Here is a 72089-nt window from a genome sequence, read left to right as displayed (position 1 = left end):
GGCCAGCCAAAAGAACGATATGTTGCATGATATTGCAAAATGTTGCAGATGACTTATGATTAAACTAGGTGTATGAGTTGGTTAAGTGACAAGAACAAGCCGATTAGATTCTGGTGAAAATCCGGATGCAGATCCGGCCTATCAGTGGGATACAAAACGAATTGTTCATCCTGCTGGAAGTCTACCAATTGCCATTCTAATCCATACTGTTCTTATGCAGAAACTGCGACTTTTCCAGCTCTCCGAGAGTTCTCCCAATATTCCGTGGGGCTGCCACTATAGCTTTGAGTTATGTTCACTCGCCTTTGAGCTGCATAGCCTTAGTTGGAATCTCGACCCAGCTCTATAACACTTCCATCGTGGTGTTTGGCATGCAGAGAGAAGCATCAATGTGTGTACCATTAATTGGAAGGACATCAAGCAGGAGGAATTTTTTTTGCCAGCACTGGTCATTGGTGGAAGTTAAAGATCCCACGGTGTCTTTCGCAAAGAGTGGATGCGTTCTTGCAGACGCCATGAACGAATGACAAATTCCTGCCAAAACGACCTTCATTTGAACGTCAGGCCTGCACAAACGGTTCTTGAAAGACTTGGGCCACAAAACATTCCCTGGCTAACCTCATAGGAATGTGGGATTAATTGCGTCCTCCTTCTTCTCCTTCACTTCCTCCTCCTCCTCCGTAGTATATTATATATCTTGATAGAATCACGATCTGGCCAAACACTGGCAATATGTATTTCAATTCTGATAAATCTCACATAGTCTCTCTGTGTCTCCGAAAAGACAATATGGCGAACGTTCCCATGTAGTTCCTTAACAATCCTCTTGAAGTAGTGAAGTCACTCAAACTCTTGGGTCTCACTATCAGTCATGATCTTTGTTGTCCAAACCACACTTCTCAGCTAGCCACCAAAGCCAGTCGCCGACATGCAAAGTCTTTCGTCCTCCATAATGCAAAGTCTTTCGTCCTCCATAATGCAAAGTCTTTCGTCCTCCATAATGCAAAGTCTTTTGTCCTCCATAATGCAAAGTCTTTCGTCCTCCATAATGCAAAGTCTTTCGTCCTCCATCATGCAAAGTCTTTCGTCCTCCATAATGCAAAGTCTTTCGTCCTCCATAATGCAAAGTCTTTCGTCCTGCATAATGCAAAGTCTTTCGTCCTCCATCATGCAAAGTCTTTCGTCCTCCATCATGCAAGGTCTTTCGTCCTCCATCAAGCAAGGTCTTTCGTCCTCCATCATGCAAAGTCTTTCGTCCTCCATCATGCAAAGTCTTTCGCTCTCCATCATGCAAAGTCTTTCGTTGGCAACCTGAACTCTTATACTCCACCTACAACGTCTTCATCTGCAGCTTTATGGAGTACTGCTCTCCGCTCTGTACTGGCGCTCCTGCCTCTCACCTTGCTCAGCTTGACACTGTGGTGCTGTGCACACACGACTTGATTGCCAGAGAAGTAGGCCACAACGCGTGGATGCAAACGAAAGTACTTTATTACACGTTCGCTCATCAGCACTGGGCGGGTTCGACCTTCGAGCCCGCATATATATCCCGAGGCCACGCATTACCCCCGGGCGTGGCCGAATGGCCGAAAGGCGGGGCATGTATTTCAGTTCCACGCCCGGACGCTCGCGCCACCCACTGGTGTGTGGAATTATTGACCGTTGTGCCCGCCACACGCGCCCCCCCAGAATTCCCGTGCACCTGAAGGGTGAGCTTGCGGGGAAGCCGGATGACCCGGCCGAAACACCCCCTGGCGATGGGTGCAGGGCTGGGCGGTACCGGGACGGTGGGGCTGGGGGGTGCCGGGGGCCTGACTGCCGGGGGGCGGCCTCGACGCGGAGGCAGAGCTGCTTGCGGGGGGTGGTCCAGATCAAGGTGGGCCGGCTTGAGGCGGTCCACGGAGATACGATCCGGGGCACCGCCGATGTCCACTGTGAAATGTTTGTCCCCGGTCTCCAGCACGCGGCAGGGTCCGTCGTACGGGGGCCGCAGCGGTGCCCGGTGGGCGTCATGCTGGACGAAAACGTTCTCCACCGTCCGAAGCTCCGGGGCGACGTGGGAGGACGGGCAACCATGGTGTGCCGTCGGCACCGGGGCGAACCTCCTGGCGGTCTCCTGCAGGGTGGAGCGCTGCTGCGCCGCGGACCAAGGAGCCGTGGAGTCGGGGATAAATTCGCCCGGCACCAGCAGCGGTTGTCCGAACACCAGCTCCGCCGAGGACACACGCAGGTCGTCCTTGGGCGCCGTCCTGATGCCCAGCAGGACCCAGGGGAGCCTGTCGGCCCAGCTGCCATCGAGGAGGCTGGCCCGGAGCACGGCCTTCATCGAGCGATTAAAGCGCTCGCACAGGCCGTTGGCCTGGGGGTGGTAGGCCGTGGTGCGGTGCAGTTTGATGCAGAGCCCTTGCGCCACCGCTCCCTAGAGCTCCGAGGTGAACTGGGGGCCGCGGTCGGACGAGATGTCCGAGGGGGCACCGAACCGGGCAACCCACGTGGCGATGAAGGCTTGCGCGACGTCAGCCGCAGTCGTCGCCACCAAAGGCACGGCCTCCGGCCACCGGGTGGTGCGGTCTACCATGGTGAGGAGGTGGGTGAACCCCCGCGAGGGGGGCAGAGGTCCCACCAAGTCGATGTGGACATGGTCGAACCGACGCTCGGGCACCGTAAATGGGGCCAACGGGGCCTGGGTGTGGCGGTGGACCTTTGCGCGCTTGCACGCGAGGCACGTCCTTGCCCAGTCACGGACGTTCTTCCGAAGGCCATGCCAGACGAACTTCGCCGTGATGAGTTTCTGGGAGGCCTTCGTGCCCGGGTGGGACAGGACGTGGATGGCGTCGAAAACCGGGCGCTGTCAGCCAGTGGGCATGATGGGGCGAGGCTGGCCGAGGGAGACGTCGCACAAGAGGGCCGTGCCCGCGACGTCGAACGGCACCTCAGTGACGCGGAGGCCCGTGACGGCGGTCCGCAAGGCCTGGACGTCGGGGTCGGCGGTCTGGTCCTCCGCCATCCGGGCATAGTCGATCCCGAGGTGGACCGCGTGTGCGACGGACCGGGAAAGGCAATCTGCCACCGGGTTGTCTTTACCCGCGACGTGACGGATGTCCGTCGTGTACTCGGACACGGCAGAGAGGTGACGTTGCTGCCAGGCCGACCATGGCTCAGCGACCTTGGCCATCGTGAACACAAGGGGCTTGTGGTCGACGAAAGCTGTGAACGGGCGGCCCTCGAGCAGATGGCGGAAGTGTCGGACCGCCAGGTGGAGCCCGAGCAGCTCGCGGTCGAAGGTGCTGTAGCGGCATTCGTTCGGGCGAAGCTGCCGGCTAAAAAACGCCAGCGCCTGCCAAGCACCACGCACCCACTGCTCATGCACCACGCCCACCGCGTAGTCTGACGCGTCGGTGGTGAGGGCGATTGGTGCATCGGGCACCGGGTGCGCCAGCATGGTGGCGTTGGCCAAGGCCAGCTTTGCGCCCGCAAATGCCACGGCCATCGGCTCCGACCAGGCGATGTCACCTTTGCCCGGCTTTCCCCGGAGGGCCTCGTGCAGGGGGCGCACGAGCTGGGCGACGCGGGGCACGAAGCGGTGGTAAAAAATGACCATGCCCAGGAATTCCTGGAGCCCCTTGATCGTGCGGGGGCACGGGAAACTCCGGACGGCCTCCACCCTGGCCGGTAAAGGAATGGCCCCGTGCCTGGTGATGCGGTGCCCCAAGAAGTCGATGGCGGTGACGCCGAAACGGCACTTCGCGGGGTTGATGATCAGGCCATGCTGGCCCAGGCGTTCGAAGAGCGAGCGGAGGTGGAGCAGGTGCTCCTCCCGGGACGTGCTCGCAACAAGGATGTCATCCAGGTAGACGTAGATGAAAGGTAAGTTGCGCAAGACGCTGTCCATGAGCCGCTGGAACGCCTGGGCCGCATTCTTCAACCCAAAAGGCATCCGCAGGAACTCAAAGAGGCCAAAAGGGGTGATGACGGCCGTCTTTGGGACATCGTCCGGTTGTACGGGGACCTGATGGTAGCCCCGGATGAGGTCCACCTTGGAGAACACGGTCGTGTTTGCCAACCGGGCGGAAAAGTCTTGGATATGCGGGACCGGGTAGCGGTCGTGGGTGGTGGCATCGTTGAGCCGGCAGTAGTCACCGCACGGCCGTCATCCACCGCCAGGCTTCGGCACAATGTACAGAGGAGATGCCCAAGCGCTGTTGGAGCGCCGTACGATACCCAGCTGTTCCAGCGTGGCGAACTCCGCTTTCGCCACGGCGAGCTTCGTGGGGTCGAGGCGGCGTGCACGGGCGTAGACCGGTGAGCCGATGGTGGGGATATGTTGCTCCACCCCGTGCTTGATGGCCACTGCTGAAAAGGTGGGCCGCGGGAGTGCCGGGAAACTGGCGAAGAGGCGGGTAAACTCGTCCGCTGCCGGAAGCGTACAAACTAATCTCGCCGGGGCGGAACCATTCAGCAAGCCGCTTGGCAAGCCGCTCGGTGAGCCGCTCAGTGAGCTGCTCAACGAGCCGCTCAGCGAACAAGCGAGCGAGCTGAAGGTTTCGGCCTGGATGAGACGTCGACGCTTAACGTCCACCAACAGCCCATGCGCACAAAGGAAGTCCGCACCGAGCAGGGCCATTGGCACGCTGGCGGTGACGAACGACCAAAGGAAACGCTGCCCTCCGAACCGCAGTGAGAGGCAACGCTTCCCGAATGTGCGGATGGGTGTCCGTTGGCGGCAAGCAAAGCGGGGCACCGGCCCGCAGCTTGCTTGTCGGATGCGGAGGCAGGGAGGACGCTTACCTGCGCTCCCGTGTTGCATAGAAAACGACGACCAGATGAGGTGTCCATGATGAACAGGAGGCTGCCGGAATGGCCGATGCTCATGGCCGCAAGTGAGCGCCGGCCCGGTCGTTTCCCGACCCGTCAAAAGAACACGGCGGGCGGCACATTCTAGCCTTGCGGCCGAACCTGGCGTGATAGTAGCACCAGGTTTGCGGCGGTGGCGGCCGCGTCGGCCGTGCCGGCGGCAGTGGTGGTGGCGGCGGCGGTAGTGGGCGGGGCGTAGCAGCAGCCACGAGGGAAGCCGGGGGCGCTGTAGCCTCCGCACCGGGATCCACTACGGCAGCACCGTAAACCGACCACGTGTCGCAGGCCGCGAAAAATTTGTCGGCCTCTCCGGCCAGGGCGCGGGTTCCGTGATTTTGGAACCGGCCAGCGCGAGGCGCACCTGTACAGGTAGCTGGCGGAGGAAAAGTGCGCGGAACAAGAAATCCGGGCGCTGGTCTCCAAGCAGGGACAGCATGAAATCCATCCGCACGGATGGTCATGTGTCGCCGAGGGCGGGAAGGTCCAGGAGGCGGTCGGCACGTTCGACCTCCGTGAGCCTGAACGTGGTGACGAGGAGACGTTTGAGCGCCTCGTACTTGTGGTCGACCGGCGGGTGCCGAAGGATGGACACGACGCGGGCGGCGGGGCATGTATTTCAGTTCCATGCCCGGACGCTCGCGCCACCAACTGGTGTGCGGAATTATTGACCGTTGTGCCTGCCACAACACCATGGAAACAAAGTCCTTCAAAATGCTTGGAATCTCCCACTATGACTGTGAGTCTCTGGCCTATCACTCTCACATTGTAGATTGATCGGTGGTCACTCTGTCTTCCACCAGCTCATTTCTGGTCTTGTACCTTCAGTCCTTTCCATGCCCCTTCAACCTCAACCACGCACCCCCTCTTCCCCCCGCTCTGCTTTCTTCAGGGTGTCCTCCAAGGAAGACTCCGTATATGGATTAGGTGCTTCCAAACACCGATGGGAATGATATATCTGGGGCTTGTGAATACACAGGGTATGTTTCTGTGAGGACCATTATAAGTGTGTTTTGGTTCTGCAGCCACAAGATAATTCGACTAGATTTTTACATATGTTTCTAAAATGAGAATCTGTGTATGTATGTGTGCGTTTGTCGTTGGTTATCTCTAAATGTGGTTTCAGAAGGTGGAATCTAGCCCTCCCAGGTCTCGATGTAGCCACGTTCGAGTGGATGTGTGTGTATATGTATTAGTGTGTGCATGTATGTGTGTGTGTTTGCTTGCTTGAGTGTGTGTGTGTGTGTGTGTGTGTGTGTGTGTGTGTGTGTGTATGTAAGTTGTTTTTACATGCTATCCCCACATGTGGGTGGGCCTCAGGAGATGGAACGGACATATAATTGGTCTTAAAGTATCCATCTCTGTTAGCACATGTGCGTGTCCATCTCTGTTAGCGCATGTGCGGTTGTTTTCTCCATTTGCGGATTTCAGGAGGTGGAATGGAGCCCTCCCAGGTCCCAACGTATCCATCTCCTCTTTGGTAAGGGACCTGGACCAAACTGTTTTACTTTTTTCGAGTTTTGTTCCAAGGGATCTTTTCAGGATCGTCACTGAACCCCAGATTGCCTCCAGTTGTAGTTCATTTGTGGTAATATTCCAGGGGATGGTCTTTAAACTCTCAGTGAGGTTGTTCTTCTTCATTCCTGTTGCCGAATTATCACTGGTACAATTTCGATGCTTTTCAGCTTCCAAGATCTTCTTGTATTTTGTCATTTTCTTGATTTCTGCATTGTTTGGCCAAAATCGCTGGGTACTGATATCTCAATCAGCAATGCTGTCTTTTCCTTTTTGTTCCTGAGTACAATGTCCGGACGCAATACTTTATTTTCTATGTTCACACTCGATTTAATCATCAGGTCGTACTTGAGCATGACGTCCCCATTTTCAATGATTTCTCTTGGTTCGTGTTTCCATTGGTTCGAGTTTTCTGGAACTTGGATGTTTAAATTTTTGCACATATACCAATGAATCACTTTGCATACTTTATTGTGCCGTTATGTTAAAAGTTGTTCTGATAATAGTTTTTGTGTGTGTGTGTGTGTGTGTGTGTGTGTGTGTGTGTTTGTTTTCTCTTTTAAATATTGTACACACACTTTTCACATTTTTTTTGTGTTACAACCTGAATTTAATGTGGATTGAATGGAATTTTTTTTGTCACTGATCTACACAAAATACTCCATAATGTCAAAGTGGAATTTGTTTTGATATTTTAATATAATCATTAAAAATTTAAAGCTGAAATGTCTTGATTCAACCCCTTTGCTATGACACTCCAAATTGAGCTCAGGTGCATCCAATTTCCTTTGATCATCTTTGATATATCTCTACAACTTGGTTGGAGTCCACCTGGAGCCTATTCACTAGATTTGACATGATTTAGAAAGAAACACACCTTTCTGTATAAGGTCCCATAGTTGATAGTGCATGTCAGGACAGAAACTTTACCATGAAGTCCAAGGAACTGTCCGTAGAACTCCAAGATAGAATTGTGAAGAGGCTGAGATCTGGGACCCAATGACCACTCTGAAAAAACTACAGAGTAGATGGGAGAACCTGCTGGAAGGACAACAGTCTCTGCAGCCCTTCACAAACCTAGGATTTAAGGGAGAGTAGCCAGACGGAAGAAATTTTAGAAAAATTTCTAAAATAAAAAAAACATGTGAAAGACAGAGCATGAGGCAAAACATTGTGTGGTCTGATGAGACAAAAATGTAACTCTTTGGCCTGAATGTGAAGCTCTGTGTCTGGTGGAAACCGAGCACAGCTCATCACCCATTTATAACACTATCCCTAGCGTGAAGCATGGTGGTGACAGCATCATACTATGGGGATGCTTTTCAGCAGCAGGGACTGGGAGACTTGTAAGGATAGAGGGACCAATGAATGAAGCCAAATACAGGCAAATCCTTGAGGAGAACCTGCTTCAGAATGCAAAAGACCTGAGAATGCAGTGAGGATTTACGTTCTAACAGGACAATGACCCCAAGCATACAGCGAAAACAACACTGGAATGGCTTCAGGACAAGAACGTGAAAGTCCTTGAGTGGCAGACAAAGCGCAGACCTGAATCCCAATGAGAATCTGGGGAAAGGCATGAAGATTGCTGTTCATCGACGCCCCCCATCCAACTTGACAGAGCTTGAGCAAATCTGCAAGGAAGAATGAGAAAAACTCCCCAAATCCAGATGTGCAAAGCTGGTACAGACATACCCAAGAAGACTCAAAGCTGTAATCTCTGCTAAAGGCACTTCTACAAACACTTATGTAAATTAGATATTTCTCTTTTGAATTTTTAATTAATTTGTAAAAATTGCTGAAATAAAAATTCTACTGTGATATTATGGGGTATTATGTTTAGATCACTGTCAAAAAAATCTCGATTTAATCCATTTTCATTTAAAATTCAGGCTCTAACACAACAAAATGTGAAAAATGTCAAGGGGTGGGAATACTTTCTGAAGGCACTATATGTATGTATGCATATATATTTGTATGTATGTATGTATGCATGTATATATGTATGTATGTACAGTATTGTACATATGTATGTATGCATGTATGTATTTATGTATGTATATATGTATGTATGCATGTATATATGTATGTATGCATGTATGTATGCATGTATATATGTATGTATGTATGAATGTATGTATGTATATATGTATATATGTATATATGTATATATGTATATATGTATATATGTATATATGCATTGTTGCGGGTTTGAGTTTTGCACAATAAAGGTTAAATTTCCCCCTCATAGTTTAGTCACATTACAACATGTAGCCTCGCGATAGTGCAGTTATCTCTTAGTATTTGTGAGCATTGTCTTTTTCCTGTGTTAGTCTTGCGTTGAGTAGAATAATGAGAATAGGTCCTTCATTGTTCCATTGCCTTATGCCTCTTACGCCTCTTTGTGCTGCCTTTGGATTTTTGGCGCGAGTTAACACGAGGCAGGCCTGGCAGGTCGGGTCGGGACCGAATGAGGGCGGCGAAGAAGCTGACGGTAAGCGCAAGCTGCCAATCAGGGCTCAAGGGGAGTGGCTGTGGCAATGCGTCACAGGGCGTGGTTGGAACGTTCGAGAGGGCTCAGGGCGTGTCCATATAACCCTTCGTGCGAAGCCCCCAAGCAGCAGTAGGAGGAGCAGCAGTTCGGGGTGAGGAGTGGAGTTCGGTGAGATGAGCTATTGAAGAGCCACGTATTGATGAGAGTTACGAGATCGGAGAAAGACGCGCATGAACCAAGCATAAGCGCTCGTATTAAAGTGACGCTCGGTTGGATAGAGGATAGAGGGAGCTTGTGGCTGAGCTTGTGGCTGAGCCTCTATTGCATTGGGTTACGCGAGTGATAGCGTGCTGGTTACTAAATGCGCTGTGCAACCGCCCAGCCGCGCCGAGAGACGCATACATTCCTTCCCGCCTTCCTGCCTCATCTGCTGCCTTTTGTTCGAGAGACGCGCTGCGAGGATCCTTTCCACCACCTGCTTGCCATCTTCGCGGGACGTGCTGGGACCGTGGAGAGCACGCCGGGCCGCCGTTCCTGGACGACCATGGCAGCACGTGCACACCATTCTGCCTGCAATTTCCCTGTGTGGGTGTGATCGGGCCCGAGTCTGGGCATAAGTATGAGACTGATTAAGTTCTGCTCTGTGTCTGCTTTCTACCGAATTGTACATAAGTGTAAATAATAATTAAATTGTGTTATTCCTTTTATTCGACCGTCTTGTGTTTTCCATCATTGACTAAGCTTGGTACGAATAGAACCGCTCGAATCGGGTTCCAATAGTAGAAAACTGCACGGACCACGTGGTACGCAATCCACCCGGTGTACTCAAATTACACATGGCTCATGCGAGGCTTGGTTCGCCAATTCCGTGGCGGCACAGGTATTTAGGTACATGCGAGACCTGGTCCCGAAACCCTACCTTGCGTTTGCCCGGAAGAGGCGTTTCAAGTCTCTGTTACACCGGCCCAGAAAGAACAAGTGGCTTAATCCCCCCTTAGTAAGGGTAGGAAGGGTGGCGGAAAACCGTAACATTTGGTGTCAGAAGTGGGATTTGGAGCCCTGGACAAAATCTTTGGACACCAAAATTCTCGAAATTACGAGTGACCGAAATTTAGTTATTAAATCCAAAATTTTGTATTCGTACCATGGCTAGCCAAGACGGTCGAATGCCGGTGGGGGTAGAAGACGAGGTAGAGGTAGAACTGATAACCTTAGGACCCACAGGAAGAGTTGGTAGAAGAGGAGGAAATTGATGAGGGAACGGTAGCTGGCGAAGAAAATGGCGGCGCCTCGCACGTGGCGACGAGGGCCACGCAAGTGGGGGTTACGCATGTCCATAACCCCCACCGCTGCGCAAGTGGGGGTTATGGACATGCAATTCTTCATGGCGCAATTCATGGCAGAAATGAAAGAGATGGGGGACAAATCAAAAAGGGAAATAATTGACGCCCAAAAGAATGACATAAATAAATGAATGCGAAAATGGACGCCCAAAGTGACAAATCCACCAAGGAAATGGAAGAAATGAGAGCGAATTGAAAGAGACCATTGGTGCCCAAAAGGACGAAATTCAGGGAATAAATAGTGACATGGATAAAATAAATGAAAGAATGGACACCCGAGGGGAGACATTAAAAAAGATGAGGGAGGAATCCAGGTGTGATGTGGAAAAATTGGGGGAGGACATTGGGCGCAGGTTGAGCGAGGAGGTCGCCTTGGTACGCGACGAGGTGACGCGGTGTGAGGAACACGTGGAGAGCGAGGTAGAGCAGAGCGCAGCTAAGTTGACCGGGGGTATAGACATCGCGACACAGGGTGTAAAAAAGCCGACAGTCACCGAATTGGAAAATAAAATTTATTGGCGCCGGCCATCGTCGAAGAAAAAAAAAAAATTCAAATTGAAGAAATGATTGAAGCCGAAGAGACGGCAGAGTCAGAAAATATATCATAGGAGAAAGTAATGGGATGCGCACAAAGTCTGTATTTGCACCATGATGTTGGGCTTGCTAACTCAATAAAAAGTTTGCAGGTGTTGGCGGAAAAAGAGGTTCCCAAGGTGAGTAGAAATTATGGCGCGAATGTGTTTGGTGCGAATGGGTTTTTGGCGGGCCTGGGAAAGAAACAAAACCCGGGCGGTCACGGAAAGTCCATTGTGCGGTGTACGAGGGCGACTGGCGCGCGTTTGAGAGAAAAGTGTGCACCAGAGCGCGGGTGTGAGCGAGAAAAGTGTGCGCCAAAGTGTGTGAGAGAAAAGTGTATGATGGAGTGCATGAGAAGATTGCGTGGAGAAAAAGTGTGCGATGATTGGGTGTGTACCAGGAGAGTGCACACCCGTGGGTGTTACGGAGTATGTAATGAGAGAGTGTGCACGAGAGGAGTGCGTGGAGAAAAAGTGTGTGATGATTGGGTGTGTAACAGGAGAGTGCACACCCAGGGTGTGACAGAGTGTGCGGTAGAAGGGTGCGTAGAATAACAGTGCATACTGAAGTTTGTGAGGGGTGTGAGTGCGCCTAGGTGTGCAGGTGCGAGTACGGTGTGTGAGGGAGAATGCACACCAGAGAACGTGGAAGGAGAGTGTGCGGTAACAGAATGTATGGGAGGCGCAGGGACGCCTGGGTGTGCGAGTGCGGAGTGGGTCACGAGTGGTGAGAACGCGGCTCAAGCATCGACACCGACCGGGGTAGCGTTTAGCGCGACAGATAGCCGACATGAGCCCTTGGTGGGTTGTGTGCGGCGGGGACCGGCGGGGATCGATGCCGCGGCAGTTTCACAAGGACCGCCATGCACGACAAGTGCCGGCCCCCACCCTGTATGGTTGGTGCCGCACCGTGGCGGCAAAGGCAATCAGCAAGGTTCAAGGGGAGGTAGGAGATTTCGGAGCCGCGCACCTTTGCGGGTGCGGTGCTCCGACCGTGGGCGGTTGGGCCATCGTGCGTGGGACCGCGAGGCCCCGCGCAGGGATGGGCCCCTGCACCTCGGCCCATCCATGCCTCCTCCCCTGGATCGAAAATGCCAGACGGACACAACCTACAGGAGACAAACCAACCGCATGGATCGCTCGGCCTTTCGAGGTCGAGCCGTGATGACAATGTATTTCCACACGAAGAGGCTCGAGTGTAGTGGACGGATGAGGATAGTGTACCCTACGTGGGGGAATGGTAGTTTAACCATTCCTCACATGCCCCAGGGCCTATGAGCATTAGTTTAGGGGGATGGCAGTGTTAGGCACATGGGGGTGCCAGTAATGGTTACCTCTATGGGGCACCAACGCTAGCCGAGGGAGGGCAAGGATAATTGATAGGGATTTAGAAGACTATAGAAGACGGAGATTTAAGTAGTGACATCTGAACTATAGTGGGGACGTAGGTAGTTTAGATGGATGATAATGAGGAAGGGAGTGCATAGTTTAACGGGATGACGGGGAAGCACGAGTTTTAGGGGAAAAGCAGTTAGATAGATGATGCTGTGTGTGTGAAGAGTTGCGTTGTTGAGAATAAATGGAACTGTGTTTGAGGTGTGCGTGGAAAAAGGTGTGAGGGCACAAAAGGTGTGCGAGGAATTTGGTGTGCGAGGCAAAAGGTGTGTGAGATAAATGGTGTGCGGAATGCTTGGTGTGGGAATAAAAGGTGTGGAATGCATGGTGCGAAGGATTGAATGGGGGAAGAGTGGAATGCATTCACGAAAGCCCGAGGGGGGTGGGGGGGGAGGTAGTGTAAAGCCAGGTAGAGGGCCTAGGCAAAATTTGTATGGATATTGACACCTGTGGTGCAGGTAGTAGAAAGTAGTGCTTTGGAGGGTGCATGAATCAGTGAAATGGCTGGGCATGTTTCTTAATTGGTGCGTATGGTTATTGGGGCACTCCGCCACTGGTAGTTTGTCGGCCAGGTGAGGCCGCAGGTAGGCTCTGGGAGCCAGTTAGGGTAGTTGTGAGTTGTTGAGTGGGGCCAGAGGATCCAAAGGAAGGACACGGGTTGCCCAATGCCAAGGTGGGCATCAGGGGGTAAAGAGCCAGGAGGGGCCTTCGCCAGTTTAGGTAGGCGCAGGAGCAGGTAAGCTCGGGTGGCGACTTCAGTGGTGGAGGTGCGCAGGTAGTTGGACCTGCTAGTGGAGCCACACGACCCAGCCCCAAAATTGTGCAAGGGCACAGTATGAAAATTTGTGGGAGTGTGACCCAAATTCGGATGGCATCAGAGAGTGGGCAATGGGAATTCGGTTTTTATAACCACATAGTTTAAAGTGGCCGATTGGCAGGGTATGACGTTATGACCCCGGGTAGTTAAAAAGTTAATGTTAATAGTGTAGTTAGGAAGAGAAATTCCCTTCGCGCTATCCACAGCCATGCACCGAGGAGGACAAAGCTCCACACCAGGACCAAGTGAACTGTTTGAGTGTAAGATGCATCATGACGTAATGGGACATTGTAGTTGTTCCATTCCTTCCTTCCTGGGAGGGATTGGGAGACGAATTTGGATTAGAGGGGGGTATGGGATTCAAGACGTAGAGACGAATTTGTAAATACAAGGAAGGGCTAGGGTAGTGTAAGCCGACGATGGGGGGAACGGACGGCTCGGGACAAGTCTGCTCTGCTCGCTCTTCTGCGCCCCTTGTGCTGCATTACCTTGTTTTGCTGTGTACCTTTGCGCCCTTTCCGCTTTGCTGGTCGTGCTTTGTCTCTCCCCCCCCCCCCCCCCCACCCCAGGACCATTTTGGAGGTGGAACTGTGCAGCACCAGCGACCTGTGCAGAATTCCTGCTGCACTTTGCTACATCTGTGCTGCCAAACTGCGCGGCACTTTGCTGCCGTAGCCTTTGGTTATAACTGTGTTGCACCTGTGCAGCACTTTGCTGCCACAAACACTTTGCTGCACATATTACACTTATGGACCACAAGTTTTGTGGCCTTGCACCTTTGCTGTGCAGCACCTTGCTGCAAATTCACCTTGCATCTTCAGACCACTTGTTTTGAGTGGCATCAATGTCACGCAGTCGGACCACATGAGATTGGTCCTGCTTGGCAAAGACATACAATAAACACAGTTTTTGTGTATTTTATTATGGTGTGCTAGGGACGAGAAGATTTGTAAGTTTAGTTAGCCCTGAAGAACAGGAATGGCCTGTATGCCGGTCCGGGGGCTAGCCGGTTTGATATATGCACACAGAAGATGCAAGAATCAAGAAGCAAGAAGCAAGCAGCAAATATGAATTTATGAGTGTTTTTGTGTATTTTGCTGTGCTTTCTCTCCCCTCCAATCTTCTCTTCAAAAAGGACAGGTCCTGGGTCATAGAATTGTAAATAAGAGTAAGTTTTCTGTGCTTGTATATAAAAATGCTGCCCACCGGCTATATGTTTAGTTTGACAAATTCCGGATTCGGATAATTGTGGGCGTGATTCTGTTAGGGTAGCTACTCAACGCAATAGGTGGGACATATTTAGTGTTTTAAAACTGTCGCACCCACGGGTTACAGTAAATGTTAGAGGGAACCACATCTACAGTCACGTGAAAAAGTAAGTACACCCCATGTAGAGTTTTGACTTTTTCAACATATTTCAACATACAGCTATTTGATCTTCATTTCAACAATATTGATAGATAAAGATGATATAATATAACAAATATCATGAAACATTTACATTTTGTAGTCCATTGTATAATTAAAATTAAAATAAATGCAAATTTTGCACGTGGAAAAAGTAAGTACACCCCTACATTTATCACTACTTCAAAGACCTATAATTAGAATTAGGTGCGCTCAGGTGCAAATGATTAGAACATCGTTAGAGAGGATCTTGGAGGAACCGGTCGTATTTAAACCTCAGATATTTAGTTTGGTTTGCTCTTTGTTGTTGAAGTGTGCGGCGTCACCATGCCTAGATCAAAAGAGCTCTCTAAGGCCTTCAGAAAGAAGGTTATAGATGCCTACGAGTCTGGGAAGGGATTTAAAAAGATCTCCAAACAATTTGAAATCAATCATTCGACTGTCCAGAAGATCATCTACAAGTGGAGAAGATTCCAAACAACTGCCAACTTGTTCAGGCCAGGCCGTCCCAGCAAGTTCAGCCCGAGAGCAGACCGCAAGATGCTGAAAGAAGTCTCTAAGAACTCCAGATTGTTATCACGGGACCAACAGGTAGCTTTTGCCATTGTGGATGTCAAAGTGCACGAGTCTACCATGAGAAAGAGGCTGCACAAATTTGATCTACATGGGAGGTGTGCAAGGAGGAAACCTTTGCTGTCCAGAAAGAACATCATGGCAAGACTAAAGTTTGCCAATGAACACCTAGGCAAAGACCAGCACTTCTGGAACAATGTGCTCTGGACAGATGAGTCAAAGGTAGAGCTATTTGGCCACAGTACCAGAAGACATGTTTGGCGAAAACCAAAGACAGCATTTGACCACAAGAACCTGATACCAACTGCAAAGCATGGTGGTGGAAATATTATGGTTTGGGGCAGCTTTGCTGCATCAGGGCCTGGGCAGCTCACCATCATAGAATCCACTTTGAATTCTTCATTGTACCAGAGGGTGCTTGGGGATAATGTGAGACCATCTGTCGGAAAGTTGAAGCTCAACCGAAGGTGGACCTTGCAACATGACAATGACCCTAAACATACCAGTAAATCCACCAAGGAATGGCGAAAAAGAAAGAAATGGAGGGTTCTGGAATGGCCAAGTCAAAGCCCGGATCTAAATCCCATCGAGATGTTGTGGGGGTATTTGAAACAAGCTGTGCATGCAAGAAACCCCTCAAACATCGCACAGCTGAAAGAATTCTGCATGGAGGAGTGGGCAAAAATTTCTCCCAGTCGATGTCGGAGACTGGTAGGCAGTTATAAGAAACGCCTACTTGAGGTTGTTTCTGCCAAAGGGGGCAATACCACCTATTAGAGCCAAGGGTGTACTTACTTTTTCCACATGCGAAATTTGCATTTATGTTTATTTAAATGACACAATGGACTACAAAGTGTAAATGTTTCATGATATTTGTTATATTATATCACCTTTATCTATCAACATTGTTGAAATGAAGATCAAATAGCTGTATGTTGAAATATGTTGAAAAAGTCAAAACTTTACATGGGGTGTACTTACTTATTCACGTGACTGTATATGTCACATGTAAAAGTAAAAGTAATTTTCCAGATCATTCTCAAAACCGGTCGTTCCAATTTTGTTAGGTTCGACTCGGGGACGAGTCTGACGAGGGAGAGGGGTAGTGTTGCGGTTTTGAGTTTTGTACAATAAAGGTTAAATTTCCCCCTCATAGTTTAGTCACATTACAACATGTAACCTCGCGATAGTGCAGTTATCTCTTAGTATTTATGAGCATCGCCCTTTTCCTGTGTTAGTCTTGTGTTGAGTAGAATAATGAGAATAGGTCCTTCATTGTTCCATTGCCTTATGCCTCTTACGCCTCTTTGTGCTGCCTTTAGCTTTTTGGCGCGAGTTAACATGAGGCAGGCTTGGCAGGTCGGGTCGGGACCGAATGAGGGCGGCAAAGAAGCTGACGGTAAGCGCAAGCCGCCAATCAGGGCTCAATGGGGAGTGGCTGCGGCAATGCGTCACAAGGCGTGGTTGGAACGTTCAAGAGGGCTCAGGGCGTGTCCATATAACCCTTCGCGTGAAGCCCCCAAACAGCAGTAGGAGGAGCAGCAGTTCGGGGTGAGGAGTGGAGTTCGGTGAGATGAGCTATTGAAGAGGCGCGTATTGATGAGAGTTACGAGATCGGAGAAAGACGCGCATGAACCAAGCATAAGCGCTCATATTAAAGTGACGCTCGGTTGAGCTTGAGGCTGAGCCTCTATTGCATTGGGTTACGCGAGTGATAGCGTACTGGTTACTAAACGCGCTGTGCAACCGCCCAGCCGCGCCGAGAGACACGTACATTCCTTCCCGCCTTCCTGCCTCATCTGCTGCCTTTTGTTCGAGAGACGTGCTGTGAGGATCCTTTCCACCACCTGCTTGCCATCTTCGCGGGACATGCTGGAACCGTGGAGAGCATGCCGGGCCGCCGTTCCTGGACGACCAAGGCAGCGCGTGGACACCATTCTGCCTGCAATTTCCCTGTGTGAGTGTGATCGGGCCCGAGTCTGGGGATAAGTATAAGACTGATTAAGTTCTGCTCTGTGTCTGCTTTCTACCGAATTGTACATAAGTGTAAATAATAATTAAATTGTGTTATTCCTTTTATTCGACCGTCTTGTGTTTTCCATCATTGACTAAGCATGGTACGAATAGAACCGCTCGAATCGGGTTCCAATAGTAGAAAACTGCACAGACCACGTGGTACGCAATCCGCTCGGTGTACTCAAATTACACGTGGCTCGTGCGAGGCTTGGTTCCCCACTTCCGTGGCGGCACAGGTATTTAGGTACGTGCGAGACCTGTTCCCGAAACCCTCCCTTGCGTTTGCCCGGAAGAGGCGTTTCAAGTCTCGGTTACGCCGGCCCAGAAAGAACAAGGGGCTTAATCCCCCATTGGTAAGGGTAGGAAGGGCGGCGGAAAACCGTAACAGTATATATGTATGTATGTATGTATGTATGAATGACTGGAAATAGCAAACAGTTTAACTGTACGAAATCATGATGCAAGTGTGATGTTTGAAACACAAAAGCGCATTTCCTGACCATGATGGATATAATGGATTGAACTCTCGCTACGCACAGCCAAATAACAACCTCCGAGCTCTTGGCACGACTGACTCACGTGGAACGGGATACATCAGAATACAACACTGACAAGTTAGAGCAACTTTCTGTAAAAGCACCTGAAAAATGCTAACACCTGTTGCATAATGTCGAGTGAGGAGTGATGATGTTTTACGATATTCGATCCTCGGTCCGGTCCATGTCCCTTTCACTATCCCATGTAATTAATCTCCATGCGAGGTGTTTAGCCAAGGTACCCGCACACAATGGCCTGCCCTTTGAGAGGTACGGTGGGATCGTTCAGGTACAAAACCTAATCCAAATGAGGCAGCCGGAAGAACAACCTCAACCGAAGTATGTGGTGCTCCGAGATGCAGCACCCCGTGCAGGCGCCTCGCCAGGACAGCGGTTTTCATACCTGATTTGTCTCGAAGAGGGAATACCTCCTAATCAGACAGCTCAGAGGCAAGTGTGCGAGCAAATGAAGAGGTTTCACGGAATATGAAATGAAGAGGTATGCAGTCACGGTAAATAAAAGTATTTATTCAGCCTCGTATGAATATTTGCACAAATCATTCTTCAAAATTTCCACAGATGCCATTTAAAGTAACAAAAGTGGAAGTCTAAATGGTCCATGTCTCGGCTGTCTGGTCCGGGATTGTTTCTGATGGCCTCCAGTAATGGCTCCAGGTGGTGTGACCTTTGGCCTCAGGCGATGGAGGTGGCGAGGTAAGTAGTGAGAGGGTGGTGGTCCTCAAGTAAGCCCTCGGTGTATGAGCTCTTGCCTCGAGTGGTGGTTGAGCCCTGGCCACACCTTGGGTAATGGTCTGAGCCCTGCCCTCGCCTCGCGTGATGGTGTGAGCCCTGGCCTCGTCTCGTGTGATGGTGTGAGCCCTGACCTCGCCTCGGGTTATGGTGTGAGCCCTGGCCTCGCCTCGGGTGATGGTGTGAGGCCTAGTCTCGTCTTGGGTGATGGTGTGAGCCCTGGCCTCGTCTCGGGTGATGGTGTGAGCCCTGACCTCGCCTCGGGTGACGGTGTGAGCCCTGACCTCACCTCGGGTGATGGTGTGAGCCTTGACCTCGCCTCGGGTGATGGTGTGAGCCCTGGCCTCCTCTTGGGTGATGGTGTGAGCCCTGGCCTCGTCTCGGGTGATGGTGTGAGCCCTGGCCTCATCTTGGGTGATGTTGTGAGCCCCGACCTCGCCTCGGGTGATGGTGTGAGCCCTGACCTCGCCTCGGGTGATGGTGTGAGCCCTGACCTCGCCTCGGGTGATGGTGTGAGCCCTGACCTCGCCTCGGGTGGTGGTGTGAGCCCTGACCTCACCTCGGGTGGTGGTGTGAGCCCTGACCTCACCTCGGGTGATGGTGTGATCCCTGACCTCGCCTCGGTTGATGGTGTGAGCCCTGACCTCGCCTCGGGTGATGGTGTGAGCGCTGACGTCGCCTCGGGTGATGGTGTGAGCCCTGACCTTGCCTCGGGTGATGGTGTGAGCCCTGACCTTGCCTCGGGTGATGGTGTGAGCCCTGGCCTCGCTTCGCGTGATGGTGTGAGCCCTGGCCTCCTCTTGGGTGATGGTGTGAGCCCTGGCCTCGCTTCGGGTGATGGTGTGAGCCCTGGCCTCCTCTCGAATGGTGGTGTGAGCCCTGACCTCGGCTCGGATGATGGTATGAGCCCTGACCTCGCCTCGAGTGACGGTGTGAGCCCTGGCCTCGTCTCGGGTGATGGTGTGAGCCCTGACCTCGCCTCGAGTGACGGTGTGAGCCCTGACCTCGCCTCGGGTGATGGTGTGAGCCCTGACCTCGCCTCGAGTGACGGTGTGAGCCCTGACCTCGCCTCGGGTGATGGTGTGAGCCCTGGCCTCGTCTCGGATGATGGTGTGAGCCCTGGCCTCCTCTCGGATGGTGGTGTGAGTGCTGGAGTTGTGAAGTTGTATCAGCTGTGTGATGATCTCAGTCTTGTCTTTGTCCCTCTTTATCCATGAATAATGTATCTCAGTCAATGTAACGAAGTTCGTCCTTGTGGCTTTTTTACTCGTGCCGGTAATTTTTGCTGAACTTTTGATTTTGCGAGAAAAAAAAAGTTCGTCACGAGAGGCTAATTAATACATTATCCTCTTCGTAGTTATGCTTTTGAATGTTAATTACCTGTGAATCATAAATATTTTTCTTGCCTTTTGAGAGGTTCTTATGTGACGTTGCACAAGGTCACAACGTTTCCTTCATTAGATATTTGAAAAGTTCAAGGTTTACTCACATTCCAGATCCCGAAGTTGTATCGATAAATATATCGAAGTCAATCAAGAGTTCAATCGATGAAATACCTTGGCCCTGGTGAAGTGCAGGTGAGGTAATGCATCACGGAGCACGCTGCATTTCGGAAGATACCTTAAGCCGGCTATCCTGTTTGGATATCTTTGCGGAGGTGCCATGGCCAAATATATTTTGGGTACAGATTTTCAGAAACTGTGAATGGAGAGAGTTTGATGATTATTTATGATCATTATTTGATGAAATACAGTATGCATGTTGAGGTTTGTGGAAAAGGTGAACGACATTGTGAGATGAAAAAAATTGACAACAGGTGAGATGGTAACAGATGAGCAAAGGAGTTAAAGGTGACAAGCTAAAGTTGCAAGCAAACAAGAGAGATGCAATTTCAGGGAGAATGGCAGTGCTAACAAGTTGGTATGGAAAACAACTTGCATGAGATGGTTATATGAACTTCTGACTTGGAAAAAGTGGAACAAGGAGTAGGATAGAACAAATGTAGGAAGGGATTCTACAAACTGGGATAAAGAGAGACAAATTAGTGGACTTGGGAATCCCTGGAGTGCCTCAGCCTTCAGCAAAGGTTATTAGCCCCCGTTGGACTTAGTCCGAAACACGGGCGTATGGATTGTCTTGTCCGTCCATCCGTCCATCCTTGTGTCCGCAACCATATCTCGGAGATGTATATGGACCGATTTTGTTCATACTTGGCACAAAGACAATTTATGATGGTAGCCATATGCACATCATTTTCGTTCGTGACGCGATCAAAGATGGCCGACTGGCAGTCTCTGCCGCTCTATCTCACCCTCTCTCTGTTCTCTTCACCCTCTCTTTTGCTCAAGGTCAACTGCCATCTGCTTGGAAAATCAGCCAACATCACCGCTTTGCACAAAAAAGGTGCAAAAACAGATCCTAGCAACTACAGACCAATCAGCCTTCTCCCAATTATCAGCAAAGTCATGGAATCCATCATTGCTTCGGATATGAAATCTTTCCTCTTCTCCAATGGCTTGATCTCTGATCATCAATTTGGTTTCAGACCAGGTCACTCTACTCTGGACATGCTGCTTCTGCTGTCTCAACAATGGATGGAGGTCCTCAATGCCAAACAGGAAATTAGAGCTGCCTCCCTCGACATATCACGTGCCTTCGACACGGTCTGGCACCCCGCTCTGCTCACCAAACTCTCCTCCTTTGGTATCCATGGAAATCTCCACGCATGGCTGGCGGACTTCCTCTCTAGTCGTCGTCAACATGTGGCCCTGAATGGGTTTCTCTCATCTCCTCTTCCTGTTCAGGCTGGAGTTCCCCAAGGCAGTGTTCTGGGCCCCGTGCTTTTTCTGGTCTTCATCAATGATCTCTCTGACTCTCTTGAAAATCCTCTCTATCTCTTTGCTGATGACTCCACTCTCTGCCGCTCCATTCCTCTTCCCTCAGATCGGCAGTCTGCAGCCTCCTCACTCTCTGAAGACTTGGACAAAATCACAGACTGGTCAAACAAGTGGAACATGTCTTTCAATCCTGACAAATCTCACACTCTTACTATGTCTCTCCGAAAAGATCGACTGGACAACCCTCCCATCTACTTTCTCAACAATCCTCTCCAAGAAGTTCTGTCGCTCAAGCTTTTGGGTCTCACTATCTGCCATGATCTTTCTTGGGAAAACCACATTTCCAAGCTGGCCTCCAAAGCCAGTCGCCGACTGGGCATCCTCCGTCGTGCGAAGTCCTTCCTCGGCACACCTGAGCTCCTCACCACATACAAGGCTTTCATCCGCAGCTCAATGGAATACTGTTCTCCCCTATGGGCCGGTGCTCCTGCCTCACACCTAGCTCGGCTTCACGCTGTTGAAACCAAAGCTTTCAGAATTATTGGAATCTCCCGCGATGAAGCTATCTCTGAGGGCCTTTCACTCACTCACCGCAGGCAGGTAGGTGGTCTTTCTGTCTTCTACCGACTCCTCTCCGGCCTTGCACCCCCAGTTCTCTCTGTGCTCTGTCCCCCAAATATTCCTACAGGTCGCACAAGATCTGCCAGCAACCCTCTGATGGTTAAACTGCCGAAATCTCGGCTCTCTGCTCACCTTCACTCTTTCATTCCTCTTTTCTCCCGCCTCTGGAACAAACTCCCTCACTCCCTTCAATCCCACTCCTCCCTCCAGGTCTTTAAAACAGCTGTTCACCACCATCTCTTATCTTCCCCCATCCAAAACCTTGATCTTTTCTACCCCCGCTAATTCACCCCAGATCCACCTTGTTTGAAATTCCAACTTCTTTCCTGGAAGTCCTGGCAGTGTCCATATGTTTTATACCTCTCCCACCGCCCCCTTCCCATGCCCCCCCCAAAGCCCTTGCCCTCTCTCAGATCTCTCGATGTCTCCATGTCTCTCGGTCCCTGCTCTCAAATGTTGTGTTTGTGTCCTTCCCCCTCTCTCCCCATCTTGTCTACCGCTCACGATGTTATATGTTTTATGTGTCGGTTTGTCTTTCTGTGTGATTAATGTTCGCTCTTTCACGAGCCTCGATCTTGTATTACAAAAAATATATATATATATATGTGTGTTCAACCATTTATTGAACATGCATGGACCGATTTTGTTCAAACTTGGCAGAAAGACAATACATGAGTATTGTATCCCACCAAGGATGGCCGACTGACAGCCTTTAACTCTGTACAGAAAAATTGCTAAAACCACGTGGGCAGTGACATTTTATGTCTTTTTCTTCTTTATTTATTGATATGCAGCCTGTGGCTGCTGGCTGCTTCATTTTCTGGGGGCGTGGCTCTGCCGGTGATGCAGTGCCCCCTTATCACCGAGCTGATACTCATTTTGCCAACCTCGGGAGGATGACAGGCTGAGTCAACCTAACTGGTGTTATTCAAGGTTGAACTCAAGACCCTCGGACCTTAAGCCAGCCACCTTAACTATTAAGCCAACAACACCAACCTTGCGCAAAGAGATACAGATGGGACTAAGGGCTTTTGACCCCAGTACCTCGAGGACAGCTTGATGAGAGATGAGATGTAATACCACCAGCCTGTGCAGGCGAGCCATACTGTTTCCATACCAAAAGTGCTTGATGCAGAGTATTCCTGGGTAGTGACTGCCATTTGAGGCCAGCTTGGAAATATAATCATGCACCTGAGACAGGTCAAGCTAGGCTGGTTGTAAAGTCAAGGACTGACCACTCCCGGAAAATACACAAAACTAAATTGTACATTTTGGAACCAATCTTTGTGAATGAGCAATGAGAGGGTAGGGGACTTTGCGAACACTGACCTTCATTTTCCAGGTGGTTGACCAGTTTCCTATTTTTCTCTGGGTTTGCAGACATGGAAGCAGCTCATGCCGCCTATTTGTCACCTGGGTGATGAAGAACTGCCTGGCACAAGCTGGAGTCATTTGTTAAGCTGTAACGAGGATTTCCCAAAAGAACCAGATAGGTTTTCTTTTGACAGGAACAGGATGGGTGGCCATCCTCCCAGGGTCCATCAGGAGAGATGCCATCCTGCAGTGCAGAGCATGGATGAATGCCAACTTTGTGCACAATGATTTTGGTGTTTACACATCCTGCTATTTTATTTTTTTCAGAAATATGCGTTGGCAGCAAACGAGTGAGAATCTTCCGTTACCCATTCATTGGGCATCACACATTCCATGCTGCTGCAAGGTCATTTTGGACTCGCAGAAAAAAGAAATCAATTACCGGACGCGCAGCTTACACGGCTATACCTGCCATAACAAAGGACATACGAGTCACAAAGCTGTGTGCACTGCACTGTGACCCCAAGGAGAGTAAAATGCGGCCTGGAGGTGAAAACAATAAAGATACATGTAAACTGGAATCGCAGCTTCTGCCCCACGACCACTGTGCAACATTCTCATCAGATAGACATACTTTTCTGATTCTGCTCCATGAGATGCTAAAACCTGAAGGCAAAACCTTAAAAGATTGGATAAATTATTTTTAAGTGATCATATTACAGTTGTAATGTGGGATTAGGTGAGCTGGTGGGTGTGGGGTGGTGTTGTGTGAGTTCGTGTTGCATATGATCTAAATATTGGCACCTTTGCACTTTTTTCAAGTAACTCACAATTTTCTCTAAAAATAAGTTGAAATTGACAAAAGTACACGACATGACCAAAAATATGCGGACACCTCTTCTAATTAGAGAATTCGGCTATTTCAGCCACACCCATTGCTCACAGGTATATATATATATGGACTATGGACGACAAAATATACATATATATATATATATATACAGTCACGTGAAAAAGTAAGTACACCCCATGTAAAGTTTTGACTTTTTCAACATATTTCAACATACAGCTATTTGATCTTCATTTCAACAATATTGATAGATAAAGGTGATATAATATATGGAGGCCACTGTGCTCTTAGGAACCTTCAATGCGGCAGAAATATTTTTGTAGGCTTCCCCAGATCTGTGCCTCGACACAATCCTGTCTCTGAGCTCTGCAGGCAGTTCCTCCGACCTCATGGCTTGGTTTTTGCTCTGATATGCAGTGTCAGCTGTGAGACCTTATATAGACAGGTGTGTGCCTTTCCAAATCATGCCCAATCAATTGAATTTACCACAGGTGGACTCCAATCAAGGTGTAGAAACATTTCAAAGATTATCTAGAGAAATGGGAGGCACCTGAGCTAAATTTCAAATGTCATAGCAAAGGGTCTGAATACTTATGTAAATGTTATATTTCAGTTTTTTCTTTTTAATAAATTTGCAAAACTTTCTAAAATCCTGTTTTCTCTTTGTCATTATGGGGTATGATTGATGAGGGAAAAAATGAATTTAAACGATTTCAGCGTAAGGCTGCAACATAACAAAATGTGAAATAAAAGACAAGTACAGATACATTCAAAGTACACCGCCCCCATGCCAAATAATTAAATATCCTCAGCGCGGCATTGCCAGGGCGCCTCTGGCGCCCGGCAATACCGCAGTGCAGCATAGAGACTGCGTTGGGAGGGAGAGGTGTACAATAATTGATTGATTAATTGCATAATTAAAATCAATAATTAAAAATAATCATAAAATATTTTCTTAATCAATTGGCTAATATCATAACTAAACCACTGGTGCTTCATCCGAAGATGTATCTTTTAGAAATGTAATTAAATAAATCATTCATAAAAAATATATAAATAATTTATTAATCGATGAATAATTAATCGATTAAATGATTAATCAATAAATCAAAATTATCCTTGATAGCCACATCAATTGGTCACTGTCATGTCCAAATATTAGCGTCCCAGCTCAAAAGGTGCCTGCGATAATGGCCGGAAGAGAAAGGAAATGTATAAGTACTTAATTAATCGCTAATAATTAAATAACTCATCAATTAATTGATTAATCAAAAAACAAAAAAATACCATTTTTGACAAAGGACTTGCTCACTATTGTGCCGAAATTTTAGCTTCCTAGCTCGAAGGATGGCTGAGATATCGCCCGGATAAACAAGAAAGTCCTCAGGCAGGCAGGTAGGTGGTCTTTCTGTCTTCTACCGACTCCTCTCCGGCCTTGCTCCCCCAGCTCTCTCTGTGCTCTGTCCCCCAAATATTCCTACAGGTCGCACAAGATCTGCCAGCCACCCTCTGATGGTTAAACTGCCGAAATCTCGGCTCTCTGCTCACCTTCACTCTTTCATTCCTCTTTTCTCCCGCCTCTGGAACAAACTCCCACACTCACTTCAATCACACTCCTCCCTCCAGGTCTTCAAAACAGCTGTTCACCACCATCTCTTATCTTCCCCCATCCAAAACCTTGATCTTTTCTACCCCCACTAATTCACCCCAGATCCACCTTGTTTGAAATTCCAACTTCTTTCCTGGAAGTCTTGGCAGTGTCCATATGTTTTATACCTCTCCCACCCCCCCCCCTTCCCATGCCTTCCCCCCAAAGCCCTCTCCCTCCCACAGTTCTCTCGATGTCTCCATGTCTCTCGGTCCCTGCTCTCAAATGTTGTGTTTGTGTCCTTCCCCCTCTCTCCCCATCTTGTCTACCGCTCCCGATGTTATTTGTTTTGTGTGTCTGTTTGTCTTTCTGTGTGATTAATGTTCGCTTTTTCACGAGCCTCGATCTTGTATACAAAAAAAAAAGAAAAAAAAAAGAAAGAAAACAAGAAAGAAAACAAGAAAACAAACAACCAGAGTGAAAACTGAGTACTCCCTTTCAGCGTGCGTCATTGCCGAGCCCCCTTCGGTGCTCGGCAATGACGTTTTGCAATGCCTGGAGATGGCATAGCAAAGGAGCAGTGTACAAAAAGTGAAGGGGTCTGAATACTTTCTGAATGCACTGTGTATATGCACAATTGCACATATATACATATATACACATATATACATACACACACACATACGTACACCCACACACACACACACATCTCGTTTTTTCATTTCTGTTCCTCACAATTCTGTCTCTCTCTTATTCACAGAAACACACACACACACACACACACACACATAAACACACATACACTGCACTGGGGAGTGGGTCATCCACTCCATACACACACATATATATATATATATGGCGGTGGGTCACACACAGGATTGGGGTGGGTCACACATGGGGGAGTGGGAGTGGATCACGACGTTCATTGGTGTCTCATTCTGTTCCCTCATTCTTTTATTCATTTTGAAAATGGCAGTTACAAATAACCCTCATGCAACTCATTGAGACAGCACTGACATAAACAAGCAGGAATGACCACCCACATGCCCCACATTAGATAACCTTGAGCTAAACACAGCTCAAATGCACACGACGCATATGGAGCATATTCTGACGTCGAGAGCAACTCGCACCAAGAACCTGACAAAAAAACGCGATGAAAAAACGTGAAATGGAGTTTCTTTATTAATCCTGGATGTGTACACGATTGATTCAGCCTTGAAAAGTCGTGCGAAAACCCAAAAGAAATTATGAAAGATTTCGCGATTTTATTTCCTCGAGAAAAAATCTTCTTTGGGCAGTTTATAATCGCTCCGAACGAAACATGCATTGCCTGGTGAGTGGGTTGTTGTTATCAAAATGTTGGAATTGTTGTAATTAATATATCTCGGCAATTTCCCATGTGTGCGTGAATGATATATCGAATTAGAGTTGAAATAAAACTGTGTGAAAGAGCAACACCCCACGGGCCCCAAAAAACAGGCCTCAAAGCTATGCAAGTAAATAAAATGGTGGATATTTGTTTGTGAAGCCTCTTCCAGAATGGGTGGAGCTACTCTTTCAATGGAGTACCCCCGAGACCTCCTCGCTTACACCTCGTCTGATCTCCTCTCCCATTTCTCCCATCTCTTTAGTAGATGCCGCCCTCATTTGCTCTAATTCATCCCTCTGAGCATCCAATTTACCTTCTAACCCGACTTTCACCTCCTCTATCTGGTTCCCCATCCGTTTGATTTCCCGGGCGGATTGCTCCCCTATCTCCCGCAATTTGCCTTCCATCCTATCTTCTAGCCCCATTAACCCATTCTTTACCTCTTTTATCCCGTTGTCTAACCCCTCAATTTTATTGTCCAACCCCTTGAAATTATTGTCTAACCCCTCAAATTTCTTGTTCAACCCCTTTCTTAATTGCTCACTGTCAGCCCTCCTTCTGTCTTCCATTTCTTCACCCGACTTAACCATAAAGGCCTTTATTTGTTCCATAAATAGGCCCCAATCCATCGGCGGCGCTGCTATGGTCGCGGGCGCGGCGACATTTGGTGCCGCTGTAACCACGTGCGCGAGGGCGCCATTTTGTGCACCTGACACCTCCTCAACCACCTCACCATTGCTCTCCTCCATTTCCTCCCTCTGGTCCTGGGTTACCCCTAACCCCTCTTCTAGTTCCCCCACCGGCATCCCGCCGCCTTGACTATCCATGGCACGATTTTCAATTTAAGATTTTATAAAACAAATTTCGGCCCACTCGTAATTTGAGCGCTAAGCGCTTCAGGTCCGTATCTCGTTCCTGGCACCAATTGTTACGGACCGCAGATAAGATGTTAATTTGCCGAGCAGATGGCGCCGCGGCCCGAACCGTTTTTACAATGACTAGACCCGATCCTGAAACGTTGGCCAAATCGTGCCACAGATATTCAATGAGGAAAAGACAAAGACGACACGGATGTGAAGAAGAAGAAGAAGAAGAAGACAAAAAAAAGGTTTGCAATACGAATATAATTTATTACTATGTACAGGACCAAAGAAACCAAGGAAGAAGGAAAGATAATAAAATAATTTACAGAAGAAATCAAGGAGACACAGTGCAATGCTAGCTTACCTACAGTCTTAATTAACCCAGGACAAGACACACAAAACGGACGACAATCAAACTCACACGAATGGGGAAATGGCAGGCAGGAATGGAAGGACTGGTAGGAGAGGAAGGTCCAACGGGAACCGGAGCTGGAGCTTGATCCTGCACGGGACGTCGGGCGGGACCTCGACGGCCACCGATGCCACCGCAATCTGGCCCCCGCGTCGCAGCGGGTCGAACTGCATGGTCTCAAAGCTGGTGGTGGTGGACTCCAAGCTGGTGGTGGTGGTGGTGGACTCTAAGCTCATCTGCCGTCCCTGGCGCAACTCCTTTCGCACTTCTGGACTTGGACTCCTCTGCCGTCTCTGGCGCACTTCTGGTTTCGCACTTCTCTCAAGGCTTCCCCCATGCTTCTTTTTAACGGCTTCTGCGCGCGCTTTTTATATCCCCGCCGGCGATCAAGCCGCCGGCCTCTAGAACACGCCCATCGGTGAGCTGGTGGTGGTGGTGGTGGACTCTAAGCTCATCTGCCGTCCCTGGCGCAACTCTCCCTTTCCACTTCTTACTTCGCACTCTGGGTTCGCACTTCTGGACTTGGACTCCTCTGCCATCTCTGGCGCACTTCTGGTTTCACACTTCTGGACTTGGACTCCTCTGCCATCTCTGGCGCACTTCTGGTTTCGCACTTCTGGACTTGGACTCCTCTGCCGTCTCTGGCGCACTTCTGGTTTCGCACTTCTGGACTTGGACTCCTCTGCCGTCTCTGGCGCACTTCTTCTCATCACTCTCGCGCACTTCTGGTTTCGCACTTGTGTCAAGGCTTCCCCCCGCGCTTCTTTTTAACGGCTTCCGCGCTCGCTTTTTATAACGCCCGCGGGCGATCAAGCCGCCGGCCTCTAGAACACACCCATCGGTGAGCTCGCCTCGGCCCTGATTGGTCGGCACGGGCCCTCTGGTTCCACCCTTGATGACGATGGGCGGGCACGCCCAGGATTCGGCAGCTCCTCCCCCTTCTTCTCCAAGCCTACCTCGTGGCTAATGGAGTCGCGGTGAAAACCGCCCAATAGCTGTGGCGAATGCAGTTGGCAATTGAGGCTTTATTAATCGAAAATGAAAGGGGATCTATCTATTTGAATTCGGTGCAATGGAGTGTCAATTAATGGAAGACAAATCCTTAGCCTAATACACAGAATAAGGAAATAACTACCAACAAGGAGGAAATCTATGATTGGCTAAACGTGATTGTTTATGACCTTATTATGGGACGCCATTTGACCTTTATACACAACTGGAGGCAGGAGGGTCCACAATAAAGCAATAAAAAAACACAAAAAAAAACACAATCCTCATATCCACAACAATATATATATATATATATATATATATATATATGTATATATATGTATATACTATATATATATATATATATATATATATATATATATATATATATTGTTGCGGATCTCAGCGCCGGCCTTTTCCCCTTACCAAGGGGGGGGATTAGTCCCCTTGTCTTTGACTAGCCGATGGGACCCGGGACCTATGACGTCCCTCCAGGACAGCACGAAGTAGGGTCGTAGGACTAATCACTAATACCTAAGTACTCGCGCCACCCAGAAACGAGGAAATAAGCCCTGCCCGAATCACGGGTGTTGGTGGATACGCCGTGCGGTAGCGAACCCGTGACCCGAGCCGTTATCAATGACTAAACCCAATCCAAGCGGTTATTAATCATGCCACGCTTACCCAATGGAGGAAATCACGGAAACGGTCGAATTTGGAAGAAAGGAAGAACAGAATTTATTTACACAATGTACAATGATCAGCAGAAGAAAACACAGTGCAGCCTTAAACAGTCTTATACTTATCCCCTGGACAAACGGGCCCGTTCACACTCAGACACACTCACACGGGGTTTGCAGTTGACCAGGTCAGCACGTCCAGGGATGGCGTCCAGGCAGCTTGCTCTCCGGTCCCCAACTCGCACCGCGAAGAAGTTGAATCAGACGGCCAGGAGCTCTCCGCGTGTCGTTTTCGCGCACGGGGTTATTACAGGGTGAACGGTAGGGCTGGCTTTGGCGGTTACACTTGCGGCTCTGCGGCCGCGTACGTAATAAGCAAATCGTTCAATATGCGCTCACAATGCGCTTTTCAATCAAGGGCCTCGACAAATCCTTCCGATATGGTTGGGTGCACGTCGGTCCTCCGAATACTCCTCACATGAGTGCTCCGAATCAGTTCTCTCCAACAAGTCCTTCGTAAGCCCTCCTTGCAAGTCCTGTCGCACGAGTCCTTTCAAGGGCTTTGTGCACTCGCTTATATAGCCTTGCCCAGCGAACCATCCAGCACTTGCTGGATGCGCCCTTACCACGCCCTATCGCGCCATGCCCTCGGAGCCCTGGTTGGCTGTTGGCTCTTACCGTCACCACCTCTGACGCGCTGCTTGACGCGGCCACACCTCGACCCTCGTGCTCCTCCCTCTTCTTAGGCCTACCTCGTGTTACCCGACTAGTTTCGAGCAAAACCAAGGGCAGCGAACGATGCTGGCAGTCAAAGCGTAACAACCTTGAGGGATGCCAAATGGGGCGCGGGATCGAGTTTGCCCATAGATGAAAATGAAGGGTGGCCACAAAATGAAAAGGACCTAAGCTAATTTCTTTACACAACGCAGATGTTACAAGGGAAGTGGCCTACTCTTACACATACTATGACATAACTAATTCTAAGTGGGCCTACGTGTTTCTTGTGGACTAACTGTGGGGGGGAAAACCTTTAACCTTTAATGATGTCATATATACAATCTCAAAACCGCAACACTGCCCCTCTCCTTCGCCAGGCTCGTCCCCGAGCCGAACCCACACATGTGAGCACGACCGGTTTTGAGCAAGGGTCAGGACTACTTTTTAAATTACGTGTGACACTTAGATGTGGTTCTCCGCTACATTTAACCTAACACCCTGTGTGTGACAGTTTTACAACACTAGATATGTCCCACCTACTGCGTTGTGTACTAACTAACAGACTCACACCAACGGCTAACCGAATTACGGAAAGAATCCTCAAACTATACATAAAGCCGGTGGGGAGCATGTTATTTACAAGACTAACTAATTATTTACAGTTCTACAACCCAGGACCTGTTCTTTTGTGGGAAGAAAATTTTGAGAGGAGAGAAAACACAATGCAATGCACTGCACCAATACACCATATACAAAAAATGCACAAAAATTCACAATTACCAAAATGCACATCACATTTCATAATAAATGTTTGCTGCTTGGCTGCTGCTGGGCTGCTGCTTCTTGCGTCTTCCTGCTTCGTCTTCGGTGTGCCATAATAAAACTTGAAGTCTTCCTTCCTGACACACCGGTACAATAAAAATGCACAACCGTGTCCATTTTTATTATTGCAGGGCCAATCTTAGATGGTCCGTCTGCGTGACATTTACGCCACTTAGAATCAGTGGTCCGCAGGGCAAGATAATGTTTGCAGCAAATGTCTGCTCAGTCAAGATGCCAGGCCACAGAACGTGTGGTCCATAGGGTGTATTGGTGCAGCAACAGGTAGCATAGTGCAGCGGCACAGGTGTGGCAAAGTGCAGCCGCACAGCTCAGAGTTCCTGCACACTCCCCTCAACAAAAATATGGGTCCATGGGTGGGGAGGTAAGACAAAGCAGAGAGTTAGCGGAGGAAAGGGCGCAAGGGTACACACAATACAAGGCAATGCAACATGAGGGGCGCGGGGAAGCGAGCAGAGAAAGCTCGTCCCTAGCAGTACATAACCCCCCATGTCAGCCTACACTACCCTTGCCCTTCCCTGTATTTACAATTTACAAATTCGTCTCTACGTCTTGTCTCCCATATCCCCTTCTATGCCAAATTCGTCGTCCAATCCCTCCCAAGAAGGAAGAGATGGAATACCCACAATGTCCCATCCCGTCGAGATGCGTCTTACCATCCAAATCATCTGCAAAACCTGGTGTGGAGTTCCGTCTCCTTGGTGAGTGGATGTGGATGGTGCGAAGAGATTCTCATCCTAACTATCCTCTAATAACATTAACTCCTTTACACAACCCAGGGTCATGCCCTGCCAATTGGCATCTTTAAACTATGTGGTTCTAAAAACCAATTCCCATTGACCCACCCTGTGGTGCCCTCCAATTTTGGGTCTCACTCCCCATTTTTTCAATACTGTGCCTTCGCACAATTTCGGGGCTGGGTCGTGTGGCTCCACTAGCAGGTCCAACTACCTGCGCACCTCCACCACTGAAGTCGCCACCTGAGCTTACCATGCTCCTTACAACTACCCTAAATCGGGGAAGGCCCCTTTTTCCATTTCCTTGACGACCGCCGGTGCCAATAAAATTTTATTTTCCAATTCGGCGGCCGTCGGCTTTTCCATACCCCGCGTCGCGATTTATACCCCGGTCAACTTAACTGTGCTCTGCTCAAACTCGCTTTCCCCACGTTCCTCACGTCGCGCTACCCCGTCGCGTACCAATGCGACTCTCCCGCTCGACCTGCGCCTTATGTCTTTCCCCATCTCTTTTATTTGGCCACCTATTCTGTTTCCAAACCCTTTTAACCCGTCTTTCATTTCTTTCATTTCCCGGGTGGATTTGTCGCTCTGGGCGTCCATCTTACCGTTTATTTTATTTATGTCATCATTTAGTCCCCGAATTTCCCTTCTTGTTTTGTCCCCTTCCTTTTTTATGGATGCCATGAATTGAGTTAGGAGTACGTGCAGGTCTGAACCCCCTCGCGCAGCGGGCGCGGCCCTCGTTGCCATGTGCGAGGTGCCGCCATTTTCTACCCCTGCTACCTCTGCCATCGCACCCTCTTCAATTGCATCCTCCATTTCTCCCAATTCTTCCCGGGGGTCCTGGGTTGATTCTAACTCCTCACTTACCCCCACCGGCATCTGACCGTCTTGGTTATCCATGGCAGGAATAAAATTTGGGTCTTAATTAAATTTCGGCTGCTCGTAATTTTGAGTGCGTTAAGCGCACTTTGGGTCCAATCCCACTCCCCTGACACCAATTGTTGCGGATCTCAGCGCCGGCCTTTTCCCCTTACCAAGGGGGGGATTAGTCCCCTTGTCTTTGACTAGCCGATGGGACCCGTGGCATATATACTGTATATATATATTGTTGCGGATCTCCAATGTCGGCCTTCCCCTTACCAAGGGGGGATGAATCCCCTTGGTTTTTATCTAGCCGACGCGATCCGGGGCTATCACGTTCCTTCCGGTCAGCGCTGAATAGGGTGGTAGGTCGAATTAGTCCTATTACCTAATTACCAGCGCCTCCCAGGAAGCAAGGAAATAACCCCGCCCGAACCACGGTTTTAGTGGACACACTGAGCGATAGCGAGCCGCGATTCGGGCCGTTAACAGGTACTAAACCCGATTTGAGCGGTTGTGATCATGCCACGTTTACCCAATGGAGAAATCACTAAGACGGTCGAATTAAGAGGAAACAGGAAGAACAGATTGGTTTATTAACTATTTACACAGGAAGAAGGAGAAGTACAGAATACACAGTGCAGCCTTAATTACAGTCTTATACATATCCAGACACGGGCCTGTTCGCACTCAGACTCAGACTCACACAGGGGTTGTAGATGGTCGGGTTGAGGGTCCAACGATGGCGTCCACAGCTCGCTCCGGTCCACGACTCGTACCACGAAGAAGATGGTAGAGGGCAGGCAAGCTCTCCGCGTGTCGTTGGCGCAGAGCAGACAATTATATGGGGAGAGGTGAGCTAGGCGATTACACTGGCGTGGCTGCGTACGTAATAAACGAACTGGCTAGCGGTTATACTGGCGGTCTCAGCAAGCCCATAGCCAAATCCTCAACGAGTCCTTCCACCAATGCCACACGTGACAATCCTTTCACAAAGCGCATATACTCTCCAGTCCTGGACAGTCCTTTTCCACGAGAGTCCTCTGCAATGAGTGCCGCTGCGTCAGTCCTGTTCATGCGAGCGAGCTCAGTCCTGATAAACCGCATAAGTCCTGTGGAAGGGCTTTGCGTGCGTGATTATATAGCGCCGCCCAGTGAACCCTCTCGAATCTGGTAGACGTGCACTCACCACGCCCCTTAGCCATGCCCACTCGAGCCCTGGTTGGTTGTTGGGGCCTTACCAGCTCCGCCCTTGATGTCTGCTTGACGTGGCCACACCCCCGACCTTGCGCTCCACCCCTTTTCCAGGCCTTACCTCGTGGCATTTGGCTGGTTTGAGCGAAAACACAAGAGCAGCGAACGCTGCTGGCAAGCAAGGTGCATTAGCCGAATCGGGGCGCGGGATGGATGCTGCCCAACGAGGTAGATTTGGTGGGTGGGTTGTAAAATGAACGGGGCCTACTCTTATTTATTTATTTACACAACGCAGGTATCACTATTGGAAATGTCCTTATCTCACATATACTAGGAAATAACTAACGTTCCAAGGTGACCTACGTGTTGTATGTGGACTATCTTTGGGGGCAAACCAATCATATATGTACATTTCTCAGAACCGCAACACTGCCTCCTTCACCAGGCTCGTCCCCGAGCCGGACCCACACACCAGTGAGCCCGACCGGTTCTGATGCAAGGGTCAGGACTACTTTTTAACAATTAGTGTGACACTTAGGTGTAGTTTCCCTCTACTTTTAACCTAACACCCTGTGTGCGACAGTTTTAAACACGAGATATGTCCCACCTACTGCGTTGTGTACTATCTAACAGACTCACGTCCACAATTAACCGAATTACGGAAAGAATCCTCAAACTATACATAAAGCCGGTGGGGAGCATGTTATTTGCGAGACTACTAATTATTTACAATACTACAACCCAGGACCTGTCTTTTGTGGGAAGACAACAACAACAACAGGCATTTTAAGGCCATTTTCCCTGCAAGAGCGGGGGTTAGCCTTGCGGTTCCCATGACAATGTTCAATGGGAAGAGAGAAGAATTTTTGGAAAAGAGGAAACACAGAATGCACTGCACTGCACCAATACACCATACACCATAATAAATCAGAAATGCACCATCACCAAAAAAAATGCACAAAAAGCACCAAAATGCACCATCATGAAAAATGCACAATCATGAAAAATGCACAATCCATTTCATAAACCAATGAATGATGTCTTGTGCTTGGCTGGCTGCTGGGCTGCGACGTCTTCCTACTTCATCTTCGGTGTGCCATCATCAAAGCTTAAAGTCTTCTTGTCCTGACACACCAGAGATTAATAAAAAGGCACAAACCGTGTCCGTTTTTATTTTTGGCCAGCAGGGCCAACTTAGGTGGTCCGACTGCATGGCATCGAGGCCACTTAAAAACACAGCGGTCCGCAGGGCAAGATAATGCTTGCAGCAATTGTCTGCTCAAGCAAAGGTGCCAGGCCACAGAACGTGTGGTCCATATGGTGTACCGCTGCAGGCGACAGGCAGCAGGGGGCAGCGCAAAGGTGCAGCCGCACACTCAGGGCACCTGCACACTCCCCTCAACAAAAGATAATGGATCCATGGGTGGGGGGGAAAGACAAAGCAGAGGTTAGCGGGGGAAAGGGCGCAAGGGTACACGTCATGCAAGGTAATGCAATATGAGAGGCGCGGGGGAGCGAGCGGAGAAAGCTCGTCCATAGCCGTTCGTCACCCCCCCCATGTCAATCTACACTACCCTTGCCCTTCCCCGTATTTAAAATTTACAAATTCCGTCTCTACGTTTTGTCTCCTATCCCCCCTCTATACCAAATCTGTTTCCAATCCCTCCCAAGAAGGAAGGGATGGAATATACACAATGTCTCACCCATGTCATGATGCGTCTTTCATTCCAAAAATTTGCAAAACCTGGTGTGGAGTCCTGTCACCTCAGTGAGTGGATGCGTATGGTGCGAAGAGATTTCATCCGAACTATCCTTCTACTTGACATTAACTCTTTAAACTACCCGGGGTCTTGCCCTGCCAATCCAATTGGCCTCTTTACACTATGTGGTTCTAAAAACCAATTCCCATTGACCATCCTGTGGTGCTCTTCCAATTTGGGATCTCACTCCCCCAATTTTTCCTACTGTGCCCTCGCACAATTTCGGGGCTGGGTCGTGTGGCTCTACCAGCAGGTCTACCTACCTGCGCACCTCCGCCACTGACGTCGCCACCCGAGCTTGCCTAGCTCCTCAACTACCCTAACCTGGGGAAGGCCCTCCTGGCTCTCTCACCCTGTGATGCCCTCTCTGGCATTGGGCTACCCGGGTCCTTCTCTCGGATCTTCGGGCCCTGCTGAACTCTACACTGAACCTAACCTGGCTCCCAGAGCCAACCTGCGGCCTCACCTGGCCGACAGACTACCAGTGGCAGAGTGCCCCAATAACCATACTTACCAATTAAGCCCACACGCCCAGCCGTTCCACTCACTTATGCACCCCTCAAAGCAACTACTTGCTACTCCCTGCACCACAGATGTCAATATCCAAACAATTTACCTACTCCCTCTACCGAACTTTAAACTACCCTCCCTGGGTATTCATGAAGGAGTCCATCTTCCCCCATCCACTCCTTCGCACCATGCAATCCACACCACTCATTCCACACTACTCACTCCACACCATTTATTCCACACACCATTTACTTCACACCATTTATTCACTTGCACCCCATGCAAGTCAATCACCCAACACACTTACACTTGCCCTCAATACTCCATTCATACACTTTCTCCGGTCATCCCAGAGCAATGCCTCATTTCACCAAGTTCATTGCCTCATTTCACTAAGCTCACCACAAAGATTCTCATTCTCAATTCCTCATTTCACCAAGTTCCTCCTCACACACACAGCATCATCTAACTATCTCCTTCCCTCTAATACTAGTGCTTTCCCTGTCATCCCTTAAACTAAGCACATCCCTCGTCATTATCATCCTTCTAATCTCTCTACGGCCCCTCTACCTGTCCAAATGTCACTACTTAACTCTCAGTCTCCTATTGTCATTTCTAAATCCCTAACAATTATCCTAGCACGCCCTGGCTAGTTCACACTGCCAAACCCCATAAACTAAAGCTCATGTGCCCCAAGTATGGCAAATGGTAAGGCTACCATTCGCCAATGCCATTACTATCCGTCCAGTCCTCTGAACTATGAGCCTCTCGGTGCGGAAATACATCGTCATTACAGCCCGGCTTCGCAAAGCCGAGCAATACATACGGGTGGTCTGTCTCCTGTTGGTTGGGTTCGTCCGGCATTTTCGATTCTGGGGAGGAGGCATACTCAGACCAAGGTTCCAGGCGCCATCCCGGCGCGGAGCCTTCCGGTCTCCGCCACAATGACCCAACCTCCCCCGGTCGGAGCAACGCGCCCACCAGGGGGCGAAGGTCCGACTTGGCCTTTCTCCCCTGGAATCGTGCCGTTCGCTCCTTGCGCCATGGCATGGCACCGACCATACAGGGCGGGGCCCGGCCCGAATCGTGCACGCTGCCGCGGCAATGATCCCCGCCGGCTCCTGCAGCACACAAAGCACCCCGCACACCGAGGGCTCGCGTCGGCTATCCGTCGGCCTAAACGCTGCCCCGGTCTGCGTCGTGGCTTGAGTCGCATTCTCACATCCACACGCGACCCTTTCTACACTCACAAAACGCGGCGCTCCAACGCCTCTCATACATCCCACGCATTTCGTCACTGCACTCGCTCATGCATACCACCCAGGCACACTCATTCTACTCGCACACTCTGTTACACACTTCTCTTCTACGCACTCCTCTCGTGCACTCTCTCCCGTTACAACCTCTGTAACAACCATGGGTGTGCACTCTTGCACATACCCAATCAGCGCACACCTACCCACGGGGGTGCAATCTCCTGCTGCACACCCAATGACGTGCTCTGGTGTGCACTCCCGCACACTCTCCTCGTCCATCGCACACTCTGTATCACACTCTTCACACATACACTCGGTTGTGCACTCACTCTCACTCTCGGTTTCATACTCGCGCTCCGGCGCCGTTCGCACACGCGCGCCATTCACTCTCGTACAGCGCACCACGGACCTTCCACAAGCGCCCGGGTGACGTCGGGATCCCAAGCGCGTGAAAAGTCTTTTCGCGCCAAACACTTTCACTCCAAACCTTTTCACGCCATATACAGCCCGACTCACTTTCGGGATTCTTTTCCGCAGCAGCGCCTGCAAATTCTCATTGGGGTTAGACAGCACGACATCACGATGCGAACACAGACTTTGCGCGCATTCCATCCTTTTCTCCCATTTAATTCCTGATTCTGCCATCTCCTCAACCCCAATTTCCATTACACACATGTCTTTTTCTTTATTAATCTCGATGGCCGCTGGCGCACATAAAATAAAAAATTTCCAATTCAGCGGCCGTCGGCTTTTCTCTACCCCGTGTCGCGATTTCTACCCCGGTCCACCCGGCTGTGCTTGGCTCAACCTCGTTTTCCCCGTGGTCCTCAAGTCGTGCTACCCTGTCGCATACCAGTGTGCCTTTCCCGCTCGACCTGCGGTCTATGTCTTCCCCCAATTTTTCCATATCACACCTGGATTCCTCCCTCATTTTTTCTATGTTCTTTTCTGACTCTGCTATCATTTTTCCCACTTCACACCTGGATTATTTTATGGCGTCCATTTGATTAGCCAATCGATCCCCCATTTTTTTTATGTTCCTCCTCTCTTCTTTCCTGTCCCTTATTGACTCTGCCATGTACGCCAGGCATTGTCATGAACTGCTGCAGGTCAAAACTCGTTGGTACAGCGGGCTCGGCTCTCGCCGCCACGTGCGAGGCGCCGCCATTTTCTTTGCCTGCCACCCCTACTGCTGCACCCTCCTCAATGCTCTCCTCTTCTTCCCATTCTTCCCGGGGGTCCTGGGTTATTTCTAGCTCCTCCTCATCTACCCCAGTTACCCCACCGGCATCCGACCGCCTTGGTTATCCATGGCACGATTTAATTTGGATATTAATTAATAAATTTCGGCCGCTCGTAATTTGGAGTGCATTAAGCGCACTTCGGGTCAAATCCCACTTCCCTGACACCAATTGTTGCGGCCAATGTGCAAAATTGGTGTCCAAAATTTGGTCTAAAAAATTTAGTCCCAGGTTCCAAATCCCCACTCCTGACTACTAATTGTTGCGGATCTCCAACGTCGGCCTTCCCCTTACCAAGGGGGGATGAATCCCCTTGTCATTTATCTAGCCGACGCGATCCAGAGCTATCACGTTCCTTCCAGTCACCGCTGAATAGGGTGGTAGGTCGAATTAGTCCTATTACCTAATTACCAGCGCCTCCCAGGAAGCAAGGAAATAACCCCGCCCGAACCACAGTTTTAGTGGACACACCGAGCGATAGCGAGCCGCGATTCGGGCCGTTAACAGGTACAAACCCGATTTGAGCGGTTGTGATCGTGCCACGTTTACCCAATGGAGAAATCACTAAGACGGTCGAATTAAGAGGAAACAGGAAGAACAGATTGGTTTATTAACTATTTACACAGGAAGAAGGAGAAGTACAGAATACACAGTGCAGCCTTAATAACAGTCTTATACTTATCCCCAGACACGGGCCCGTTCGCTCTCAGACTCAGACTCACACGGGGGTTGCAGATGGTCGGGTTGAGGGTCCAACGATGGCGTCCACAGCTCGCTCTGGTCCCCGACTCGTACCACGAAGAAGATGGTAGACAGCAGGCAAGCTCTCCGCGTGTCGTTGGCGCAGAGCGGTCAATTATATGGGGAGAGGTGAGCTAGGCGATTACACTGGCGTGGCCGCGTACGTAATAAACGAACCGGCTGGCGGTTATACAGGCGGTCTCAGCAAGCCCATAGCCAAATCCTCAACGAGTCCTTCCACCAATGCCACACGTGACAATCCTTTCACAAAGCGCATATACTCTCCAGTCCTGGACAGTCCTTTTCCACGAGAGTCCTCTGCAATGAGTGCCGCTGCATCAGGCCTGTTCATGCGAGCGAGCTCAGTCCTGATAAACCGCATAAGTCCTGTGGAAGGGCTTTGCGTGCGTGATTATATAGCGCCGCCCAGCGAACCCTCTCGAATCTGGTAGACGCGCACTCACCACGCCCCTTAGCCATGCCCACTTGAGCCCTGGTTGGTTGTTGGGGCCTTACCAGCTCTGCCCTTGATGATGTCTGCTTGACATGGCCACACCCCCGACCTTGCGCTCCGCCCCTTTTCCAGGCCTTACCTCGTGGCATTTGGCTGGTTTGAGCGAAAACCCAAGAGCAGCGAACGCTGCTGGCAAGCAAGGTGCATTAGCCGAATTGGGGCGCGGGATGGATGCTGCCCAATGAGGTAGATTTGGAGGGTGGGCCGTAAAATGAACGGGGCCTACTCTTATTTATTTCTTTACACAACGCAGGCATCACTATTGGAAATGTCCTTATCTCACATTTACTAGGAAATAACTAACGTTTTAAGGTGACCTACATGTTGCATGTGGACTAACTATGGGGGCAAACCTTTAACCTTTATTAATCATATTTGTACATTTCTCAGAACCACAACAATATATATATATACATACATATATATATATATATATATATATATATATATATATATATATATATATATATATATATGTATATATATATATATATATTGTTACGGTCCGCGGATAAGGATGTTGTTTGCCGAGCGAAGGCACCGCGGCCGAACAGTTGTTCCCCGACTAAACCCGATTCACCCAAACGTTGGCCGTATCGCGCCACAGATATTCAATGTGGAAAAGACTAAGACGACGAATGCAAAGAGGAAGAAGAAGAAGACGTACAGAAGAGTAACGGGGTTTATTATTTACACACACATAAGCAAAAAGAGCAGTCACGATTATTTACAGGTGACATGAAAACGCAGGTGACACAGTGAAAATTACTAGCTTATACAGACTTAGTTTACTACCCAGGACAGCACGAACAAAACAAACTCACGTACGCAAATGGATGGAAGGGTAGGAATCGTTTGGAGGGATGAGCAGGTGGGATCACAGGGCACAGCGAGCAGGTCCACTCCGGGCGGGAAGCGAGGAGCCGGCAGCTGCTTGTATTCGGCTTTACAGCGCACGCCGGCAGGGTCACTCGGCGGGTTGAAACGGGGCTGGTTGAAGCAGCTCTTTGTCAAAGGCTTTTCGTATCTCTCACGCAACTCCGGTGCAACTCTGAACTCTCTCCCGGTGGACTGCCAACCCTCTTACACACCTGGACTCATCTGCCGTATCTCTGGTGTAGCTTTTCCCAGCGATCGTCGCACCCTTCTCTCATACCTTCAGCGCGGGTCTGACACGCCCTCCTCGGTCTCGGTACCGCCCTCGCCCACCGTGCTCTGTTTCGTGACCTTGTATGGTAATCCCATGGGCTTGTCTCCTTATTTGGGCATGGCGCCGACGGCACGCTCTTCGTGGCGAGCCACGGGCTTGTTTCCTTATTTGGGCCTGGGGCTGAACAGCCCCGCCCTTCGTGGCGCGCCCTGGGCTTGCCTCTCCCTGGCCACCCCGCCCCTCCTGTTCAAACAGAGCACGGAGCACATATTCACTATAGCAGCGAAATGAGAGGGCGTGCACCCCACGCTTGTGAACTGCTTTACCCGCAGATGGAGAGTTTGGCTGGGAAATGGAATTATTGAAGGGGAGCTATTCTTAATTGATTCGGTGCAATGGAGTATTATTTTAATGGAAGACAAGGCCTTACTCTAAAACACATAATAAGATATAAGCTACTGAACAAGGGTTTTATCGTGTCCTTCAATGTGGTGTTTCATGAAATTAACTACCGAGACGCCCTTTTTACCTTTACACAACTCTGGAGGCAGGAGGGGCCATATCCAACCAATGTTACACAACAATTTACCACTACAATACACACAATCAAAAAAATGCAATCCTCATATCCGCAACACTGCACCCTCCTCCTCTTAGGCCCCGCCCGGGCCTACAACTTTTAGTTAGTGTGACACGTAGGTGTAGTTCCCTCTACTTTTAACCTGACCCTGAGTGCGACAGTTTTAAAACATAAATAAATGTGTCCCGCTGCTCCATTGCACCCTGCCTAACAGACTCACGCCCACAGTTAACCGAATTGCGGAATGGTCTTCAAACTACACACTGACGGTGGGGAGCATTATTTACAATTGACGCTACTTTATTTACAAAACGCAACCCAGGACCTGTAATTGTTCTTTCTGGGGGGGAGACAGTCTGCTCTGCATCAATGCACCATGAAAGCACCCAAAAACGCACCAACACACCCTCAAGCACCAATCGGTGCAGTCACCACAGTTCATCAGTGTTCATGAATGTTCAATAATAAAAATAAATCAACAACCCCTAACCCTGCAGGTGGTCTCTTGCTCTTCGGCTCCCTCTGCTGGCTATTATTATTTGTTCTTCCAGATGTTGTCTTTTTCCTTTTGCTGGCGGCCTATTTGTATTAAAACTTGCACCCAACGTGTCCATTTTTATTTATTTATGGCCCACAGGGGCCAACTATGTATGGTTCACCTGTGGGGCATCGGTGCCCTGTGGCCAAGGTCCGCCAGCAAGATTTCGGGCCCTCATGGCCGGTTCCAGCAGAGGGGCCATGCCCCAACCCATGGGGTCCATCAGTGGTGCTCGGCCACAGACATGTGGTCCATAATGTGGTGCATCGATGCAGACAGCTGGTTCTGGGAGTTCCGGGCGCACAATGGCGGACTCACGCACGCTCCCCTCGACGCCCAATGGCGCACAGGTCATGTGGGAGACAAAAGGGGGGGAAGACAGATGAGCGAGGGGTAAGGTCTCAAGGGTACACATCAAACAAGGCAATGCAAGGCGAAATGCGTACGGAGAGCGAAGTGAGAAAGCTCGTCCCTACCGTACGTCACACCCCCTGTCACCTACACTACCCTTGCCCTTACCCCATATTTACAAAAATCTACACATTTACCAATCCGTCGCTATCGTCACGTCTTCCCATATTTCCCTTACACCAAATTCGTCTCCACAATCCCTCTATACAAAATTTGCCATCACCAATTCATCATCAATCCTCATAAGACACCCACGTCATTTGTACATTTCTCAGAACCACAACAATATATATATATACATACATGACGTGGGTGTGACAATGTCACACCCACGTCATGATGCGTCTCACATTCCAAACATCTGCATCAAAAATAATTAAACACATGGCATGGTGTGGAGGTACGTCATCTCAGGTGAGTGCATGTAGATGGTGCGAGGAGACTTCAATCCTAGCTATCCTCTAAATGACTTTGTCACACTTTTACACTACCCGGGGTCTTTCCCTGCCAACCCATTGGCAATCTTACTCTATGTGGTTTTAAAAAACAAATTCCCATTGACCAAACTGTGGTGCTTCTCAATTTGGGGGTCTCACTTCCCCGATTCATCTCCCGGTGCCCTTGCACAATTTCTGGGCTGAGACGTGTAGCTCTCCCAGCAGGTCTACCCACCTGCACACCTCCACCACTGTAGTTGCCACCCGAGCTTACCTAGCTCCTCACCCTAACCTAACTAACTGGGGAAGGCCCCTCCTGGCTCTGTCACCCCTTGGTGCCCTCTGGCACTGGGCTACCCGGGTCCGTCCTCCGGATCCTCGGGCCCCATCCACAACAACTCTAACGGCTCCCAGAGCCCACCTGCGGCCTCACCTGGCCGACATCCTCACAGTGGTGGAGTGCCCAAACCAACTACACACACTAACAGGCTACACGCCCAGCCATTTCCATAACACTAATGCACCCATCCAAACATCATTCTTCCACTCGCACCACAGATGCCAATATCCTACCACAACTTACCTATACCCTCTACCTAACACTTACACTACCCGCCCCGGGTATTCGTGATGGGGGTCCACTCTTCCCCCATTCACACCTTCGCACCATCCACTCCACTCCATAGTTTCCATCATACTCACTCCACGACCATCCATTCCAATACTCCATATACTCCACACTACCATTTATTCCATACACCTGTTCCTCATACCTGTTATTGCACACCTGTGCACTCACACCTGGTGCCACCTGCACCCTCCTCCTCTTCCTGGACCATTTGGTCAACACAACTCATCTCACCATCACCATCACTCAAACACTGCTCCATTCACCTGTTCAGTTGCACACCTGTGCAATCACACCTGTTCAATCACACCTGTTCACCATACACTTCCAATCCTCAAACACACGGCATCATCTCATCTAACTACTCCCCTCTGAAACTTGCGCTTCCCAGTCGTCCCTTTAAACTATTGCGCTCCCTCGTCGTTATCATCCACTCTAATCTACCTGCGTCCCCACTACAGGTGTCATTGTCACTACCTAATCTTAACGTCACCTAAGGTCATCTCTAGGGCCCTACACACGATATATCCTAACCCTCCCGGGCTAGTTTTCACTGCCATCAACCCCATAAGTCTAGTGCTCCTTTGCCCCCCTCTGTGAGGGATGGTGGATTGGCCATCCCATCACATGGGGCATCTCTTACTATAAATTTTGCTCGTCAAATTTCAGCCAATCAAAAATTTGCCAATCATCTGCCAATCACTGTACCATTACCCATCATCACTCTGCCAATCCTTTGCCAATCTTCAAATTTTGTTTTTCTAATTTCGGGGCCAAAACACTATCCTCATCATCACAGTCTACTTACTAATGCCTCTCGGTGCGCCAATTCACTTCTAAAGCTCGGCTTCGTAAAGCCGAACAATAAATGCGGGTTGCTTGGTGCCGGCGGCTGGATGCGTCCGGCACTCGGTGCAGGGAAGGACACTTACCCGGGCCGAGATCCCACGCACCACCTCGGCACGGAGCCATCCCATGGCCCGATCTCGACCTGCCGGAACGTCTCAACAAAAAGGGGTCGCCATGACGACCCTTCCTATCAGGCTGCCCGCTCCGCCTAGTGGAGCACGGACGCGGCCGTTCCAAACGCGGCCCAGCGTGGATCACGTACGGCGGTCCTTTCGAACCCGCCGTGGTTCGGATCCCCGCTTGTCCTCGCGGCACGCGAAGCTGCCCGACGCGCACCGAGGGCCAGATTCGGCTAAATGTCGTTCTAACCGCTACCCCGGTTACCGTCGATGCCTCACCTGCATGCTTACACCCCGCAGCCCGTTCCTTGCTCATACATCCAGCTGTTCCCATGCTCCTCGTCATTGCACCTTCTCTTACACACCCAGGTACACTCATTCCGCTCACAGACTTGGTCACACACCGGACCACCGAACACCTTTGCACACACTCGTCGTTCGCACACCTCACCAACACACCTCTTCGCGCCCCCTCCTCGGTCACCTCCTCTGTGACAATCACAGGTGTGCTCTCACTCGCACACCCAACCACGTGCCTCACGACCAACTCAAGTGTGCATTCCCACACACGCTCTACCATTCCAGGTGTGCTTCCTTCCATTCCAGGTGTACATCCTCTCTCACCTGTCACAACCAACTCACGCTCCGTGTCACTCTTACCACTTTTACCACCACTCTTGACAGCGCACTCACCCTTACTCTCGACAGCGCACTCTTTCCTCACGCACCTGTCCGTTACACACCTTTCTCGCGCACCCTCTTGCGCACACTTTCCCGTTACATCCTCTGTAACACTCACCACAGGCGTGCATTCTCCCTTACTCTTGACAGCGCACTCTTTCCCCATGCACCCGTCCGTTACACACCTTTCTCACGCACTCTCTTGCGCACACTCTCCCGTTACTTCCTCCGTAACACTCACCACACCGCGCTTCCATGTGCTCCCTCGCACACGCACTACGACCGACTCACTCTCGATAGCACACTCACTCCTCGGCGCGCACTTTTTCCTCACACACCCCAGAGTTGGACATTCTCGCACACCTCCTCTTTCGCACACCGTACCTGTCGCACACTTCACCAACGGCCTCTCACGAACACCCGGATCCAAATCAACCCCCAAGCCGACTGAAGCTCCCCTCACATCATGTACATTTCCTCGTATATCGCCACTCACCTTGGCACCTCGTCTCCGCACCTGTTTCGCCATCTGCAAACTCTTTATTTGGTTAGTGAGCACACCATTATGAGTTGAGCACCGACCTTGTACATATTCCATCACTTCCTCCCTTATCTCCTTTTTAGTTTCCCTCCGTCTTTTCTTAATTTCACTCACCCCTTCTTCCACCTCCTCTAATTTTTCCTTTACCTCCTTCATCTCCCGGTGCGCCCCCTCTATCTCTTCCTCTAACGCCACTTTAACCGTTTCTATGTGCGTCCTCACCTCTCGGTCCTTCGTCTCCATTACTTCTGTCACCTCTTCCAACTTCTTCGTCAACCCCTCATGTACCATCTGACATTCCTTCTGTGTCGCTATTAATTCGTTCTTAATGTCTTTTTGTGTCGCTTTTAACCCCCCGATTATTGCAGTGTTCTTTTCCACTTGGTCCACTAGTTCCTTTTGTCCCACTGTCAGCTGTTCTACTCCCTTCGTCAGACCCTCTATGCCCCCCTGTAACCTAGCCGTATTATTCCTCACCTCTTTCTCCATACGCTTTTCACCTCGCTTTACCTCCTCGCGTACCCCCGAATCCTCCTCACTTACACCTCGTCGTATCTCCTCCTTCATCTCCTCCCTCTCTTTTGTAGATGCCGCCCTCATCTGTCCCAATTCATCCCTCTGAGCATCCAGTTTGGTTTCTACCCCGATTTTTACCTCCTCTATCTGCTCTCCCATTTGTTTAATTTCTCGGGCGGATTGCTCCCCTATCTCCCGCAATTTGCCTTCCATCCTATTTTCTAACCCCATTAACCCCTTTTTCACCTCCTTTATCCCGTTGTCTAACCCCTCAAATTTGTCGTCTACCTTCACAAATTTCTTGTCTAATCCCTCACCGGTACCCCTCGCTTCGTCCCTCATTACCCCCAATTGCTCACTCTGAGCCCTCGCTTCGTTCCTTATTTGCTCACCCATTTTGGCTTCCAATCGCTCACTCTGAGCATCCATCCGGTTCCCCATTTGCTCACTATCAGCCCTCATTCTGTTTTCCATTCGTTCCATACTGTCGTTTTTTTTCTGCATTTCCACCATGAATTGGGCCATGAAGGCTTGCATTTGGGCCGCGCTCATTGGTTCCGCGGCCGTGGCCCCCTCAACCACGTGCGCGAGAGCGCCATTTTGTGCGCCTGATACCCCCTCAACCACATCCTCCATATACATTTCCCCGAGGTCCTGGGTCGATTCTACCCCGTCTATCTCTCCCACCGGCATCCCGTCGCCTTGACCAGCCATGGCGCGATTTCAAAATTCGGGTTTTTCTTTAAAAACAAAACAAATTTCGGCCGCTCCAAATTTTAACCAAATTTTTTCTAGATGTTTAAAAAAATTGGTTCGGGCCCCGAATCCCACTCCTGACACCAATTGTTACGGTCCGCGGATAAGGATGTTGTTTGCCGAGCGAAGGCACTGCGGCCGAACAGTTGTTCCCCGACTAAACCCGATTCACCAAAACGTTGGCCGTATCGCGCCACAGATATTCAATGTGGAAAAGACTAAGACGACGAATGCAAAGAGGAAGAAGAAGAAGAAGACGTACAGAAGAGTAACCGGGTTTATTATTTACACACACATAAGCAAAAAGAGCAGTCACGATTATTTACAGGTGACATGAAAACGCAGGTGACACAGTGAAAATTACTAGCTTATACAGACTTAGTTTACTACCCAGGACAGCACGAACAAAACAAACTCACGTACGCAAATGGATGGAAGGGTAGGAATCGTTTGGAGGGATGAGCAGGTGGGATCACAGGGCACAGCGAGCAGGTCCACTCCGGGCGGAAGCGAGGAGCCGGCAGCTGCTTGTATTCGGCTTTACAGCGCACGCCGGCAGGGTCACTCGGCGGGTTGAAACGAGGCTGGTTGAAGCGGCTCTTTGTCAAAGGCTTTTCGTATCTCTCACGCAACTCCGGTGCAACTCTGAACTCTCTCCCGGTGGACTGCCAACCCTCTTACGCACCTGGACTCATCTGCCGTATCTCTGGTGTAGCTTTTCCCAGCGATCGTCGCACCCTTCTCTCATACCTTCAGCGCGGGTCTGACACGCCCTCCTCGGTCTCGGTACCGCCCTCCCCCCCCCCCCCCCCGTGCTCTGTTTCGTGACCTTGTATGGTAATCCCACAGGCTTGTCTCCTTATTTGGGCATGGCGCCGACGGCACGCCCCTCGTGGCGAGCCACGGGCTTGTTTCCTTATTTGGGCCTGGGGCTGAACAGCCCCGCCCTTCGTGGCGCGCCCTGGGCTTGCCTCTCCCTGGCGACCCCGCCCCTCCTGTTCAAACAGAGCACGGAGCACATATTCACTATAGCAGCGAAATGAGAGGGCGTGCACCCCACGCTTGTGAACTGCTTTACCCGCAGATGGAGAGTTTGGCTGGGAAATGGAATTATTGAAGGGGAGCTATTCTTAATTGATTCGGTGCAATGGAGTATTATTTTAATGGAAGACAAGGCCTTACTCTAAAACACATAATAAGATATAAGCTACTGAACAAGGGTTTTATCGTGTCCTTCAATGTGGTGTTTCATGGAATTAACTACCGAGACACCCTTTTTACCTTTACACAACTCTGGAGGCAGGAGGGGCCATATCCAAACAATGTTACACAACAATTTACCACTACAATACACACAATCAAAAAAATGCAATCCTCATATCCGCAACAATATATATATATATATATATATATATATATATATATATATATATATATATATATATATATATATATATATATATATATATATATATATATATATATATATTGTTGCGGATATGAGGATTGAGTTTTTTTGATTGTGTTGTATTGCATAGTAAATGGTTGTGAATTATTGTTTTAGTCTGAGCCCTCCTTGCTCCAGTGTGTATAAAGGTCAAAGGGCGTTCCCGTAGTTAGTTCCATAAAGCATACATGAAGGACACTATAATATCCCTGTTCAGTAGTTTATTTCCTTATTCTGTGTATTAGGTTAAGGCTTTGTCTTCCATTAAAATGACACTCCATTGCACCAAGTGAAATAAGATAGAGTCCCTTCATTCCCCATTCCCATTCCCAAAACCTCCATTTCCCCTTTCGTCATGGCCAAGCCTCGATTGCCAATATTACATCCCCTCCAAAACCACCATTGAACATGTGCTCGGGTCGGGGAAGAAAGGCGTGCCCGCCCGTCGTCATCAAGGGCGGAGCCAGAGGGTCGCGCGACCAACCAGGGCCGAGGTGAGCACACCAATGGGCGTGTCCTGAAGGCCGGCGGCTTGATCGCCGGAGGCGTTATAAAAGCGCACGCGCAAGGTACTGCGTGAGAAGATCCAGATGAGCTTTGAAGAGAGAGAAGGTTCAAGGTCAATTACAAGCAGTTGCGCCAGAGACGGCAGACGCGTCCTGAGGTGAGCCAGAGAAGCAGCTTTGGCTCCACAAGCAGCGTTGACTCCACCAGGCAGCTTCAACCCATTACCCCGCGGGAACCAGATAGCGGTGGCATCGGTGGCCGTCGAGGTCCAGCCGACGTCCCGTCCGGGATCAAGCCCGAACCATCTGCCCCAGCGGAACCTTCCCATTCCTCCTTCCAGCATTCATTCCTGCCATTCCATCCTTCTTGTGTACGTGAGTTTGTTCTGTTTGTTCTGTCCTGGGTTAATTAAGACTGCATAGGTAAGCGAGCGATTTTCACTGTGTCCTTCTGGTCCGTCCCTCTGTCTATTTTATTTTATTATCTTTCCTTCTCCTTGGTTTATTTGAGCCTGTAAATAGTAAATAAATTCTATTCGTATTTCCAACCTTTTGTCTTCTTCTTCTTCACATCTGTGTCGCCTTAGTCTTTTCCCTATTGAATATCTGTGGCGCGATCCGGCCAACGTTCGGGGATCGGGTGAATCGGGGAAACTGTTAGGTCGCGGTGCCATCCGCTCGGCAAACCAACATCCTTAACCGCGGACCGTAACAATATATATATATATATATATATATATATATATATATATATATATATATATAATGGTATCTGTAATCTGGTTCTCCAACCTAATGAGCGGACAACATGACGTCATCGCCATGCACGTCCGCCTTGCCTGCAAAGTTCCAGAGGAACCATCTAGCAGTGCGTCATTACGGATTATAAATACAGATACTGTCACAAGTGCATGCAAAACTCACAGTTACCGACCTGGTTTCGCCCTTGTTGGGGCTTCATCAGGGCAACGTAGTGAGGCTTTCCATACACTTGTAACTCTGTGACCCTTTCGGTTTTTATATCAGTCACTATGCGACCTTCATATCATCAGTGGAGAACCGCCAGCAAGGTGTCCCATACAGCTGCTGCTGCACCTTGCTGGGAGCGATAAGCACCGCCTGCCACGTGGTAACTTCCTGCATAACGTAACGTGGTAACATAACGTAACAGTATTTATATATACTGTATATATCATGCATATGTATATATATATATATATGTATATATATATATATATGTATATATATATATATATATACATATATATATATATACATATGCATGATATATACAGTATATATAAATACTGTTACGTTATGAGTGATCCAAAAGTTCAACAAAGGGATCAAAGACTTGAATAGGTAAATAAGCAAGTTCTCAATCTTAAGTTATGTGGACAATTGCATTGCCTCAAATGCACAGGATTTCCTCAAAAAAATATAAATATATTGTTGTCGCTGTGAAATTACAATGCACAACCAAACTAGCAGTGTAAACACTAGATGGCAATGTTCATCCACCACACATTGGTGGAGTCATGCTCACAATGTTATTAACGATGAAACTACAGCAGGATGGACATTTTACCTTTCTCGCGTGATGACTCTTTCAATCCAGCAAAGGAAAAGGAAACATTCATATTTGTATAATAAACTTGAATTGTAAAATATGTGGATATTCAAAGTCATGACATGGACCAGGCCTTAGGTAAATACTGTATACATAAAGCAACAGCGAGCTGTGTGTGACCACCTATCCGTGGAATAAAGACCACTAAAGCAAAATAAACCCAACTTTCATCAAAGAAGAGACATTGGCGGCTCGTCAGCTTGAACAAGTTTTTCACATATTGAGTTGATTGGTTGTTTGCAATCCTATCTCATCCTTAAGGGGGTGTGTGTGTGTTTTTACGTGTGTGTTTTTTTGTATGTGTGTATGTGTGTGTGTGTGTTTGTTTGTGTGTATGTATGTGTGTGTGTGTGTGCATTTGTATGTGTGTATGTATATATGTGTGTGTGTGTTTGTGTGTGTGTGTGTGTGTGTGTGTGTGTGTGTGTGTGTAATGTGTGTGTGTGTGTGTGCATTTGTATGTGTGTATGTATGTATATGTGTGTGTGTGTTTGTGTGTGTGTGTGTGTGTGTGCATTTGTATGTGTGTATGTATGTATATGTGTGTGTGTGTGTGTGTGTGTGTGTGTGTGTGTGTGTGTGTGTGTGTGTGTGTGTGCATTTGTATGTGTGTATGTATGTATATGTGTGTGTGTGTGTGTGTGTTTGTGTGTGCATTTGTATTTGTATGCGTATGTGTGTGTGTGTTTTGTTCTGAACACAATTCCACCCGTGCTTGGCAGCCTGTCAGCGCAGATGGGCCCGCACTGCTTGACTGACAGTGGCTTTGCTCACGATGCCAATGATTCTCTCTCTCTCTCTCTCTCTCTCTACCCATCTCTCCCTCTCTCGTTCTCTCTCATTCCCTTTCTCGCTTTCCATCTCTCTCCCCCTCCCCCCCCCCTCTCTCTCCCTCTCTCTCTCTCCCTCCCCCCCCCCCCCCTTCTCTGTTTTCGTCTCTGGGTGTAAAAAATGAATTCCTTTTCGACAATTACTTGTTCTCCAAGGCATAACTTACTGGAAACTTATCGAGGAAGAAAAAAATGCAAAACACTCACCCTTTAGTTGATGCTGTGATAATTTTTGAAGCCTCAATTGCATGTCAGCTGCATCTTGAATTTGAATCTATTAATTGTGTACTTTATTTACAATCCTAGTATTAATGAAAATCTCTGTGCAGCCTAACTGCTGGAGTTTTCAAGGTCTATTTATGTTTTTTTAACTGAGCCACATGGCAGGTCGACAAGAGCTTTGCATTGTTGTTGGGGGTTCTTGTTTGAAATGTGCACCCATTGGTCGACAGCTGCCGGACCACACCCACATCTGTCGCTTGACTCCACCCATCATAGCACCAGGAGACAAAATGATATGGCTACCATATTGGTTTTCTGGTGGGCCTAACACATTAGGCCTCTGCTTTTTATACACTGCCCGGATTTGTTGCATCAGATTTCCATTGGATTTGTTTGGGTCGAGTGTTATTTTCATTGAAGGACCCCAAAAAATCTCATCATCTATCTATAATTCCAGTAATCTCTGTCTGTACGTTTGTACGTTTGTACGTCTGTTTGTCTGTGACCGCTGTTTCTCGACAACCACGGGTCCGATATACTTTTAACTTGCCAGGTATATTGCTGGGGACCCGAGGATGTGCCTTTTCAAGGTTTCATATTAATCGGACAATTACTTACCGAGCTATGTCCAAAAAACGATTCAACCAATCAGAGAGCAGCGAACGATCGCGTGTGCCGAACGTGGCGGACACACTCTGCCTCGGATGGCACATTTGAGAGCGTATTCATTTATTTCACGTTTGCAAACTATGTTGGCGTTAAACGATGTTTTAAAACTAATAAAAACGAATTTGCGATTCATTCGCTTTCCTGCGCGTTTGTGCACGCGATGGCGATTTCTTTACCAAACTCCGGAAGCCGTTCGCTTTGGACCAAACCATTGCATGTAAATAGAGGGGGGGGATTGTCACCGTACTCGCAAGCCGTTCGCTTTGGACCAAACCATTTCATGTAAATAGAGGGGGGGGGATATAATTTTATATATATATATAGTACGGGCATGCCCTAGTATGTCAAATAATAGTAAGGTTTAAACTATAATCAAGCCCGTTGGAGCATCAGAATGCACATGAATCAAATGTTACATAATCAAGCATCATGTTATGCAAATTACGAAAAGCACTGGCTTTGTTTGGGTCGAGTGTTATTCATGATGATTGACATCGAAAAATCTTATCATATGTCGAATAATAGAAGGTTTAATCAAGCCCGTCCGAACACATGGTACACCAGAACGCAAGGTAATCAAGGGTTACGATACTGAAGCGCGGTGCTACGCGCGCTTACTTGTACAACAAGAAGGGAAGCGGACAACGCGGTAAGTTTAAGTCTTTATTATAAGAGCTCAACTGTAGCACTAGAGCGCTCCGGGCTGCGCGCCCGGTGTATATCCCGCGGCCACGCCTACCCCTCGGGCGTGGCCGCCGCCCACTTGGTGCGTGGAATGATGCCCTCACGCCAGTGAGCTTTTGTGTCCGCCACACGCGCCCCCCCAGAATTCCCGCGCACCTGGAGGGCCAGTTTGCGGGGCAAACGGATGACCCGGCCGAAGCGCCCTCTGGCGACCGGCGGCGTCCGGGGTGCAGGGATGCCAGCTGGAATGCCAGCTGGGATGCCTCCGGCTGCACCCGGGATGGGTGCAGGACCGGGGGGCGGCGTGCTGGCGGGCCTGGGCGGTGCCGGGGGTCTGCCCACAGGGAGAGGCCCCGACGCGGGGGCCGAGCCACCGGCGGTGGGTGGTCCACGTCGAGGTGGGCCGGTTTGAGGCGATCCACCGAGACGCGGTCGGGAGTACCGCCGATGTCCAAGGTGAAATGTTTCACCCCGGTCTCCAGCACGCGGAAAGGCCCGTCGTACGGGGGCCGCAGTGGTGTCCGGTGGGCGTCGTGCCGGACGAAGATGTACTCCGCGGTGCGAAGCTCCGGGGCGACATGCGTAGGCGGGTGCCCGTGGTGCGCCGTCGGCACCGGGGTGAACCTCCGGGCTGTCTCCTGCAGCGCGGAGCGCTCCTGCGCCGCGGACCATGGTGCCGTGGGGTCGGGGAGGAACTCGCCCGGCACCCGCAGCGGTTGTCCGAAGACCAACTCCGCTGCGGATGCGCGCAGGTCGTCCTTGGGCGCCGTCCGGAGGCCCAGCAGGACCCAGGGGAGCCTGTCGACCCAGCCGCCGTCGCGTAGGGTGGCCCGGAGCGCGGCCTTCAACGAGCGGTTGAACCGCTTGCACAGGCCGTTGGCCTGGGGTGGTAGGCCGTGGTTCGGTGCAGCTGGACCCCGAGCCCCCGCACGACCGACCCCCAGAGCTCCGAGGTGAACTGGGGGCCGCGGTCGGATGAGATGTCCGAGGGGGCGCCGAACCGGGCGACCAAGGTGGCGATGAACGCCTGTGCGACGTCCGCCGCCGTCGTCGCCGCCAAAGGCACGGCCTCCGGCCACCGGGTGGTGCGGTCCACCATTGTCAGGACGTGGGTGAAACCCCGCGAGGGGGGCAGAGGTCCCACCAGGTCCACGTGTACGTGGTCGAACCTTCGTTCCGGCACCGTGAACGGGGCCAATGGGGCCTGGGTGTGCCGGTGCACCTTCGCGCGCTGGCACGCGAGGCACGTCCTGGTCCAGCCGCGGACGGCCTTCCGGAGGCCATGCCAGACAAACTTGTCAGCGACCAACCTCTGGGAGCCCTTCGTGCCCGGGTGGGACAGGCCGTGGATGGCGTCAAAAACCTGGCGCTGCCAGCCCGCGGGCACGATGGGGCGAGGCCGCCCGAGGGAGACGTCGCACAAGAGGGCTGCGCCGTCGAACGGCACCTCGGTGACGCGGAGGCCCGTGACGGCAGTCCGCAAGGCCTGGACGCCGGGGTCGGCGGCCTGGTCCGCCGCCATCCGGGCATAGTCGATGCCAAGGTGGACTGCGTGGGCGACGGACCGGGAAAGGCAATCCGCCACCGGGTTGTCCTTCCCCGCGACATGCCGGATGTCCGTTGTATATTCGGACACGGCCGAGAGGTGACGCTGCTGCCGGGTCGACCACGGCTCGGCGACCTTGCCCATCGCGAAGACCAGTGGCTTGTGGTCGACGAAGGCCGTGAACGCACGGCCCTCGAGCAGATGGCGGAAGTGCCTGACCGTCAGGTGAAGCCCGAGCAACTCGCGGTCGAAGGTACTATAGCGGCGTTCGGGCGGGCGAAGCTGCCGGCTGAAGAACGCCAGCGGTTGCCAAGCACCACGCACCCATTGCTCGTGCACCGCGCCCACCGCGTAGTCCGAGGCGTCGGTGGTGAGGGCGATCGGTGCATCGGGCGCCGGGTGCGCGAGCATGGTGGCATTAGCCAAGGCGAGCTTCGCGCCTGTGAACGCCGCGTCCATCTGCTCGGTCCAGGTAACCTCACCTTTGCCCGGCTTCCCTCGGAGGGCCTCGTGCAAGGGGCGCAGGAGCTGGGCGATGCGGGGCAGGAACCGATGGTAAAAGTTTACCATGCCCAGGAACTCCTGGAGCCCCTTGATCGTGCGGGGGCACGGAAACCCCTTCACTGCCTCCACCTTGGCCGGTAGGGGGACGGCCCCGTGCCTGGTGACGCGGTGCCCCAAAAAGTCGATGTCGGCGACGCCGAACCGGCACTTGGTGGGGTTCATGATGAGGCCATGCTGGCCCAGACGTTTGAAGAGCGTGCGGAGATGGTGAAGGTGCTCTTCGCGGGATGCGCTGGCGACGAGGATGTCGTCCAGGTAGACGTACACGAAATCCAAGTCGGGCAAGATGCTGTCCATTAGTCGCTGGAACGCCTGAGCTTATTCTTCAAACTGAAGGGCATCCGAAGAAATTCGAAAAGTCCAAACGGCGTGATGACCGCCGTCTTCGGGATGTCCTCTGGCCTGACGGGGACCTGATGGTAGCCGCGTATGAGGTCCACCTTTGAAAAGAAGGACATGCCTGCCAACCGGGGGGAGAAGTCCTGAATGTGGGGGACGGGGTAGCGGTCGGGGGTGGTGGCGTCGTTGAGGCGCCGGTAGTCCCCGCACGGTCGCCATCCCCCGCCGGGCTTTGGCACGATGTGAAGCGGCGACGCCCAAGCACTCTCGGAGCGCCGCACGATGCCGAGCCGCTCCAGCGTAGTGAACTCCGCTTTAGCTACCGCGAGCTTCGTCGGCTCGAGGCGGCGTGCCCGGGCGTAGACCGGTGGCCCGGCGGTGGGGGTGTGGTGTTCCACCCCGTGCTTGACGGCCCCCGCCGAGAAGGTGGGCCGCGTAAGGGCCAGCGACGGCTGGGTCACCAATGAAGTGCGGTGCTACACGCGCTTACTTGTACAACAAGAAGGAAGCGGACAACGCGGTAAGTTTAAGTCTTTGTTATAAGAGCTCAACTGTAGCACTAGAGCGCTCCGGGCTGCGCGCCCGGTGTATATCCCGCGGCCACGCCTACCCCTCGGGCGTGGCCGCCGCCCACTTGGTGCATGGAATGATGCCCTCACGCCAGTGAGCTTTCGTGTCCGCCACAATACGTTACATAATCAAAAGCATGCTTTCACCCCTGTCTGTCTATCTCTTTGTGTGTGAGCACGATATCTCAAAAAGTTCTGGATGTATTCGGACGAATCTTGGTGGACAGGTTAGGTTTGTGAATTGGACGAATTTTTTTAATTTTTTTTTGAATACAAGATCGAGGCTCGTGAAAGAGCTAACATTAATCACACAAAAAGTCAAACCGACACACAAAACACAAAATAAGGGGAGTGGTAGACAAGATGGAGAGAGAGGGGGAAGGACACAAACACAACATTTGAGAGCAGGGACATCGAGAGAACTGTGGGAGGGAGAGGGCTTGGGGGGAGGAGGGAGAGGGATAAAACATATGGACACTGCAAGGACTTCCTGGAAAGAAGTTGGAATTTCAAAAAAAGTGTATCTGGGGTGAATTAGCGGGGGTAGAAAATACCAAGGTTTTGGATGGGGGAAGATAAGAGATGGTGGTGAACAGCTGTTTTGAAGATTCGATTTTGGTGAAGATCCAAATCTGCATCCGGATACGAGAAGTTTAATTTTTTTTAAAGTGATTCTTCACTGCATTGTGGGTGTGGCTTTGTTCTGTCATGGCATCATTTTATTATTGTGGGGAAGGGTGGGGGAGGGAAGTGTCATGTGTAACGTATAAGCACAACCACTGACTTGTGCGGACCTTAGTTTTTTTTCTTTTTTTGCATACAAGATCGAGGCTCGTGTAAGAGCTAACATTAATGACAAAAAAAACAAACGGACACATAAGACAAAATAAAGGGAGCGGCAGACAAGATGGGGAGAGAGAGGGAAGCACACAAGTACAACATTTGAGAGCAGGGACATCGGGAGATCTGTGGGAGGGAGAGGGCTTGGGGGGAGGAAGCGTGTGAAGGGGGTGTGGGGGAGGTAAAAAAACACATGGAGTAAAAACAAAAACACAAAAAAACACATGGACACAGCTCGGACTTCCAGGAAAGAAGTCGGTATTTCAGAAAAGTGGATCTGGGGTGATTTAATGGGGGTAGAAGAGTAGAAAAGATCAAGGTTTTGGATGGGGGAAGATAAGAGATGGTGGTGAACAGCTGTTTTAAAGACCTGGAGGGAAGGGTGGGATTGAAGAGAGGATTGGTTTCTGAGTGGTTTAGCAATGGCGTCGGACAGGGAAGCTGTATCATCATTGAGTATACCTGTTTCCTTTGTTTGTTTTCCATATGATCATTAAACTAATACAGGTCTTTGACAAAAGCCATCAATGCCCTCCGATCCTTTTGCCACTGATACATGATAATTGAAGAGTTTTGCTCCATAACACATCACACATGACTGGATCTGTATGCGGAGTGTCTCTGCCAATACTTTGAGATAAACACGTTCATAATAAGTATCGACGTTGAGTCATTCTGTTATGCGTGGTTTGCCGGAAGGCCTACTCGATATAATATGCAGTTTGGTTGTGCCCTCCAAACCTTCAGAGAAGACGTTCAATGAAGTCGTTGAACTCCTCCAGCAGCATTACATCGCCAAGGCATCACACGTTGTGCAACGCTACAAATTCAACTTATGCAGGCATAAGCAAGGCCAATCGGTCTCTGGTTACTCCCGCCAGAGAGTAATGCATTCGATCGTGTCCGTATCCGTGTGCGTGTGTGTTCGTGTGTTTGTGAACAAGATATCTGGAAAAGTTCTGAACGGATTTGGATGAAAGTTGGTGGGATGATTGCCCTTGGGATAAGGAAGAATTGATTAGTTTTTGGTGAAGCTCAGGATATTATTCCGGATCCAGGAATTTTTTGAAGGATTGTTTACCATTGGAAGATAAGGCTCATTTTTTTAAACATTATCTTCTATATATTCTATTTTTAACATTGTGATATGAAAATAGTTTTCATATTTGTTGTAAATGTAGTTTAAACTCGTGTTTATGTGTTAGAGCGGTGTATTTTGTTAGCAGCGTTGTCTTCAAGGTTCATTTTTTTTTCTAATAAAGACATATTCTGTCATTTTGAAACGACCAAAGTGTGTATTAGGTTTCCCCGTTTCATAAAATGTGTCGTTTGATACGTATAATGCTTCAAAACTGTTTTTTTTGTTTTTTGGGTTTTTGGGCACCGGGGCGAACCACTCAGAAGAGATATCAACATTTACCTCAGCGAATGTCAATCGCGGTGTCAGTATTTGATGAACTTATGAAGACTTAGGTGACTTATAAGTGTGACAAGCATGTGCACGGGATTCTTCCCAGAAGAATGAGTGGTCGCATTAGCTTGTCCGACTTAAAATGAGCGAGTTTTGTTTTGACGTTTGGGCCAGTTTTACATGTTGTATCCCTAAGGAATGAAACGAACGTTTTTCTTGGCTTACAATTTTATCTGAAGTCACACATGCCTCAAAATACGCTCACCTATATGGAATTGAACGCTGAATCCGAAAATGTAAGTGAAATTGCCTTGTTTTTTTTTAACATTATCTTCTATATATTCTAAATATATATCTGTGCAGTGTCTGTCTTGTGTTGTCTTGTCTTGTGTTGTCACTGAACTACTCCCTCAAACTTTTGTGAAATCGTACTATTCCAACGACCCACGGCGGGAGTATGCGCTCTACTGAGTGGCGTTCTAGTTTTGTTGCTGTGTTTGGTGGAGTCCGTCAATACTGTACTTCGGCTCGACTCAGAGATGCTGTGGGAGCATTTGGTGGCTGCTATAAATGACAAGGCGTTAAAAAATGTCTGCTTACTACAGACTACAGGACCTTGGATTTCAGCAGTGCTCTCGAGATATGTATTGATATGAAAACTGCTATATGCAGTGTCCGGGATCTTCAACACAGTGCAGCCTTGAGACCAGAAAAAGAGATATTTCCTCAGCAAATTTACAAGTTCTCCTCTCTGCACAAGTCGACGTGGAAGAAGAGTCACTGTAAACCACATTCCAGTCAGGAGCGCATCTCTTCAAGCCAAGTGAAGAAATGTAAACCTTGTTACCATTCCAGCAACCTACACGACTGTACCTGTCTATACAAAGATTTCACCTGTCTATACAAAGATTTCAAGTGCCATTCACGTGGAAAGACAGGCCAGGCCAAGCGGTGATGAGGGGGTGTGCAGGACCAACCGCAACCAGTTCACATCATCGGTGAGCCACGGCCTTCCCTCAACGTTGACCCGGCTATTTATGATATTAGTGGGCCCATTGGTCCATTGGACCTGCATTCCATAGGAGGATTGTACATTCACTATTGTGATAGCCAAATGATACTAATATTATTATTGTTGTTGATGTTATTAGTATTAATTAATATACTCTTTGTTATGTTGTTATCATTGTTTTTGTTATTTATTTTATAACGAGAGGCCATGCAAGGACCTATTAAACTGCTCTATACATCTTAACACGAAAGATGGGAATTTAAATGTTTAAATAAAGGATGTATTAAACATTAGAAACATGGGAATTCTTCCGGATTATTTGTCGTTAATTATCAACTCAGGAGATCATGATGATCATTTTGGCGTATCACATTCCACATCGGGAATCTCCAGTATTAATTTATAAATAGTTTGTTGCATTGTTATTATTCTTTTTGTTATTTATTTTGTAATTGGAATGCCATGCCATGACCTATTAAACTGCGTTATACACCTTAACATGGCTTGCGTTTAGAAACAGTTGAATTCTTCTGGATTCACAATAGTTAATTAGCCTCATCAACTCAGGAGATCATAACGATCATTTCAGTGTATCACATTCCATATCAGAAAGCTCCAATGGAGCACCACAAAAACATGCCTCACACACACGCACAACCCATCCTTTTATTGTAGATATTCGCTGGGGGACAACTACAACCGCTGTATGAGGTCGTGATGCCAGTGGACGGACGTGACGCTGCTTTTGAGGTTGATTCTAGTGCCTCAAATAGCGTCTTGTCTGAGACTACCTTCCACAAGCTATTTACACTTTGAAAGCTTGGTAAGCAGCATGTACTTCTGCACACTTACACCGCGCATACTGTATAATACCAGTTCTCAGCTCACTTAATGCCAAAGGCCATTACCAGGCACAAACAGAGGTCCTACCTTTGATTAATTATTGCCGAGGGCGATGACCCAAATTACTTGGCAAAAATTGACCGGAGAAACCTAAACTCACCTGGCATGAGATTTTCCATGCCAACAAGGATATCCTGCTTGCAGACAGACAGACAGACAGAAATAAAAGAGTGGCAACATAACCTCCACCCACCTTCGGTAGTAGAGGTATTGAACAAATATAATCTAACATATTAATGACAATAGGTGTTTTTGAACCTTCAGATGGAGTCGTTTAGCAAAAGGATGTTCATTGTGTAGATTCCTCCTCTCATTTAAAACAACAAAACGAAGAAAAGCTTTCAATATATTCATCTAGGGAAGTAGTAAAGGAGGTGAATAGGGGCCATTTAAAAATTACATCGTGTATTTTTTGCCCAAATCCGACACCACCCCTCCCGCGTAATACTCTGTAACGCTTCAACAGAAATCCCCTAAAATATCACAATACGCTGGTATTCTTTATGTATAGATGACATGGAAAAAAAATGCTGGTCCCATGCATCCGCTACATACAAGACTAAAGTTTGTGTATCTTCTCTAAAAAGTCACTTAGGCTACACATGAGACGTTATCTGATCTGTTCAGCTGATTGTCTAGGCAGGGGTCACTGTTGAGGTACTCCAGACCATGGTAAAAGGGGGAAAAAGCAAAAAACCGAGATCCGTCAAACCCGAGAATTCATCTTGTCATTCATAATAATAAATAATAACAAGCGTTACGCCTAGGTCCCCTGTCGGTGAAGTGATGTGAGTTGACAAAGTGGAAGATGCAAGGCGGCCATCTTCGATTTTGACGTGGCGACCCAATTTTCAATAGCGTTCTCCCTTATGCGTAGATACACCCACACACCAGATTAGAAGTTGGTACTTCGCTTATTTTTGAAGATATTCCACTCACAAGGTTCAGACATACATGGCGGCGGCCATCTTGGATTTTGACGTGGTGACCCAATTTTCAATGGCGTTCTTCCTTATGCGTAGATACACCCACACACCAGATTAGAAGTTAGTAGTTCGTTTATTTTGCAAGATATTTCGCTCACAAGATTCAGACATATATATTGTTACGGTCCGCGGATAAGGATGTTGTTTGCCGAGCGAAGGCACCGCGGCCGAACAGTTCTTCCCCGATTCACCCGATTCACCCAGACGTTGGCCGTATCGCGCCACAGCTATTCAATGTGGAAAAGACTAAGACGACGAATGCAAAGAGGAAGAAGAAGAAGACGTACAGAAGAGTAACGGGGTTTATTATTTACACACACACAAGCAAAAAGAGCAGTCATGATTATTTACAGGTGACATGAAAACGCAGGTGACACAGTGAAAATTACTAGCTTATACGGACTTAATTACCTACCCAGGACAGCACGAACAAAACAAACTCACGTACGCAAATGGATGGAAGGGTAGGAATCGTTTGGAGGGATGAGCAGGTGGGATCACAGGGCACAGCGAGCGGGTCCACTCCGGGCGCGAAGCGGGGAGCCGGCAGCTCCTTGTATTCGGCTTTACAGCACACGCCGGCAGGGTCACTCGGCTGGTTGGAACGGGGCTGGTTGAAGCGGCTCTTTGTCAAAGGCTTTTCGTATCTCACACGCAACAACGGTGCAACTCTCAACTCTCTTGGACCTCACAACCCAGCTCTCTCTTGGACCCTGTTTGCGACTCTCGTGTAAAAGCTCCTCTCCTTTCTCAGCTCATCTGCGATCTGTTGGTGAACGTCCCGCAGCGGGTTATATAGGCCCCGCCCCTCAACCTTCGCGAACCTCCTTGATCTTTCTCTCCAAGTCCAACCCCTTGTTCGTGGTTGATTGAGTGGGGCTGACTCACTCCTCCCCTCTCTGACGAGGTGGGGACCCGCCTTTCTTCCCCAACCCTGCCTCGTGGTCACTGGCGGCTTTGGAGGGGATGTAATTGGCAATCGAGGCTTGGCAATGACGAAAGGGGAAATGGAGGTTTTGGGAATGGGAATGAAGGGAATCTATCTCTTTCACCCGGTGCAATGGAGTGTCATTCTAATGGAAGACAAGGCCTTACTCTAAAACACATAATAAGATATAAGCTACTGAACAAGGGTTTTATCGTGTCCTTCAATGTGGTGTTTCATGGAATTAACTACCGGGACGCCCTTTTTACCTTTACACAACTCCGGAGGCAGGAGGGGCCATAATCAACAATGTTACACAATCAAAAAAATACCATCCTCATATCCGCAACAATATATATGGTGGCGGCCATCTTGGATTTTGATGTGGTGACCCAATTTTCAATATCGTTCTTCTTTGTGCCTAGATACACCCACACACCAGATTAGAAGTTGGTACTTCGCTTATTTTTCAAGATATTCCGCTCACAAGGTTCAGACATACATGGTGGCGGCCATCTTGGATTTTGACGTGGCGACCCAATTTTCAATAGCGTTCTTCCTTTTGCGTAGATACATCCACGCACCAGATTAGAAGTTAGTAGTTCGTTTATTTTTCAAGATATTTCGCTCACAAGGTTCAGACAGATATATGGTGGCGGCCATCTTGGATATTGACCTGGCGACCCAATTTTCAATAGCGTTCTTCCTTATGCCTCGATACACCCACACACCAGATTAGAAGTTGGTATTTCGCTTATTTTTCAAGAAATTCCGCTCACAAGGTTCAGACATACATGGCGGCGGCCATCTTGGATTTGAAGTGGGTTGGACCCACACACCAAATTTGAATTCGGTTCTTCGCTTACGCACGCACGTACGCACGCACGCATGCACGGACGGGTGGACGCACACACGGACGGACGCACGGACGGACGCACGGACGGATGCACACACGGACGGAGTGGAAAACCATAGTGCCCCTTTCGCTCCGCATGGCGACGGGGGACAATAATCTTCAGACAGCATATTTCCGAGATGTCTCTATCAATGGAAATGATTCTTGTACCATCCAACAGAGTTTTGCTTCATGCAACATCCTTTGGTATCGTAATTTTAATAGCTTGAAATAATTGCACGAAAAGTACGCAAAACTACATTCCTTTGTAAAAGAATAGGAAGGGATCCAATGGGTGGCCTGATGATGACTGCCAATCAGCCCGGTGGGGGCAGGTCCGCTAGACACATTTGCCTCAGTGTCGTTGTGTTATGTGTGATAATGTGATATCAAATAATATCAGCAGAAATATCATGCCTTGAGAAATCCCTTGTTTTTCAGTATTATATTTCTGAAAATAGAATAATAGAAAGGTACCAGCACTCCACAAGGGAAGCACGTGGTCACAAACCCTCCCTCTCCAGTCACGGTGTCTATAGCGGCCATTAGATCTTTTCTTTAAAAATTTGAGATTAAAAGGATTTAGATTTATCTCTAGCAGCCATTAAGTAATTTTTTTATATATAAAAAAAAAAATTATATTAAAAGGAAAGATTTAGATGTATCTCTAGCGGCCATTATGTCTTTTTATGTATTTAAATTTTTTGGGGAGATTATAAGGAATTACATGTATCTCTAGCGGCCATTACGTCTTTTTTATATTTAATTTTTTTTGTGATTCGAAGGATCTCGATGTATCTTTTGTGGGCATTCGTCATTTTTTATATTTTTCAAAACAATGTGAGATTTCAAGGATTTAGATGTATCTCTAGCGGCCATTACATCAATATTTATATTTCTAAAAAAAAATTGACATTTGAAGGATTTAGATGTATCTCTTGCGGCCATTACGTCAATTTTTATATTAAAAAAGTGAGATTTCATGGGTTTATATGTATCTCTAGCAGCCATTACATCTTTTGTTTAAAAAAAAAAAAAAAGGCATTTGAAGGATTTAGATGTATCTTTTGTGGGCATTCGTCATTTTTTATATTTTTCAAAACAATGTGAGAGTTCAAGGATTTAGATGTATCTCTAGAGGCCATTACATCAATATTTATATTTCTCAAAAAAATTGAGATTTGAAGTGTTTAGATGTATCTCTTGCGGCCATTACGTCAATTTTTATATTAAAAAAGTGAGATTTCATGGGTTTATATGTATCTCTAGCAGCCATTACATCTTTTGTTTAAAAAAAAAAAAATTGACATTTGAAGGATTTAGATGTGTCTCTTGTGGCCATTACGTCAATTCTTATATTTAAAAAAAGTGAGATTTCATAGGTTTATATGTATCTATAGCGGCCATTACATCTTTTGGTTTTTTTTCAAAAAAAATTGACATTTGAAGGATTTAGATGTATCTCTTGCGGCCATTACGTCAATTCTCATATTTAAAAAAGTGAGATTTCATGGGTTTATATGTATCTCTAGCGGCCATTACATCTTTTGTTTTTTTCAAAAATAATTGAGATTTGAAGGGTTTAGATGTATCTCTTGCGGCCATTACGTCAATTCTTATATTTAAAAAAGTGAGATTTCATGGGTTTGTTTATATGTATCTCTAGCGGCCATTACATCTTTTGTTTTTTTCAAAAATAATTGAGATTTGAAGGGTTTAGATATATCTCTTGCGGCCAATACATCATTTATTATATTTTCCCCAAAAATGTTGAGATTTCAAGGATTTAGATGTATCTCTAGCGGCCATTTGGTCATTTTTTATATTTTTCAAATAATTTTGAGATTTCAAGGATTTAGATGTATTTCTAGGCATTATGAGGGTTTTTGTCATACTTCTCTCACCTGCCCATACATGGAGCTCAAAGTTTTGATAACGGGATATGAAAACCTTCAAATCTGTTTATCTTCTTCTCGGTTGAAAAAAACATCTAAAACACCAGAAATGGAGAGATCTCGCAGAGCTGCTCATTTTAACCTCCACAAGTATATTATACTTGCTAATCCAGTCAACGAGATGATGCCCCAGCTAGTTAAATACCGTACTTGCCTAAAATAAAATTTGAAATGACTTCACCAGCTAGTTGGGAAAATCGGCATAAACTATACCAAACTTTTGTTGAACAAGTTCGACTACGTTAAGAATATGGCAAGTACGAATATGGCTGTATATTTTTATAATTTTTCTAATACCCACAAAAAATAAGTATTTTTAGCCAATTTTCTCATGACCAGAAAGCCTGTTGTTGGCTTAGCGGTTAGGGTGCTGGCTTGAGATCTTAGGATCCTGGGTTCCAATCCCGGTTGATCACTAAATTAATGCCAGGGGGTTGACTCAGCCTGTCATCCTTCCAAGGTTGGCACATTGAGTGCCAGTTCACTGGTTAATTCCCTGTGTGTCGCAAGTGGCGACCAACGGAAGTGGTGGATAAGTGGTGGCAGGAAGGGCATCCAGCCATAAAACATTGCTTCAAAAAAAGGGGACCACGGTGCCTGAAAAAGGCAAACCCCTGCTATGCTTGGTAAAATGGCCTCTAAAGGTGGATTTTTTTCTCATTGCCAGAACAAAGAAGTCTATATCGCACAAGGAAAATGAAACCTGAAAAATAATTGAGAGGTACAGATGATCTTTTGGGTTCGTTTAAGGGACAATTGTATTTGCTCACATTTAAATCTCCCGTGATGGAATCTCCCACGCTGAAGCTAACTCCGAGGGCCTTTCACTTACTCACCGCAGGCAGGTTGGTGGTCTTTCTGTCTTCTACCGACTCCTCTCCGGCCTTGCTCCCCCAGCTCTCTCTGGGCTCTGTCCCCCAAATATTCCCACAGGTCGCACAAGATCTGCCTGCAACCCTCTTATGGTTAAACTGCCAAAATCAAGACTCTCTGCTCACCTTCACTTCTTCATTCCTCTTTTCTCCCGCCTCTGGAACAAACTCCCCTACTCCCTCCAATCCCACTCCTCCCTCCAGGTCTTTAAAACAGCTGTTCACCACCATCTCTTATCTTCCCCCATCCAAAACCTTGATCTTTTCTACCCCCGCCAATTTCACCCCAGATCCACTTTTTTGAAATACCAACTTCTTTCCTGGAAGTCCTTGCAGTGTCCATGTGTTTTATACTTCTCCCTCCCCCCCCCTCCCTCCTCCCATGCCTCCTCCCCCCAAGCCCTCTCCCTCCCACAGATCTCTCGATGTCCCTGCTCTCAAATGTTGTGTTTGTGTGCTTCCCCTTCTCTCCCCATTTTGTCTACCGCTACCCTTATTATATGTTTTGTGTGTCTGTTTGATTTTTTGTGTGATAAATGTTAGCTCTTTCACGAGCCTCGATCCTGTATTTAAAAAAAAAAAAAATAGAATTTTGTTTCTATAACATCTGTGGAAAAGAAACAAGTTTTTGAGAATATATGGACAGTTAATAATGCACTTTGTACTGTCACAAATGATGGTGTGAACACAGATTGAGTTTTTCTTCTCCGTCTTTAGTCATTCATTGATTAACTTGAGAATTCTGTTTTGTTCTCTCTCTTCTGAAATGAACATGTATGTTCTGTGTGTTTTTGTCATTGTTTTATACGGCTAAAAAATAACCTAGACTCCTTGAAGTACACAAACTCGCCTCGGAACTGTCTAGCCTGGGTTGGGATCCCGACCCAACTATAAACTGTCATCCTGGTGTTTCACAAGAAGAATGATTCATCAATGTTAGGTGAGCAGATAATCATAACAATTGTGCAAATTATGACTAAAGCATGAAATTTTTACCAGTGTTAGTACATACCATAAGCTTCATTTTAAGATCGGGAGGTAAGTCAGATTTGACCTCTGAGGATAGTGAGAGGTCAATGACCTCAATTACATAGAAATTGTCATTTTTTCACGATTCTGGTGCAGTTTGTCTGTTTTGGGAATCATTAAAAAGGTATGTTGCCATGTGTTGGTCCCTTTATCTTCTGGAGAGCCTTTATACATAATCACAGGATGCAACCATGACTGAACAAGTGCTTTAAATGAGGTCAGTGACCTCAGAAAACAAATTTATTGAAATACACATTTAGGTTATTGTGGTGTCCAGAACAGCTTGCATGAAATCGTGTTGTAAGATATAGACGCATAAATATAAAGGTGTCTGATTGCACCTAACAGTCTCCCGAACATGCACATAATGCAGTGCACTTGAGTGCAGCCTTGGTGCACTTGCAGCGGCCGGTACATCCCTTCTTGCAGCCGCAGTGGATCAGTTCGTGGCAAGATTTTGATGCCTCTGGCAGTGTCGTCCAAAGAGGCTGCCACCCAGAGGCCTCCTTTGTCCAGCCCCAGTCAGATGGGATTGGTAACTCTGGATTCAGGACCAGAGTTTGGTTCCAGCAGTTGACCTGGAGAGATGCACGCTTGATGTGCTGCTGGAGTGCTGCCTGCGTTGGGGAAATGTTTTCTAGAGCCCTAGACTTGTGTGCGAAGAGCTGTTTCCTAGCATCGTTCACTTCCATGGTGTCACTGGTGCGGTCATACATCAGCACAACGAAGCGCTCCAGCAGTGACATTGACTCCTCACTGACATCACTTGGCATGCGTAAGAGTTCTTCAAAGGCATCAGTCACCTGTGGGAACACTTTCCAAATCTCCTAGGCAGTCTTCTTCCCTCTGCCAGCGAAATAAGACACAGTGTCGCACCCTGTGAGGGCATGGAAGATGGGGAGAGTAGCACATTGTCTTGGGTTCATGGCGGCAGCCAGTTGGTGAACAGCTATGTACCATGGAATGTCTTATCATTGCCACCGAGTGTGCCCTGTCTAGGAACAGAGGCAACAGTGCATTGATCGCAGCAGGTGGGATCACTGCTTGCTGGACATCGGCATGGTAGGCAGACCATGACACCCATTCATCTATGGATTGCTTCTCTAGAGCTGTCGTCACTGTCCTCAGCCACCCATACTCTTCTTCCACGGCAGCTTTAGCAGCCAGGAGGTCGGGAGGCCTTGCAGGACGTTGTACAGCCGGTGCAGTGAAGTGCTTCGTCTTCATGGCAGCAGGTGGAACACTTGTGTACACTGATGGCAGAGGTGCTACCGACTTGGCGGAAGAGATGTCTTGCCCAATCACCACTACACCACGGTCGAGTCCGCCATTCGTGTGTGATGGATGTTGCATTAGGGAGATACCTGTGCCATGAAAAGAATCCTTGGCTGTCGCAGAGCTGGGGTTATGGTCAATATTATCGACAGCCCCAGTAGTGAACAGTCCCTGGCGCAGCTTGGGTGGGCAAACAACTTCTTCCATGTTGAAGCGCTGGCAGACACCATTGGCAATGTCTACTGTGAGCTGTAGGAATCTATCATATGACACACACATCCCTAGGCTGAACAGTTTGTCAATCAGACCTCTGCTCCTGGTCACAGCGTGAATCTTGAGGGACAAGTAGAGTGGGAGTGGGGTTTCTCTCTCGCGGCTGTGGCGCACTGAGGTTGACTCCACACTGCGTGCATGCTTTACACTGTTGAACACCAGTAGCTGCGATACTGTAAGAGCAGCAGTTGTGGTGATTGTGTTGGCCAACTGAGTCTGGTGCTTGATGTTCGCCCCATCGAGGATCATGTTCACCAGAGCAAGGAGGGATGGTGTCACAGAATCTTTCTGGCAGTCAGCTTGGAACGCACCGTCAAAGGTGAACCTGGTCTCAAACATTTCTCTACGTACTACATGTGCTGCTCTTACTAGGTGCATGGCATCACTGTCATGATCACAGGCCTTCTTCAGGGCGGGACATATATCTTTCTCAAACAAGAGAAGTGTGTCTCGGCCCTGAGAGTGGGCTCTCAGATCAGGAAGCACAGAAAGAAGTCTGTCCTTCAGTCTGGTTGTGTGTATTCTGTTGGTTACCGTGGCACCCAGCTGCTCCAGTCTCGTCTTGTAGAGGTTAGCCACGTCTGAGAGTTTAAATACAGGCGCATTGTCCTCATCTGCATGCATGTCCTCCATGAATACCACCAGCTCAGCAAAGGCTATGCCATGCAGACGATCCGCATCCTCGTCCTTGAGTGTGGCTGGTCTGATTTTGTTGTATAATGCACGGAGACAGTTGCGATGGTATTTTGCCTCGATGGCAATCATGTCTCCTGCAGACAGCTTGGCCAGCAGTTCAGTGTCCCCCAATTCAGTGGCACATCTCCGAACGTTCTTGTCAATTTCCTTTGTAGCTGCTCCGTGCAAGTCTGCAGTGCCAGCTGGCTTATTGCAGAAGAAACAGATAGACTCGGTTGACTGTGGAAGCCTGTGGGCAGCTGCTGATCGTGTGTGCACGGTTGGAGTACCGGTACTAGATTGCTGTCCTGAAGCTGATTCTGCTCTGCTCTGCTGGTTAAACATTTTTTTGTTAAACTTTAAACGACATTTCTTGTGCCACTGAGCACTGTGTGTCCTCAAGGTAGCTTCTACGCCATCGCCATCATCCAGTCTGTTCACGTTGAGTTCCATTGGCATGTGCCGAAGTCCCTTGAACTGGAGGAGGTCTTCTGTCAATGATGCATAGCCACTACCACTCGGTTTCATGGTTGATCTTAGTGGGCACTGCAAAGGTTCACCTGTCTCTGCTTGGCAAAGAATACAAAGCTCCCAGTTAGTTATTGGGGGTGGTCTTGATTGCTTGGACGTAGAGGGCTGGGCTGGGTCTATGAGGATATGACGCTTTGCCATAGTGACGATCAGGTCTGGGATGCTTGTATCTTGGCTTCGATCATCAGGCAGGGAATCCTGCAACACACAAGTACAACAATTGTGTTAGTACCAGCCACCACAGTTTACATTCATTGGCATCAATATTTGATATGTTGAGGTAATTGACCTCTCCCTGTCCTCAGAGGTCAATGCTAGACATCTGTAAATAACTACCAACACTGTGTGGAATATGTAGACACTTTTATTGGAACACAAATGCATGGTTTGTACATCATAAACATGTTTACCATTAACGAATGAAGCCAAACATCAATATTTTGCTATTTTGAGGTCATTGACCTCTCACGGTCCTCAGAGGTCAAATCTGCCTTACCCCCCGATCTGAAAATGAAGCTTATGGCATGTACTAACACTGGTAGAAATTTCATGCTTTAGTCATAATTTGCACAATTCTTATGATATGAGAGATTATCAGCTGTACTATGTGTGTGTCGGCCCTCAAATGGATGTTGATCTGGGCATCTCATCTGCCGGCATCCCACGGTGTCCATCTTGAAGAGTAGGCGAGCTATCATATCACCATTAACAAATTACAACTTCCTGCTCTAACCTCCAGAGGGCAATTCCATCAGTGGCACAGATATGCCCTCATCCAATGATGTTATCCCTCAGCCTTGTGCTGCATACAAAAGAGGAAGATTGGTATCTCCAGGCTTTTTAAAAAAACGGTAGGGAAGGGGATATTGTAATTGACTCTGTTTGTCTGTCTGTTTTTAATGAATGTGAAAATGATCATTCATCATAGGCAAATGAGTTAGGCCAGGATTTTTTTAAATGGCGTCTATGTTTCTTCATTTTACCATTTGAACTTTTGTCATAAACTTTTCAACAAACTTTTATTATGAGTACAATATGGAGAACAGTATTCTTTTTTGTATACAGAGTCGAGGCTCGTGGAAGAGCGAGGACATTGAATGGATCAGGACAGAAAATAACAAAAGGAACAGTAGGGAGAGAGGGGGAGGACAAGAACAGCGGTTTTGAAGGTCAAAATCGAGGGAGACTTGGACAAACAATGGGTGGGGAGGAATGAGTCTGCCTGTCTGTCTGTCCATCACACCTAAACAGTTGTAAAGGTGTGAGAGCAGTATCAATTTTGGTCCCACTCTCTGGGACAGGGTCAAAAGGTCAAATACCAAAAAATGCAATTACGGGTACATTCTAAGACATTTCAAATGAAACTTTGTATAAGGAATCAACATTTATTAGGGGACGCATGAAATATGAAAGGATTTTTTGGAGCCAATCCTCCCGATCCCATCCCCACAAGGCTCATACCCCAGAGGATGGGAATTTAAGGTCACAGGAATCAAAACAGAAGAACAGAAGATTTAAACTCAAAACTTGATATTCGGTCATTCCTGGTGGAACTCTGTCATCTTTCATCTTTGCTTTCGGTGGCATGGGGATTTGTTTTTCTGATCTTTATCACATGAAGGATGTTGAGTATGAAATGATGCTCTCTTTGGCCACGCACGCCTCTGCCCACCTTGTCAGATTGTGCTCGTTTGCAGTTGGACAAGGGAATGACTGTAGAATAACTGCTGCACTGCAGGCCTTCATGGACTTCCTGTGGAGTTTTATCATACTTTCTGGGACCTCTTTGGATCAGGGCCTTTCGAAGTTTTTATTGAAAACCTACATTCAAGCCTACTGCCACTCAGCTGTCGCAGAGCTGGGCAGTACTCGCTCCAATGCCTAAGAAGGGAGACCTGCAGCGAATGGAAAACTACCCCGTCCGATTTCTTTGCTCTGCACGGACTACAAAATCTTTTGTACGGCTAATCGCCTTGGACCCATTATTGGAGAAATTGTTCACCTACATCAATCCTATTGTATTCCTGGAAGAGCAATCTATATATATAAAACACAGTTGTGTGTGTGTGTGTGTGTGTGTGTGTGTGTGTGTGTGTGTGTGTGTGTGTGTGTGTAATGT

Source organism: Myxine glutinosa, chromosome 6 (assembly GCF_964187855.1).
Source record: "Myxine glutinosa chromosome 6, kmMyxGlut1.1, whole genome shotgun sequence".
Taxonomy (NCBI): Eukaryota; Metazoa; Chordata; class Myxini; order Myxiniformes; family Myxinidae; genus Myxine; species Myxine glutinosa.
This window is presented reverse-complemented; position numbering follows the sequence as displayed.